At 36.5% G+C, this 60,948-nt stretch overlaps 5 protein-coding genes, 1 long non-coding RNA gene and 1 pseudogene across 17 annotated transcripts; 1 reads left to right on the top strand and 6 right to left on the bottom strand.

Moving 5' to 3' along the window:
• Positions 1–454: 454 nt before the first annotated feature.
• Positions 455–3,941, top strand: LOC148844430 (jasmonate-induced oxygenase 2-like). Its single transcript, XM_088957656.1, has 3 exons — positions 455–861; positions 989–1,319; positions 3,482–3,941. The coding sequence occupies exons 1-3, from the start codon at positions 587–589 to the stop codon at positions 3,743–3,745; spliced, it is 870 nt and encodes a 289-aa protein (XP_088813782.1). The 5' UTR covers positions 455–586; the 3' UTR covers positions 3,746–3,941.
• A 967-nt stretch (positions 3,942–4,908) lies between these two features.
• Positions 4,909–15,145, bottom strand: LOC148844428 (Nucleic acid-binding, OB-fold-like protein). Its single transcript, XM_088957655.1, has 3 exons — positions 13,861–15,145; positions 13,531–13,737; positions 4,909–5,353 (listed from the first exon to the last, which is right to left on the bottom strand). The coding sequence occupies exons 1-3, from the start codon at positions 14,377–14,379 to the stop codon at positions 5,210–5,212; spliced, it is 870 nt and encodes a 289-aa protein (XP_088813781.1). The 5' UTR covers positions 14,380–15,145; the 3' UTR covers positions 4,909–5,209.
• LOC148844429 (THO complex subunit 5B pseudogene) lies at positions 7,209–8,952 on the bottom strand (annotated as a pseudogene).
• Positions 15,146–16,364: 1,219 nt separating the features above from the next.
• On the bottom strand, positions 16,365–17,502 carry LOC148844427 (uncharacterized). Its single transcript, XM_088959941.1, has 2 exons — positions 17,097–17,502; positions 16,365–16,984 (listed from the first exon to the last, which is right to left on the bottom strand). Exons 1-2 carry the CDS (start codon positions 17,291–17,293, stop codon positions 16,531–16,533), a joined length of 651 nt encoding a protein of 216 aa, XP_088816067.1. The 5' UTR covers positions 17,294–17,502; the 3' UTR covers positions 16,365–16,530.
• Positions 17,503–20,634: 3,132 nt separating this feature from the next.
• On the bottom strand, positions 20,635–22,619 carry LOC148844426 (uncharacterized). Of its 2 annotated transcripts, XR_016103871.1 has the most exons (4): positions 22,378–22,516; positions 22,205–22,237; positions 21,713–21,799; positions 20,725–20,926 (listed from the first exon to the last, which is right to left on the bottom strand). It is a non-coding gene; the product is annotated as an uncharacterized LOC148844426 (long non-coding RNA). The 2 variants fall into 2 exon arrangements; XR_016103870.1 differs by lacking the exon at positions 21,713–21,799 and having other exon boundaries at positions 20,635–20,926; positions 22,378–22,619.
• A 2,157-nt stretch (positions 22,620–24,776) lies between these two features.
• LOC148844425 (uncharacterized) lies at positions 24,777–29,137 on the bottom strand. 3 transcript variants are annotated; one of them, XM_088956754.1, is made up of 4 exons: positions 28,998–29,137; positions 27,850–28,098; positions 25,901–27,620; positions 24,777–25,795 (listed from the first exon to the last, which is right to left on the bottom strand). In XM_088956754.1, exons 2-4 carry the CDS (start codon positions 27,853–27,855, stop codon positions 25,380–25,382), a joined length of 2,142 nt encoding a protein of 713 aa, XP_088812880.1. In that variant the 5' UTR covers positions 27,856–28,098; positions 28,998–29,137; the 3' UTR covers positions 24,777–25,379. The 3 variants fall into 3 exon arrangements, with proteins under 3 accessions (XP_088812880.1, XP_088812881.1, XP_088812882.1); XM_088956755.1 differs by lacking the exon at positions 28,998–29,137 and adding an exon at positions 28,371–28,503; XM_088956756.1 differs by lacking the exon at positions 28,998–29,137 and having other exon boundaries at positions 27,782–28,091.
• A 17,887-nt stretch (positions 29,138–47,024) lies between these two features.
• LOC148844424 (myb-like HTH transcriptional regulator family protein) lies at positions 47,025–60,117 on the bottom strand. Of its 9 annotated transcripts, XM_088957529.1 has the most exons (10): positions 59,751–59,975; positions 56,444–56,519; positions 55,971–56,020; positions 55,285–55,838; positions 52,382–52,601; positions 52,062–52,138; positions 51,931–51,970; positions 48,052–48,124; positions 47,896–47,965; positions 47,025–47,610 (listed from the first exon to the last, which is right to left on the bottom strand). In XM_088957529.1, exons 4-10 carry the CDS (start codon positions 55,825–55,827, stop codon positions 47,260–47,262), a joined length of 1,374 nt encoding a protein of 457 aa, XP_088813655.1. In that variant the 5' UTR covers positions 55,828–55,838; positions 55,971–56,020; positions 56,444–56,519; positions 59,751–59,975; the 3' UTR covers positions 47,025–47,259. The 9 variants fall into 9 exon arrangements, with proteins under 9 accessions (XP_088813655.1, XP_088813654.1, XP_088813656.1 ...); XM_088957528.1 differs by lacking the exon at positions 56,444–56,519 and having other exon boundaries at positions 59,751–60,117; XM_088957530.1 differs by lacking the exon at positions 56,444–56,519 and having other exon boundaries at positions 55,971–56,017; positions 59,751–60,067.
• Between the last annotated feature and the right edge of the window lie 831 nt (positions 60,118–60,948).

The following is a 60,948-nucleotide window of genomic DNA, read 5'->3' as shown; positions in this document are numbered from 1 at the left end:
GATATATTCTGTACATTGAGTCATTGACCATCCAACCAACAATTTAATCACACCCTCAAATCTGCAAATTAAAATAGTAATAAGAAAAGCAGAAAAGAAGGAAAAAAAAAAGCAGGCAATCGGCCGGCAAGAAAATAACAAATCAGTTCCAAATGTCTCAGAATCAGACGGACGGCAGACTCATCGTATCCGGCCGTTACATTTCTTTTATTTGATGCTCACGTACATCGCACATCGTGGTTGACTGTAGTGTGTGGATTGTGAACTGATGATGATGGAGGCATCACCACGTGGCTTTTGTTTTGTAAATATTGGAGTCCTCACTCCTCAGTCTTGAGTGGATTCTGACTCCCTCCTCTCGCATGTTCATCACGTGTTCCATCTCTTTTTTATCCGTTACATCCGGACCCGTCTGTTAGTGCTGCATGCCTATAAAGTTTAGAGCCAGAACACTCCGATACATAAAACCGGAAGAAGAACGAAAACCCACGTATGAAACGGTAAGCAAGGCTGAGTTGCCCCCCGTGGTGAACTTATCGGGCATAGAAGAAGGCGACGTGCAACAGTTGTCTGTGTTGTCTTGTGCATGCAGAGAATGGGGCGTGTTCAGGTGGTGAACCATGGCATCCCAAGCGAGCGACTCAAATCGGTGATGAGGGTTTCAAGAGGCTTCTTCGACCTGCCCATGGCGGAGAAGCTCAAGTACGCCAACAACCCTGTGACCTATGAAGGATATGGAAGCCGGCTGGGCGTGCAGAAGGGCATTCCCTTGGATTGGAACGACTACTACTTCCACCTCCTCCGCCCCATCTCCGCTACGAACGGCCAACAGAAGTGGCCTCGGCAGCCCACTGAATACAGGTTATTAGATACTGCATACTGATGATGGAGAGAGGGAGAGAGAGAGAGTTAATAATGTTTGTTTGTCTGTTGTAATTTTGGTCTCTCATTTTGATGTGGCCTCGGCATGAGGATGATGGAGCTGCAGGAGGGTGATCAGTGAGTACGGGGAGATGGTGATGGGGTTGTGCAAGAGGTTGTTGTCGATATTCTCACGCGACCTGAAGCTGGAAGAGGAAGGGAGTCTGTTGGAGAGACTGGGAGGAGAGAGTGGGTTGGAAGCGTCGTATCGAATGAACTACTATCCCAAGTGCCCACAACCGGAATTGGCACTGGGTCTGTCACCCCACACCGATCCCGGAGCCATGACAGTGTTGTTGCAGGATGTGTCGGGGTTGCAGGTGCAAAGGGATGGGCTGTGGTTCTTGGTTCCTCCCGTTGAAGGTGCGTTGGTGGTCATTCTCGGCGATCAACTCGAGGTGAGCGCGACTATCCAAATTACAAACTGTGTTTTGTGTTTTATTTCCCTATACCCTTTTATTTTAATTATTTCAACTTTCACCACTACCCCTATCCCAACACTGCCACACAGAATTAATTAATTAATGATAATATTGCATGCAACGCCAAAGCAAGACTGCTTCTGCATGCATGGCTATTGAATTCTTGAATGAGAGACTACTCGCATATGCATGACTGATCCCTTCTGGTATTTCTGATCAATATATATATATATATATATATATATATATATATAATTAAAATACAAAGAACGTTTAAAAAGACTAAGGGCTTGTTTGGCGCATTTTATCGCACGGTCTTTCGGCTGTGTCTTCCTCATGTTTTTTCGTATACATGTTTATCACTATTCAAGAGAGACAGATTGGATTGTTTTGTGCCCATTCAAGTGTTTGCAAACTCTATACTTATTTATAGAGAGTTAGACAATTGGGTGATACACTATCCATACTGTTCTTATTAGTTTTGCTCCAAATATGCCAATCCAATCTGAGCATATTTCAAATTGATTCAAAGAATGACAAGGGAATACATGTCTACTAGAAGCCCGTGGCTTGTTTTATCTTAGAAACCAATTCACAAGTTCCCTTTTGCATTATAGGCTCAGTTTGGATGGAGTACAAATACAAATATGTACAATACAAATACATACAAAATATAAAGTTTTACACTTTGTAATCCTTCAACTTGTAATTTTAAGGAGAACGACTAACTGTCACAACTCAACCCATTTCTCACCTTCAACTTGCAATTTTACAATTCAATACCCATTTCCTACCTTCAACTTGTTATTTTACAATACAATCATTAACAAGTTTTGTAGGGTTTTGTTCATCAAACTTGGTTTGTCACAGCATATATTGGTTTAATTTGCACCAAAACAATAAGTTCATTATTTTACAATACAATCATTAACAAGTTTTGTAGGGTTTTGTTCATCAGACTTGGTTTGTCACAGCATATATTGGTTTAATTTGCACCAAAACAATAAGTTCATTCCTCCCTTCTTATATTTACAACAAATTTGCATTTGTAAATATATATATATATATATATATCAACTATTTGCAATCCATACTGTCTACATGTCTCTCTTTATGTGACACATTAGTCTACGAATTCCATGCAACAGTAATTGTGTTAAAAGGCATGGCTGTATGAACTTACATGTCATGTGAATGAGTCAGGATCTGCTCTTCACAGAGTGCACCTCACACCAACTTCACAACACATTTCAGCTGAAACATCCTGAACATTTACCAAACTTGTGTGTTATTCATAGGAAGATGTTTTTAATACATGGTGGGATATGCTGTGAGGTCAGTGTGAGGTGTGTTCTGTGAGGAGCAAATCCTGATTCCATGTGGACCGTGGAGAGACACTGTTGACAGTTGACACTTGACACTGAAGTTTTCTAGCAATTTCTTGCATTTGCTAAAAAGGGAAGTGGCTTTTAGGAGTTCCTTAGACAATGTAAGAATATTTCATGAATGGAAAAGCATTATCCGGGAAACCTTTACAAATCTTGTATAGGTTTCCATGCATTTCCCTTCCTTTCCCTACTCTTTCCTTCAAACCAAACATAGCGTTAATGGACCAAATTAGATAACCAGGCCACCTGATCAAATGGGCAAATTCTATTTTGAATGATTAGTACTAGTTGGAATTGGGAACCCACCAATATAACATATGGGGTATAGGGCTGACGTAGAAAAGTTGATAAGAATGGTGCAACATGTGATTAAAGCTAAAGGGAAGACTAGAAACAGTGTACAGTGAAATGTTAGTAAAGAGCACAATAGCAGGATAAGATTTCATGCAACCAAAACCTAAATACAGCTTTACTTACCAAAAAAAAAAAAAACAAAACAAAAAACCCTAAACATAGTTTGGGATTAGAGCTGATTTGAGTCAAGGAAAAGCTAACTAGACGCATGATCCCACCTATTTCTCTCACGTGTAGGAATCCTATGACTAATTGAGATTGTCCATTAGATGGGCGGGACCCTGTAGATAGAAGTTGAGTCCTATATAGCATGCAATTCAGTACCCTATCATGTCTTTTCGGCATCATATATTTCCCCTAGAAAAAGTGAATTAAAATTTGTTATTGCGTGCGCAGATAGTTTCGAACGGGATCTACAACAGTGTGAATCACCGGACGACAGTGAACAGAGAGAAGGAGAGGATGTCAATGGTTGTGTTCGTTAACCCGTTGGCAGACAAGAAGATCGGACCCCTGGAAACGTTGGTGAAAAGGAGCTCCGGATTTCCCTTGTACCAGGAAATGTCCTTCAACGAATATCGCAAGTTCATCAGAACCCTGGGTATTCAAGAGAAGGCCATTCTGGCTTCCATAGTCAACGCCAATCCTCAAAATATTTAACTTGTATTTTAAAGGGTTAAATTGCTCCTACTCCATTACTTATTCTGTCTATCAAAATGAAGAAGAATTTCTATTGTGTGGGGCCTGTGGGCTTGTGGCAGTATGATTAATATAGACTTTGTTTTCTAGTCTTGGCAGCACACTAATAATGTCTGTAGAAAAAGCTTGGTTGACTATGAAATGAAGTTTGGGACTCTCTCTCTCTCTCTGTATCAAAAAGAAATTTTCAAATTTTCAGTATCTTTGTTTTCTCAAGTTTCAGGCAGAGTTAAAAATCCGAAAAAAAAACTTTACAAAGTTATATCATAAAATAATACTTCACTCCAAGTCCCCAAGTCCTTACAACCGGAACTGGCATTGACACCCAAAGTTCTAAATACCGATACACCCGATAGACCGGTAAGGGCGTATCGGGCAGTATTGCTACTGTTTTTTTATTTTTTTAACATTTTTTTTTCAAATCCAGTTCAGAGGGAGGGGTTTAAGGTTCCACCCCCTGAACCAGTCAAAACCAAGTAGACCCCCGATACGTAACGATTTTTTGAACCATGCCGCTAGGGATTGGCGTAGAACATATTATTCAAAAACAACTGCAAATCCAAGTAAACCAACCCTGAATGTACATCCAAATCCAAACATAATAAAAGAGAAGATAAATAGACCAATCCTAGTGAAAAGAACTGCAAAAGAAAGCCCATCACATGATAGCACTAGCACTTGTGTTTCTTTTCTTTAGATGTAGTCTTGTGGATCCTCTCTCTCTCTCTCTCTCTCTCTATGGTCATGGTCATGGTCAAATAACTAAATTCCACAAATTACATAACTTCAAGTTCAACAAGTTGAATGAATCATTCTTGCCATAGTCCACTGTGTCACGTCTACAGTGTTGCAAATTTGCAATCCGACAGTCCATGCATGCAACTATAGTTTACAGGGTTCACCCATTACACGAGGGGCCTACACTTTCAAGACTCAACAATGAGTACATATGTCTACATCGCAGAATTCATAGTCATCAGAATTGGTACATGGATCAACCTTGTAATTCTGTCATGGTCTTGGACTTTTGGGAGGTCCAGGCAAACACATCCTGGTACTTGAGCCCATATGGGTTTTAGTATAACAAATGACGTTGACACTAGATTACAAAAAGAACCCAAAAATAACGAAAGGAAGAAGATCTTAGATTGCCAAGCTGCATGGCTGTTTGAATGATTTCTGGGCAGCAGCAGATCAAACGTAAGAATGCCAACGAATAAAGATAATTAACACAGACGGAACCTCACCTCTCCAATCTCGTAAAAACTGTAATGGATTACTCATTTTCTTTTTTTTTTTTTCTCTTAAACAAAGTAGTGCAGAAAATAACCATCTGGCATCCCAAGTGGATGGTCTTTGCATCAATCTCATGAGCAAGTAAGACCACTCCATTGCATTCAAAGTAACAAGACATGCCCGGCTTAATCAGCTAATATTGGCATTTCTCAGAGATCCGCTCACCACCATACCTGCAGACGTCCGCATGGGATGTATCCCAATGGCAGCTACACAAGAATCATCAGTCTTGAGATGAGGTTGCACCAATTCCCATATCTTTTTCTTTTGAATCTACAGAGAAAAAATGAGAAACATGGACTGGTTAGTTGCTACTCGCTACCACCATTACCACCAACTATGATAATGAAGTGCTTGGTGAAATTTTCACTCGGATTATGGACACAAGCATCCTTCAGATTACCCACTGATGGACATGTATGACTTAACTACCCTTGTATCAAGCCCCGAAAATTTTTCCCATGCTGATGTTCAACCAAAATACGTCTGTCAGTGGAATTCTTGGAAGGACACTTGCGTCCTTGATTCAAAAGCAAAAATAAACTACGAGTGGTCACTCTCTAATATCACTGAGATCCATGTATGACCCCTATAATGAAATATTAAAATATACTCAAGTAAGTTTGTTTTGTTTTTTTCTTCCTACAGACAACAGAAACGATTGTATAGATTTAAAAATCACTAGATTAAGTACTGTCCAATACAAGTCTATCCTTGACAAAATCAAACGACGGTAGAAAGAACTTTAGAGATTCAACCCTAGCCTAGCTATTCCTACTCCGACCTTTCCCTTGTTACCCTTGCCTGCATCAGCCAAGACATCGAGTCCTAGGAATCCTTCCTGAATGAGAAATTCAGGTTGCATCCTAGTACATGGCACCTGTCTAAGGGCTTGTACATCTGAGGTACCTTATTTTCTGTTCTTCTGGCCATGGGCTTCAATGAATAAAAATATTTGATCAGAGCACACAATAAACATTGGAGTATCATCATCTTCTAAGCATTGTGCCAACTATATTGAGTTGGCTACGTGAATACTGTCTTGTCATTCCATTCTGTTTGGTGCCATATCAATTGTCAAATTATGAGCACTTAAAAATCATTTCTTACTACTTCAAGGCATGTCCTTTGAGTCTGGATCTGCTACCAACAAACATGCTTCCAATACACTTCAAACTTGACCTATATCCACACATCTCAAACATGTTTTGTACACATCAATGGGGTCATACTTCTGAGATGGAAATCCCATTTGAGATGTGTGGCCATAGATCAAGTTGTAAACGTGTTCGTTGGAAGCAGATCACTCTGCCCCCACACTTTAGCTCCTTCAACTTGTAACAGATCATTCTTCTTATAGGTGCTGTAGATGGTCTCACTGCACGTTAGTATACTCTCACATTTTGTTGGAGCTAGTCTTAGGTTTTTTCTAGTGATTTCATTTCTGACTTGTCCTTTCTAGTTTTTCCACTCATCCATCTCAACATTGGCATTTTTTCCACACAGATTTTGAACATGTTTACCAACTACCAATACTTTGTTCCATGCAATATTGCTAGCTGTACAACTGTTTGCATAGAATTTTTTTTTTAGCCTAAGTGGTATTTGCCTATCAGACAAGACTCCAGATGCACACTTCCATTTTGCACATCTTGTTCTGATTATATGCATGACATTCTCAATCTCTCCCTTGTTATGGATTACTAAACCAAGGTTACAGAGAGGTGACTGTTATGGGCCCGGGAATAGGATCTTGTCACGGGTCGGTCCACGGGGAAAAGCTCCTTTTTTCCCTTGTTCCTTCCTGCTCTTGATGAACCTATCTTGGCGCCCTAATGGTGATTTGTCCAAGAGATCACCAACTCTCCTTACTCTCTTCTTGACTGAATATTCGATATCTTTATTGAATAATATTAGCTCCTTAAATAGGAGATTACAAGAGGTAGAATCCTACTCTTAGGGAGACTCCTTGCTGAATAGGGAGACCTCCAACTCTATCTTGATAAGATAAGACTGATAAGATAAGATAAGTCTCTCTTAATCCTAATCTAATAAGATAAGATAAGTCTCTCTTAATCCTAATCTAATAAGATAAGATAATCTCTCTTAATCCTAATCTAATAAGATAAGATAATCTGATCTACTAACTTAATAAGATAAGAATAACAGGATAGTCTAATCTAATCTGCTGAATGGATAAGACTGTTGCTACCGAATTGGATAGGATGAAAACACCGGATCATTGCTGCTGCTGCTCCCAATACGCGTCCACATCATTACTCCCCTCTTGGACTACGAGCTTGTCCTCAAGCTCGAATTCAGGATATGTGGTGTGGAACTCTGCCAATGGGAGCCATGTGGCTTCGGCCGATGGTAAATTACACCATTCTACCAAGACTTCAACAGCCGCACCAACAAAGAGCTTAGCTGACTGATGGGGAAGCTCAGTACCAGTATCATCAGGAAACAAGTTGCATAAGATGTTGTTCTGAGGTCCTTCTTGAAAGCCATCAATTCCAACACATACAACATTCAACTTCAATAAGTATTCAAACCTCAAAGTAACCAATTTTGTAGGCTTGGGATTTGAAACCTCATCATCATGTATATGAAGGATGATTTTAAGAGGATGAGATCGATAGATTCTGAATTGGGCAAGGTTCTCTTTTCCAGTAACCTTCTTTGGCCGTTTTCTCCTTCCTTGGCCATCCTCTTCCTCATCAGGCGCACCATCCTCCAACTTATTCATTTCTGTATTTGTAGAAACACCATTGTCCTTAATTGCTTGCTGGTGGGCAAAGGCTTGAGTATCCTTCATGCTTCCTATAATTTCCAATTCAATACTCTCCCCAAATGCCTCCTTCGGAGCCAGCAATTGTGAGTAAATCACATAGAGTGGAGGTGGCAGTAATTCTGCTAAATTATGCTGCTTTAATTTCTTTGTATGCAAAACCCCCAGTTGGTGTTGGACAGGCAAGGATGCTTTCTTCAGAGATTTCAGGTGTGAAGGGAGGCTTGAAAAGAACTTCTTTCGGTTTGCAATGGTCTCCATAAGGCTTTTCTTGTGTTGCTCCAGTTTCTCATGAAGTTTGCAGAGTTCTTTTCACTGGAAAAGCTCAAAATTAAGCCGCTTTAGCATCAAGTCATGTGCACTGTCTTTTGATAGTACAGATCCTTTAATATCTTGAGGGGCTGAACTGAAAAACTCTTCCTCAGGCACAAGTTCAATATCCCGATACTTTGACTTGAAATCTTTGCACACCCTTATGGCTTTCACAAAATGAATTTTCTCATACATCAAATTGTGAAGCTGCGATGTAGTGAAATCTATTGGTGCCTTAGCACATTCTGTTTCTGCTTTAACACGATCCTCTTCTAGCAATATAGAACGATTTACCTTATCCCGGTCATTTGTCCGTTGATCCCGAAAAAACCGCTCGCAGTGATACAGCCAGCCTAAGGGGTCTCCGTTGCCGTTGTAAGATGGGAATTCCTGCCGGCTATACTTGGGAATAACTGCGGCAATCGGAGCAGCGATCTGCTGTTTGCTGGACGTCTCTGCCCAATCCGGTCGGCGACTGTTTGTGGTGGCGGTTCCCTCAGAACTTCTTTCTTTGTTGGAGAGGAATGCTTCCAGTAGGCATCGCAGCTCCCGAACATCATCCTTGACTTCACGAACCTCCATGCTGGTTTCTGCGAGCTTATGTTCAAGTTCGTGGACCCTGGAAGACAGCGGCTCCTGTTCCCCCATGACGGTAGGCTCTAATACCAGAATGTTATGGGCCTGGGAATAGGATCTCGTCACGGGTCGGTCCACGGGGAAAATCTCCTGTTTTCCCTTGTTCCTTCCTGCTCTTGATGAACCTATCTTGGTGCCCTAATGGTGATTTGTCCAAGAGATCACCAACTCTCCTTACTCTCTTCTTAACTGAATATTCGATATCTTTATTGAATAATATTAGCTCCTTAAATAGGAGATTACAAGAGGTAGAATCCTACTCTTAGGGAGACTCCTTGCTGAATAGGGAGACCTCCAACTCTATCTTGATAAGATAAGATAAGTCTCTCTTAATCCTAATCTAATAAGATAAGATAATCTGATTTACTAACTTAATAAGATAAGAATAACAAGATAGCCTAATCTAATCTGCTGAATGGATAAGACTGTTGCTGCCAAATTGGATAGGACGAAAACACCGGATCATTGCTGCTGCTGCTCCCAATACGCATCCACATCAGTGACATTTAATTGTCTCCCAGTCTCCAATCCTAAATTCTAAGTGTAACCTGATTTGCACTCCCATTATTATTAAATTTGGATCGCATATATTTTTGTTTTAGTCCTCATTTTAAAATCTCTTTTTCCAAGGTAACTGACCATAAGCCAGTTTTTTTCTTTTTTCATTTTCTGAAAAGAGGAAAGTATCATTTCATTAATTCAAAATAATAAAAACCTTTGTACAACTAGAAGTTGTACATCCGGGGAGTACAAATAGAATTGAACCACTATCCTATTTGAGTTTACAAAAAGGTTTTAGCCTAAAAAAGAGAACTAAGGTTTGATCTATCTACAGAGAGCTGGGCTGATGACCAGGGTAACAGCTTCCCCACTATTTTCTGCCACACCTCCTCCACTTGACAACCTTTGCTTTGGAATAGCCTTGAGTTTTTTTTTTTATAGGAAAGGGTAACTTTCATTGATGAATTTAAATAAAGATTACAAACGACACCACCCATAAGATGGGTGGAGAAACCCAAAATAAAATCCTTACAAACAAACCCAAAACAAAGCCTCCCTATTTACTCCTTGCTTAGCTAAAGCATCAGCCATTCCATTTGCTGACCTTCTTACCCACTTAAAATGCACCCCAAGCTCCCTTTCTAAGTTCATAATCTCTCTTAGAGGTTGTCTAAGATGCCACACTCCCAGGTTTCTAGATTGCATCCACCCTATTACCAGCTTGGAGTCTCCTCCCACTTCTAAGTGTTTTATTCCCCATTGTTTCGCCAATCTCAGGCCTTGGAGTAAAGCCAAGACTTCTGCCCTTAAGGAGTCTCCCACCCCAATCAGGCCTGAGTAAAGGGCCATATCTCTTCCTTCCTCATTTCTGATGACACCCCCAACTCCTAATGGGCCTAGATTACCTAAGGAGCTTCCATCAAAGTTGTTGCGCTTTCAACCAATGTATTATCTTGATGGTAATGCCCTCAACAAGTGTTTCCTTGGATTTTTCTTGCCCTTGGAAAATCCTATTGTTTCTCTCTTCCCAAATTGACCAAAGGACGGCTGCTTTTGGTATTCTTCACATTACCCTGCCCCTTTTCTTTGGTTGTTAGAAGAAGCTAGAAAATGATGATTCCACCTGCACCCAAAAAGAGGACCACTCCCACAAGTAAGAAGCAAAAGGACAAGAAATCAAAAGATGAGCCGTCATCTCACCATTTCTTAAGCAAAAGCAATAGACTTGTGGGGAAAGGCATCAATCTGGCCTTTTTCTTTTTTTTTTTTATGAATAATAGTAAATTTTATTAGTTCAAAAACTGATTTAGAGTTGTGAATTCATACATCCTAGGGAGAGGCACAAGCTGCAGCCCCTCCTTGAATCTTATAAGTAAAACTAGGAAAGAAAAATAGGAATCACAGCTGAGCCCAAAACAATTCTTCCCGATTTACCCCTTGCTTATCTAAAACATCGAACAAAATATTTGCTGATCTCCCCACCCACTATAAAGAGACCATCATATTCCTTGTCAACCAACTGAACTTCTTCATTTCATTCTTGTAGCGCCATATAGCATCTTCAGGATTTTTCCACCAGCCCACCACCACTTTGGTATCTCCTTCAATTACTAGATGTTGTACCCCCAGCTGGTTTGCAAGTCGCATCCCTTGTATAGCAGCTAATAGCTCTACCCGGATGGAGTCCCCAACTCCTAGGGGACCCGAGTAGAGCAACAAAATCTCTTCCTTCTCATTTCTCAAAACACCCCCCATTCCGGATAAGTCTGGATTGCTACTGCTGACCAGCTTCTCCAAAGGTCATTAAAGAAGAATTGATGAAAGATTTCCAAAGTTTTCAACCAAAGTATTGCCCTATGCAGCACATAGTCTTTCAATTCCTGACTGTTCCTTTCCTTTTCTTGAAAGATTCTAGCATTCCTTTCTTCCCAAAGAGTCCAAATCAAGGTAGCACGAGCACATCTCCACATAATTCTCCCTCTTTTTGTAGGCCAAGAGAAAGTAGAATGGTTAAAGATCATGTGAACTTCTGCTGGCATACTCCAACTACTCCCAAACAAATGAAAGTAGCCAAGCCCAAAGGTCTGCAGAAAAAGAACAAGATATTAGTATATGGTAACAATCCTGCCCGTGAGCTCTACAAAGGATACACCAATTGGGAGAAATACAGAGGAAGGGTCTTCTCTTTTGTAGGTTATCAAGTGTTTACCTTCCCATAGAATACTTCCCAACTAAATGCCATAATCTTTGGAGGAAGGGTCTTCAAGTCCATCTCTCAGCATTCTGCTCACCAATCTGGCCTTTTTCTTTGAAGTACATCCATAGTGTTGATCTTTTGGAAAGCCACTTCCCAACAAAAAGCCCTAACCTTCAGTGGAACAAGAGTACACCACACTTCTTTAGTAGGAAAAGAATAAGGCGCAACAGGATCCTGAATTAGGCCATTGAAAAAAGAGGATCAAGAGAATAACCCTGAGGAGGATTCTATCCAGATTCTGCTGTCTAAGCAAGAAGAATCTAGGAAAACTGAACTCAACGAAGTGAACAATTCATCTATGCAAGCCAATTCTGAATCCATTAACCCTCTTCTCAAACCCAAGTCCCATGTCCCCTCAGACACACGGAGTGACGAAATGGCTTTGAATTTATTTAGGGAAAGAGAATACATTACCAAGAACCTATCCTTTAGGGGGGGGGTGTTCCCAACCCAAAGATCCTCCCAAAACAGAATTTTGTTACCTTAGCACAAATCAAATCTGATGAAAGGCTGAAAGGGGCAAGACTCCAGCAATGGCTTTCCAAGGGGAGAAATGAGAAGCCCTAGGGCCGACACGATCATCCCATCCATTAGTTGCCATCTCGTGAATACTTTATACCACCAAGTGCCACAAACTGTCCTGCTCTAGGGGAAATCTCCACAACCATTTCCTAACAATGCTACATTTAATCTAATTTGAGGGTCTTGAGTTTCTTTCCTGCCATATCAACCAGAACACTGCTCTTGATTTTGCCATTAATCATTTTTAATTTCATCAAGTAATACTGTCATCAGCAAACAACAAGCACCACAGGACCTCTTGAATATGTTTAGTCAATTCATCCATGACTAGATACTAGTACAGAGTTACTATTTATAGAGGAAGAGATTGAAGTTGTAGGTCGTAGGAAGACTAGAAATGGTGAAGACATTGGTCCTAAAGCTGTGCAAGCTCCCCCGTCGAGGGAGCTGACCCTAAGTCTAATGAAATGCAGGATGTTGGTGGAGAGGGACAAAAATCTGCCATGAGGGTGGATGTGAATAATCCAGTGTCGGAAACACAGAGAAAGGAATTCCAGTAGCTACAGTAGCTACGGTAAAAGCAAAATCCAACAAAGACAACAAATAGTTGCCAAAGCCTACAGCCCCTTGAAAGCTCATGACAATGCTGCCTCCTTCCTCCCTTGTAACCTCTCCCACACCTGACCATCCACTTCCAGGGTTTACCTAAACAGCACCCATCAAACTTAAATTTTGGTTTGCCAGCCTTATGCGGGTACTAATTCATCTTCCTCTGTGGTTTTCTAAGTGGCACACTAGCAATAATGTTCCATCTCCTTAACATATCATCCATCTTCACATCCTGAAACCCCTCACATACCAGTACCCCTTGTGCAATTCTTATCTTGATCAAATCAATAAGAATTTCCACTTGTTCCTTAATTTCAAACACCTCTACATTTCTCCCCCCCCCCCCCCCCCCCATGCTCCACATTATTGCAGCACTTGTACCATGCTATAGAAGTTTCATTCTTCTGGCATGGCAGCCCGTGGTATCTTGTCATTACTGCAGTGATTGTGCACCACGCTCTGAGTTATTGTAAGTTTTTCAGATTATAATACTTACATTCTTCTTGGGCAGGTAATCTTGTTTTATCAATAACAAGAGAAAAACTTAGGATTGAGGTAGTGAGAAATGATCTGAGGGGCCATCGCTTAACAATTGAAAACAGAGCCGAATGGTAGTGCAGGATTTAGGAAGTCGAACCCATATGGTGGAGACAAGGCTTAATTGATTTGAGTAAGAGAAAATTCTTACTTTAAGAAAACTACTACCTGCAAATTGTCATTTCCTTATATAATCATATTGAGAGAAAGCAACGCAACCGTATTCATATGCCCCCTAATGAATTGACTTTAAAAATAAATAAATAAATAAATAAAGTATCTTGCCTGGTTAGGTGTCGCAGGAGCAAGTTGGGTTTCCTTATTCTCTTCAGAGCCAAACCATATTCTTTCACCAGGGACTGAAGCTTCAGGAGGTAAAAGAAGTTCAACATTCTCATGCGATGCATCAGAAGCAGCCAAAAGCATTCCACTCGATTTGACCCCACGCATGTTTCTAGGCTTCAGATTAGCAAGGACAACCACTTGTCTGCCCTACACGAATGATACGTTTGTGTACATAATCAAGTGAAGCATGAAGGCTGAACCTAACTTAATGTCATCGACACTCTACTCAGAGAGAGAGAGAGAGAGAGAGAGAGAGAGAGAGGGGAGAACCTGAAGGTCGTCGAGGGGGATGTACTTGACAAGGCCGCTGCATATCGTCCTGGGTTCGGGCTCACCGAGGTCGACCTCCTCAACATAGAGAGAATCCGCCTCAGGATGTCTCCAGGCTCTAAGGATGCGGCCCACCCTGAAGTCCAAAGCATCCACCGCATCCTTTAGTTGATCCGGTGACGGTGCGGCTGAGGGTGCCGGACGTTCCGCACCAGAATCGCCTTGCGGCTGCGGGGCGTCCAAGGCAGAGTCCGCAGATGGGACAGAGGAGGCAAGGGGAGCGTCCGAGGCCGAGCTGGTGTACGCAGCGGTAGTGGCTTTAACCGATGCCCGACGAAAGAACTGAGAAGGCGAAGGAGAAAAGGACGCCCTTATGGTTCTTTTGAGAAGCAAGGATCCAACCACTGCCCCATTACCATTTCCGTGCGAAGATGACAAGCTGGTGCGTGTAAAACGGAAGCACCAGGTTTTACACGAAAGCAGGAGAGCACCGCCTTTCAAAACTGCTGCTGCAGCCATCACCTTCCTACTTCCTATTCAGTATTCACTTCACTCCCCACCACCACCGCCGAGAGGTGAGACGTGAGGCGTCAGAGAAACGCAGGCCGAGGAGATATGGTCAGATGGATCATGGATGGATAGCAGGATAGGACATAGGGTAATGCTGAACCGGAGCCGAACAAAAATTATTGGAATACTCCGGCTTAATTAAGGTTGAACCGGATATTGTCCCAATCTGGACTTCTGGAGACGAACAAAAACTATTGGAATCATCAGCTACATGAAACATGAGCTCCCTCTGCTAGAGATGTCCTCAATGCCTCAATGGAGCAGAATTGACTAGACTCTATTGGCTGCGAATTACACCAAACCCTTTTTTAAGAATAGACCAAATATCCCAAAAACAAAAATCTCTGTCTACTCTCTCTGGGGGCTATGACTCGATCGACAAATTTTTGAAACTGATGTCATTCATTCACAGAACAGAAGCAAGCAATGACGCAGCAACAGTAGAGCTGCGTATATGAGTTGCTGATCCTGATCTTCTGAATGCTCCTCATCCCAGCCACTACAGCTTCACATGGAAGATCGAATAGAACACGAACTCGTAAACTTCATTTCCATGGCGGTTTCCAACTCATCAGAATCTTAAATATCGGTGCGGAATAAACAGTAAACATGGTGATGTCTCTTAACAGCATCAGCAGACAGCAATGCTTTCAAATAAGCTAATTTTGATGTGGAGGAGACAAAAGGTGTGGATTTCTCGGGATTTCCATTTCCAAAGAGCTTAAATGCAGATGGTGAGAAGTAATGTAAAACAGGAATCTGGCCGTCTGGGCCCAAAGCCTGGACGAAGCCCAAGTTAAGTGGATAACTGCTGAGTGTCAAGTCTTAAAAGGAAATTCCGTTACATGCTCAGCTCTGGTTGTTGTCTTGTCAAAGTTCCATTCTTGGTATGGAGTAATGGAGTATGGACCCCCAACCCACCAAATGATCATAACTAACAAGTAACAACCAATCAATTGGGGCGTGTGGAAATTGATGATCCCAAAATTTTATTAATATTTGGGTCCAGATGCTATTTCTTTCATACACTCTCATCATGGACCTAATTATGGTTGGGTCCAAATTCTTTCACCTCTCAGACTACTATTGTTGCTGGCAACGGTCGGTGAGTTTGAAATGTCTACAGTTCTGTACTTGCAAAGAATTTCTATTATTCAGCAAAAAATTTCACTCCTGGCAAAAGGTGGGTAACAGGGTTTGTGTGCTCACGTGGTGTCGTCCACTAACTAATGGGTCCTTCCCTTCTCCTTCCTTGAAAGAGCCCAAATGAACTACAGTAAAGAAGGGCGTTTAACGCGTTTTCTGATGATGATAATTTATTGCTCAAGTTTCCAGTTTCAATACCCAGATACAATCTCTGTACCTGAATCATGTAGCCCAATGTAGAGTCATATTTGCTATCAATGTCAATGAACTTAATATGAAAGAAAACAATTAGTGATTTCCCTGAAAAATATATGAATTGCATTCCTAATTTTCATGGAAACAAGCCTTCACAGTTGAGAAAATTAAAAAATTATGATGTCGTTGCATGAGACGGATGTGGAGAACAATCAACCTATGCTCAAAAATGACTCAAAAGGGAAATTAGAATTTAGAAGGAATGTATAAGTTCCAGCAGGAAATCATTTGTTTTCAGTCATCTTCATTTTACGAGCAACCAACCAGACGAGATTAAAAAGAAAAAGAAAATTTTGAACCGAGCGTCTGAGCGTGTACCGGAGAATCGAATCAGAACTCAGAACTGCACACCGAAGTGAAGTCAACGGTGACAGATTTTATAATTTAATTAGAAACGAAATTGTCTTTCCCCTCCCTTTTTTTCTTCGGTTTTTTTTTCTTTTTGATGAAAAATAAAGAAAAAAGAGTTGTACAGGTCTACAACAGGACGACGACGACAAGGACAATGAGAGAGAGAGAGTGAGAGAGAGAGAGAGAGAACAAAGCGACCATTTTCATATACAAGATACCTCCGAGCTAACTAAACAAATTCGTGTCTTTACTTTTGCCTTCACGGCGACTCCATGTCAGATTCCCGACCGATTTCACTTCATAATTCATATAATAATAACATAAAATTACATATCTATTTTCTTAATTTCAGCAGTGCACGTCGGCGAGAAGTTTGTAACGGCGGCAACCCAGTTTGGTTTTGGCCAGATTCCTCCAGCGATCCAAGGCCTTGTTCTTCTCCGAGCACCGAGCGGCAGCGACAGTACTATTCTTCTTCAGAGACGAGGGTTTCTCCTTCTCCTCCCTTTCCTTGTCTTTCTCTTTCTCTCTGGTGGTCTCCGTCGACGCCACGTGAAAACGCTTCTCACCGGAAGCCGCGAATCGGTCGTCTTGCCGGCAAATCCGCTTGTCGTCGTTGCGGGAAGGAGATGTTGGTGAAGGGTTGTTGTCTCTTTCGGGAAGAGATTGAGCGATCTCGAGCAGGAACTCAAACACCTTGCTCCTCCTCCGTTTACTCTCTTTCCTCTTCTCCTCTTCGTGGAGGCACCACTCGCAACTCCACTTTTCGGTGTCAATCTCCGGATACAACCTGCTACAGTACCTGGGGTTTGTTTGGGTTCCCCACAAAACGAGAAAGCCGTCAACAAACAGTTAGATGGAAAGATTTTTCAGAGGGAGATATAGGGAAAAAGAGAGAGGAGTAAGGTGTTTACGTGTGCTGAAGGCGAAACCCGCATTTCCTGCAAAGGACCAAGGCGTCTCTAAAGCCAACATCCCCACATAAGCTGCATATATCCTCGATTGCTTCTGCTTCTGCTTCTGCCTCTGCTACTGCTGCTACTGCCGCTCCTCCATTTGCAAGCTCTCGATCTTCTGCCTTTCTTTCTCTTTCTCCAACCATGTTAAACATGAAGAAGAAGAAGGAAGACAAAGAGAACAAAAGCAAAGACAAGCCAAGAAGGTCCCGATTTTCTTAGATTTTGCTTGCTTTTGAGTTTTGAGGACTCTCTCTCTCTCTCTCTCTCTGTAAACTTTATAACTAATAAATTAAAGAAAAAGAAGAAAGAGGGTACGGTTCCCAAAAGAGGAGACGAGGTTCTCTCTCTCTCCATTGGATTCGAATAGAAAAATAAAAAATCGCATCAAAATTCTACTCGTCAGATGTGGGTCCCTCACGAAATGGGATTTGCTTTGCTCCTCACCCGATTCCCCGACTTGGAAGTGCCAGGACCAGGAGTCAGAAATCGGTAGCCGGAGTGGCGAACAAAGCAAAAAGCCGGTTCAATTCAATGGGGTTCGGGAGCCGTTTACCGGTTGTTGCCGGTCTTTAGTCTTCAGTCTTCACCTCTATTGGTGAGTTTCGCGTCAATGGGTTCCCTGACGTGGCGTCTTCTTAAACAAGCAACTTGTCACTTCCTCAAGCAGTAATTGGGAAAAGCTCAAAAGCACCACGCAAATATCTCGCTCTCTACCTGTACCTGGGTCGTAAAAAAAGTTAAAAAGCCCATAAAAGTACTAAAAGAAGCCCATAATGTAATGGAGCTACAAATGATGTATGCACTTGGCCAAGCCTAGAAATGGAATAACAAGAAGTTTTGGAAATTCTGATGAACAATTGTGGAATTTCACAGAGGATCCCGATTGGGTTGGAGGGAGTTCACACCCATAACGTCTCCCACAATACATCCCCGTCGTGTATTGGGAACATCTTCCAATGATGATATCATCTGGAGATATTCACAATACAGGGCGGGGATGTGCTGTGGGGCGTAGATTTGAACTCGGTTGGAAGAGGGAGAGGTAACAGAATGACCATTGATCAATTATCGATCTCAGAGAAAGAGAGTTTGGTTGGTTGTTGTTCTGTATTGGATTAAGACAAGAAGTTGGGGCGTCGCATTCACGTGAAACCAGTGAAGAAACAAGGGAAAATATTTCCTCTCCCCCAATCCCATTCTCTAATCTCTTCCCTCTCTCGTCCTCCAGATCAACAAGCCGAGGTGGAAGAATTTGCATTGCAATATGAAAAGAGTGTAAATTCTAGTTAGCTTTGCTTTCAATTTTACTTCACCTAACCTGACAAGTGCACATAGAGATAGGATATTAGGGAGGGTTAGGCCTCTTCATGCGTCGGGTCAGGTTTTTACTCATCATTAATGGAAATACGCTAGGCCCGAGCCCAAGACCGGCCCGACCAACGGGCCTATAACTTGAGACCAAGCCTTGCCCTAATAAAAAGCCCGAAGCCCGAGCCCGTGCCCGAGTTCGAAGCCCGACCTAATAAAAAAAATTACAATTTCCCTATTCAAATTAGAATTAAAAATTCAGATGTTTTTTTTTTTCCTATTTAAATGAACAATGGGCCTACAAGATGGTTTTTTTCCCTTTTTTTTTACGTTTTAAAACATAGTTTTGCATTTTTAAATCAAAAAAATTATTCAAATGAACATAATCACATAACCCATTTTAAGTCTAATTTTAGGTCGGGCCGGGCTATTTTGATAAAACCCGAGCCCAGCTCAAATTTATTGTAGGCTGGGCTTTTTGACCCAATTTTAAGCCCGCGGGCCTATAAACATGTTCAAGCCCGTCCAAGGGCTGGGCCGGGCCAAGCTGGCCCATCAGGGCACCCAGCCCATGAACAGGTCTAGGGAGGGTCATTGAATTAGGGGTGTCAATTAACCAATTTTGGGTTAGATGATACAAGTAAAAATAAATTTAGACTGCCCAACAAGACATTGAATTAGACGAGTCCGGACACCATGATATCCACCTGACCCATCCATAATGGATTATATTGGGTTGGGTCAGATTGAAACAATTTTGACTATGATATGGAAAAGATATGATATCCAAAAAATAAATGACTAGTAAATTGGAATCATAAACTAGATAGCAAATAAGGTATTATTTATCAAAATTCATGAATGGATTTTAATTGATCAAAACTCTTTCTATATTATATCTTTCTTGCATCATAGATTTTCCCATTAGTAAGTGCCAATAGACCAAAGTTTAGATTAGAACCGGTACAATTGACAGCCCTGGATGAAATGTTCGAGTGAGCATTTTTTTGCTTGTTAATTGTTTATTGTTATGTTAGAAAAAAAAAAGACGAGATGAAAGCATGCATGAATCATGATGTGCGGTTTTATGTACTGTGGACGGTAGATCCATTATTTCATCTCCCTCTTGCCCCTGAAAGGCAATCTCCCTCTTTCCTTTTTACCTACTTTCTAATGACTATCAACCCTTTATTGTTGAAAATTTGAAATATCTGAAAATTTGATAGTACGAGTCGTACCGTAGATTGAATCCAGTCTGATGAGTTTTGACTCGTGGTGGGGCCATTTGATCAAAGATAGTCAAAGTCAACAGCCACGTGATTTTCAATTTATTGACCCGTTCAATAATCAATTCAATCCGGTTCTCTTTCTTTTTTCTTCAGTATGAAAAAAACAAAAAAGGGTAAAGAATGAAAGAAAACAGTACGAACATGCCTAATGCAAAATTTATGATTTTCACTTCAAAATTATAAATATTTAAAATGTCAAAAACTCCATTCTATATACATCAATGTTCGCCCATTTTCTAAATTGATACCCTCCCTAACTATACTTTGAGATATCAAATCAGCCCTCTAAAAGATTATCCCCACAATATCCCACAATACATCCTTATCCCGATGGTTCTCAATACACAATGGAGATGTGTTGTAGACAAGATTCAAAATATCGATACACCCATACACAATGGAGTGCTGTGGGTAAGATTCAAAATATCAATATACCCGATATACTAATAGGAGCATATCAGACAAATCGATACCCTTTTTATTTTATTTTCTTTTTTTTTTTTTAACCGGTTCAAAGAGACCAGTTTAAAACTCTTCCACCCCCTGAATCGGTCAGACTCCCATACACCCACTATAAGAGCATATTAGAAAAATCCAGAACAATACATATCAACTAATACAAGCCGATATATATCGATAGTTCGATACTTTGAACCTTGGCTGTGGGACGCTGTGAGAGGCAATCTTGTGGGGTGCTTAGTAATTTGGGCCTAAAAATTCTGACCCTGGGGCTGTACATCATTCTCTCAAGATCAAAAGCGACCAAATTTTTGGTCTCTAGTCGGTGGGGGATCAACGATCAACGACGGAATATGCTGTAGGGGTGAAGATGTGAATTCCTCCGAACAAAAAAAAAAAAAAAAATGAAGGCCACATTTGACATTTGGTTTGGTTAGTTCACAATTGTCATTCTCGAATTCCTTTCTTTTTATCAACCAAAGTAATATATCTTTTGCGCTGCAACAGGCTTCACATGTAAAATTCTATTATGAGATCCAGTTTTCGTATATAAAATTAAATTTCTCAATAGAACCAAACATAAAAATGATAACTACCAAATATCAATATTTTAAAAACCACCCCGGCCCACTGATACTTTCTGGTCTTCTTGACGCCACCGTTGCATCATAGACTCTTGAGACAACAGCCGTCTGATATTTTTCTCACTGCCACAATCAGTCACCTTACCTACAGTCAACAAAAAACCATGGAATGATGGAACAAGGACAAGATTCATTAAGATGATACTTCTGCAAGCCAACAGAAACCATTACGAGACTCCTTTACTACTAACAAGTAACAAGGAAAATCCCTGAGAAGCCTGGGGCAGAACCACATAAATGCATAAATAAATAAATGAAAATGAAGCCAGCATCTGCCTCTGAAATTTTAACTCGTAATGAACTGCTTTTCAACCAACTAGGAAAAATCCTTGCAAGGGCAATGTCGATAACTCAAATAACCACCACACGGACTCATTTTCCCCTCAAGACAAACCTCCAGAGACGTACTCATGTACCATCTACAACTTTACCAACAAAGGAAAAGTGGCATCCATTAAAGGTTTATCTCCAAAGTCCAAGCTACTAGAATGGTTCTTTAAAGTTTCACCATTTGAGAAAGCAGATCCAATTTGCCAGACAAGCCAAAACATCACAAACATGACATGTACCCCATATTCATACTTGAAACAGTCGAAATTTTTTTTAGTCACAACTGAAATCACCAGAGGCAGATAGGAAAGATTTCATTCTCCCAAATTTGAAGCGCAAAACTGACAGCATGCCCTTTAATGTAGCAATGCCCAAATTCCAGAACCTCATTTATATTACTAGCATTCTGAACTAGTCCTACAATTTGGCACCAAGCATACTGATAGCTTCGAGATTCTACATTACTTTTAACAGTTTCTACCATCTTATGTCAGTATATTTCTTTTCTAAAAGAGAACAGGAGTAATCTAGTGAGCTGTACCAAAAGATTATCTGTCCATATCCAATCCACCTCTCCAAGACTGGCGATAGTTGGGACTAATATTGAGTAATGGCACTATATGAGCCCCTACAATTCCCAAAAATATTGAAGAAATTTTCAGCACATATGTAAATAGTATGTATGTATGTAAATAGTAGATAGTAGGTAACTCAATACTACTATAGCTGCATTCGAAAATTTTCTACATGCTAAATAATCCCAAAATTCAATTTCAGAGGGAAAAAAAAAAAAAACTTTCACTGTATAAGGATTTCCACAAAATTCAAAAATGGAAGAACAAGATATGGTCTGCATCAGATTGATAGACTTAACAATTCTCATCTATAAAACTACAAGTTGATCATGGATAACCAAATGGTTTTAAGATTCCAAATATTTTTTTCTTCTTTTTCTTATAGAAAGAAAGACTATTGATTAAAAGTTCACAGTAAAAATAATCAAACATGAAAAAGAAAAATACATAATCCATACCTGTTCAAACCTCTTTTTTTTTCTTTGCTCTGCCTGCAACTCAAAATTTTCTATTAGTTCAGAACTTCAACAAGCAACATTTGAGACTTTTCTAAACATTCAAATTAAATAAAATGATAAATGAGAACTGAGTAGATAGAGTCACAGAAAAGACAGTAAGGTTTTGAAGAGACCTCTAATAGTTTCAGAAAGAAACAATGTAAAGGCAACCTTCTTCAGAGTTCCTTGGCATTTACACAAACAAATCATCAACTTTATGACACACACACACACAGAAATCTTTGCTGCAGGTAACATTGGTTATTGGTAGTGGCAAGGCTTGAATACCAATGAAGAGAGAAGACGGTTGTTTATTTTTAAGAGAAAAGGCGTTGTTGTGAATTACAATAGAAAATGCCATAAAAGAATAAGACTTAAAATTTTGCTTGAGGCATGGTTATTTTTTGAGCCATGGATTTGCCTAATTGTTTTACTCAAGTTCTCATTCTAAAAAGAATGAGGCCCAAAGCAAGAATTGTGTACGGATTATTTTTGGACATCTATGATGGATTGTCACTCACTATAGAATAATGATGATGATGATGATGATGATGACAATGACGATGATTTATAAAATGCAACATGCCATTCAAGTCATCAAGAAGCTTATACAACTTATCAACTTAATAACTTATTCGCTGAAGGACCAAGTAATAAGTTATTCAGTTCAGCCATTTCAGTTGTTATCAAATGGCCCATAGCCTAGACTAGAAAAGCAGCCCAACTTGAAATATCTTAAATAATAATAACATATAAAATTAATAAATAAAAGTAAACTAATTCTCTTTTAATTTAAATGAATCAATCGCCAATTAATATCTACTAATGAGCAGTAGGGGTGTACAATCAGTCGGTTCGTTTCAAATCGAGAACCTAACCGATTATTCAGTTTTACCATTTCCTCTAACCGAACTGAATTATATTTTAGAACCAAACGGACCCTAACTGAATTTGATTTGGGTTGGTTCAGTTTTCGATTCAGTTGGCCCCTGGTTCCATACAAATGATAAGCATTTAATAAGTGTTATTAATTAAAAGTTAAATGGCCCCAAAACCCAATGGTTTTAATTAATTAACTATTATTAATATTAATTAAAAGTTAGAATGACCTCGAAGCCCAATGTTTTAATTAATTAGCTATTCATTAATTAAAAGCTAGAATAGGCCCTGCCAATTGGGAATTGGCCAATTGGCCATTTTCAAAAATAATTAACGATTAATGAACAATTAATAACTAGTAAACAATAAATAATGAGTCTAGGTTTTAATTAACTATTATTAATTAAAAGTTAGAACGGGCTTAAAGCCCAATGGGGAATTGACAAATTGTTCATTGGGAAATATAATAATTAATTAGCGTAAAGTATTAAATAAAACATTAATATTTAATATACTTAACTAAGTAACAGCATTAATTCGGTTTTCAGTTAGCTTCGGATGAAAATTTCAGTCAAACCAAACCGGAACCAAAAACCAATTTTTTTATAAAATAAAAACCAAACCAAACCGAATTTGCTTATTCGGTTTGGTTCGGTTCAGTTTGCGGTTTATCAACCGAATTTGAACACCCCTAATGAGCAGCATGGCCTGTGAAGAATCTATTTTCTCTATAGGCCCAGCTCATTGTTCCTCTTACAGTCTTATTAAAACATTCTCATGATTCCATCCTAGATTTATTCTGATTTGGCCACATCGCATTAAAGGGACACAGCCCTGGTGAAAAGGCAAAGCAAACCCAGTTCTTTTTTAGCAATAGAAAAATCACCCAAGAGGGGCGTTTTTGTCATTTAATACATGCAATTTATGACTATTCCCCCTTATCAAAACCAAATAATTCCCCTTATATTTATAGACAAGAAAACAACATTCAATTAACATTCAAGAAGTCCATCAACTCTGTAGATGCCTCAATGAAAAAATGTTGATTTGACATTAATCAAAGCCCAAAAGTCAGAGTCTGTTATTTCCGGTTTATTTCCTACACAAGAGGAAATCTATGATGCCAGAAAGACATGGTACCGGAAGAGATTTGACCAATCAAAGCACCCCGTGAATTTTGATGAATACCACCTGATTGCTTAGCTTTTTTATGATACAAGTTGGTTGGCTGGTATCATGTATTTTCGGTAACATAGTTGAACCTAGTACATAAATATCTAGTTTATAATTTTTTGCTTGGCTGGGTACCATGCTATCCGGTCCAGTCTAGTCCACTCAGGTCCTATTTGGCAATACTAGGATTCCTCCAACAATGTGCTTGTTTAGCCTAAGATGGAAGGGATTGGGAGGGAAGATTTCTTGATAAAGAAATAAGGAGCTTATTTTGTGGGTTAGCCCATGTTAATGTTGCCATCCTGACTCTAAATTGGCATGGCTTCTCCCTCCCAAATGGTCCCCTGGGGTAGGATTTCTTCCCAATCTCCACCACCCACAAGTCTTAACTTCAAATTGAGAGTCGGGCAGATCAGGCTCTCAATGACAAGCAGCCCTGCAGGTTCCAACCAAATAAACTTATCTGGCATCAGTCCCAAAGTAGACAGATGAGAAACTAATGTCAATGCTCAGTAATAGCAGATTTACATGGAAATAACTCACATAACATCCCATTGAAGAATCAGGCCATTGGAAACATTAAAGTACAATTGAGGTGCCCACAATCATCAACTTGCCTTGAAAAGCACCCGTATCATGTCACCTGTACACATACCCTCACCATGGTCATCCAGTTGAAGCTCAAACACAATGAAGAAGTTATGCCACTTCCATCAGGTTGCATTGCCAAACATCTCACTAGGTCCACATCTTCTTTTGTCATGCTACAGATACACATGATGGCATTGGCAATAACAGTTCCAAACTCAGAACATGGTGGGTGAAGGAACATGGATTCAGTGCAGAATCATCATCATACTTTTGACACTAAACATGATCAAGCTCTTGGGAACGTCATATGGTGGATGACAAAAAACTTAAGATTCAATTTCCTTTTGAGGGTGACACATTTGAAGATCCCATGTCTTGTTCCTTAAATTGCCACCCACCTCACTCTTTTTTCCGAAAGTAAGCTGTCAATCCTTCCCACATCTCCAGTTACTACTATCACCGGCTTTTTCTTCAATCCAAAGTCAATACTGCCTTATCTTGGCTCTTTCTTGGGTTGCAAATCGGAAGGCCCTTCTTCACTAATCACCCTTTGGGCAATGCCCATACCACAATCCAAGTCCACCGCACATGAATCTTCACTTTGGGCCATTACATCTTGCACCTCATCTACAACCCAATCATTAATTGCATCAATCTCTTCTTGAACAATGTTACTACCATTTCCAATCATGTCCAATGAAAAATGTTGCAACCGGAGATTATAATGAACAAAAGTGAGGTCATTCAGTCGCTTGTGTTCTATACAATTTCTTCCATTTGCATGCAGCTGCTCTGATAAATTCCTCTGTAGTGCATATCGTGATGCACCACAACATGTCTGACTAAGAATCCGGATGGCAAATCGTTGCAAATCAGGGCAATGGCCCCCATAGGAGGCCCACCACTGAGCTGTAATTACAATTCAATAGAAAAACAAGTTAAATATTTGTCTTGTGGATGATATGTTATAATCAACATTTTGAGCTTTCAAAAAGAATCAGTGTTGAGGCTAACCTGGGGGCATCCTTGTTCTTTGATCAATAGCGCTCCCATGACCAAAAGATCCGTTGGCTGCTCGATACTCATCAAGCTGTAGAGATATTAAATCCTGAACCTGTCGATCCTTTACCATACGGACTATGCAACACAAAAGGCCACTGGCTACCTCTGCATCAGCTAAGAAATCACTCGAATAGAATAAACTTGGATTCAAGAAGTAACCTGCTGAATGGAGGGGGCTATGCAGAAAGTTGTCCCAAATATCATCAATAAGTCCCCAAAAAGCCAGGTATTTGGTTTTCTTGTCTTTAAACTCCGTTTTTATTGTCTCCTTCATCTGATCCATAGTTTCATATATGTAACCCATCTGAGGCCTATGATCTCTTCCATTAATCAGACAGAGTACTCGCACAAGAGGAATAGCTGCTTTCAGGACCATTTGGGCACCACTCCAAAATGAGGGCTCCCCTACCAAATCAGCCACGCACTTTCCTTCTGTACTTGAAGCCCAAACCGAGGTATTCCAAGCAGATGAGGCAAACATGTTCCTCAAGTTCTCCCTTTTAGATACAATATTTTCCAAAGTCAAAAATTGCATTGCAGACTTATACCTGGAGGGTTTAAGTAGGTCCTCCCCACTAGTATGTTTCTTCATAAGCTCAAAAACTGTTGAGTGGCCATAAATGAACTTTGTAATGGCCTTGGCTCTATCTAAAACTCTTTTGATAGAATCCATCATCCCAATCTTTTCTAACATGAGGTCTATGCAGTGAGATGCACAGACACTCCAAAATATTGTCCTGTGTTTTTCCATAAATTGTTTACCCAGAGTCTCCATACAACCTGATGTGGTATGTGCAATGACTTGAACCACATTTTCAGCTCCAACTTCCTCAATAATTTCGTCAAGCACTGACAGCAAGGCATCAGCATCATCAAAAGAACCCATAATTTTGACAGATCTTAGAAATATTGGGCCCTGTGGACAATCCACTATAAAATTAATCAGGTTCTGACCGTTCCCATCTGTCCATCCATCAAACAAGATGCTGCACCCTGTCATTCCCCAGGAATGTCTGACCTCCCTCACATACTGGTGTATTTCTTTCACTTCTTCCTCAAGGATCCACCCTTTAAGTTCCTGGCAACTGGGAATCTTATACTCCATTAGTCCACAGCCTATAATAGCATCTATCATTTTCCAGAAGCTAGGGGACTTGACAGCATTGAAATCAAGACCAGCATCATAGAAAAATCTTCCAATGCACCTTTGAGCATGCCTCAAAGAGTCCTCCTCCCCTTCATCGCTCTTAATGCCTGTGGATGAGTGGCAAATTTTGTTGGGAACTTTTCTTTCCACACACTCATCCAGTGCAGAGTTCAGTATCACACGCTTTCCCTTCCCCTTGGATCCAGGTTGACTATGATTTGGATTGGCAGAGTTGGAACACCAATTCCTCTTCAACGGAAGATCTGGGTGGTGAAGCTGCCCAACTTCCCTAGTCAGGACTCCTTTCTTTGTGTCAAGGAAACAGCTTCTCATCTGGACCTTCACATCTTCAGGAACTTGTTCACATGGTACTACATCCCCACGTACACCAGCTAAGTGTTGCTTAAGACGAGTGGAACCACTAACCACTTTTGCACAGTAGTTGCATCTGAATCTCTTCTTTTGTTCGTCCACGGGAGTCCCATGATCATGAACATTGCTAGATACTCCACTTGAATCCATTCTCTGAAAAAGTAGTCCAAGATAGGGTAGTGGTTATCTCAAAAGTTAGAATTTGACAGGGACTTAGATTACTTAAAGTCCAAAATCTGAGGATTTCTGCAATGGTGTACTATAATCCAAGACAATGAACAAGGTGAAAATAAAAGAAACGGTGAAGCGGCTACCACATCAACCAGAATAAATTATCGCGTCTAACATATCATATCAAGCTTCGCAAACCTAGACTCCATACCACCATATTCGGCTGCCCCCTCCAAGACGCAATCAAATGTTAGAATGCGGCAGAACGACTTTCCTGATCACAATAGACCCCCAGATCAAAATTTCCCCTTTTACAACACACTGATAGAGGTAATGATAGTTCAGAGTTCCAGACGACTCCTCTTGGGGTCTGTCAGATTCGATGGGGAAAAACACTACGAGTCAAACAATGGAGATGAAACAGAATTGATATCTTCCGATTGTTTTTCGGCAATTCATCCTGGAACCAATAAATCAAAGAATTAATCATGAGTCACAAAAACCATCCTGAACTATAAACGCGTCAATTCCAGTAATTTCAGTTCGCAAATACACGAAAATTTAGAAGGGGGAAAGAATAAAGAAAATCCCTGTAGTATAACTTTGACTAGTAACAAGAAATAATAAGCAAGTTCACCCAAATCACGGATTCTTCTCTCTGTGATACAGAAGACAAAACAAGACAAAAATAAAATAAAACACTTTTTTAGTAAAACCGTTATGCTTCAAAACCTTGAAATATATGGAACTCGTATTAGTTGAAGTGGGCATTAATCAAAATCTTGACAGATGTGAGAAATCAATTCCAACACATCAAAAGCTTACTTTTCCCCTCTTATTTTCAAAGAAAAATGAGAGAGAGAGAGAGAGAGAGAGAGAGATTTAATGGTTGAAGAATATTCTTTGAACTCTTTCCTGAACTGGAAAAAAACACATTGCAGTTAAATGGGCAACCATCAAAAACCTTTATCTAAACTAAGAAACCTATTGCAATGAAAAGGGTATTCGTCCAAACTCCAAGGTTTTGTTGGAGTAGACATATCAATATAAATACAGATAATAGTGGTAAAAAACAAACGAAGTCACGAATTACTTTAACCAAGTAGAGGTCTAATCTGATTTTTCATCACTTCATTTGTTTATTTATGTTATGGCTTGCCTGATGACCTAGGATTAAAACAAACTAAACGATGTAAACAAACTACATTTCCCATCGAAACGAAACAAAAAGAACAGAAAAGAAAAAGAAAATCTACAACAGTTAATATTCAAGGGTTGAGAGAGAGAGAGAGAGAGAGAGAGGCAGACAGAGAAATCCATTAAAAGGGCAGCCTGCGTACAAAAAGGTTGGATTCTTACCTTGACGGTGCAGTTGAAAACGAGGAAGAGGAAACCTCCCGTACCCCACTTACAGAGACTGATGAGAGAGAGAAAAGCAAGTCCCGAGGAGTCGAGGACCTTACCCAAAAAATAAATAAATAAATGCAGGAGAGAATGAGATAGCAATGGGCAATGGCATACTCAGATGAGAACGCTCCCACCGTTGAAAAATACGGAAACCCTCTTTGTTTTCTAGATTGACGAAGTGAGAGCAATAAATCGTATAGCTCACGTCCAATGTTCTCTTATAAATAGAGGGCGCCCCTAGTTATTATCTTAGTAATATAGGTGAGCGACCATCCTCATCCGGTAGAAGCAATCTATATAATATTATCGTGCTTTTATTATTTATTATCTAAAAGATAAGGATGGAAAACTCACCTGCCGAATGCCGTAGATTGTATTTAGGGTAAATTTCTGTAATTACTTTATCGTTTAGTAATTCATTAAGTGTATCCTTACTATTTAAAAATTGAATAATATTATCTTATATTTTAATAATTATCTAACTCTACCTTTATTATGAATATTCGTTATTATTTCGTTAAAATTCACGTACACATAATAATACAATGTAATGTTTAAATTTATTTTAAGACCCGATATTACTCCTCTCCCTCGGATCGGCAACCCTTACTCCTCAACGCTCTCTTCTCTCTTACCTCTACGACTGCAATTGTTGCGGGGGAAGCGGCTCAGCTCCGCAAGTTCTACAGGAGGAGCGTCTGTGGCTCCGTTAACTACAAGTGCTCATTCGAAGCCTAAGTTGTGTCTAGATGACGATGAGGGAAAGATGGAGAAATTTTTCTAAATTTTTGCAACGTTTGTGATCAATTGAGAGAGAAAAAAGAGCAGGCTAAATTTTTCGGCTTCGATGATTCAATTCCTCTTCTTCAACGCTTCTAGGGCCTTCTTCCAAGCACCATGAATAGGCTAAATAATCGAAAGACATTGGAAGCTAAGCTGTCTTTGGTCTAGTTTTCGTAGGAGATTCTGAAATACTATAAATCAAACGGCGGGAGTCATTAGCGGCTTCCCACCTGTTTTGCTAATTTTTATTAATTATTAATAATTAATAATTATATAGGAATGACAATGGGGTGGGTTTAGGGTAGGGCACCTCATCCCTGTCTCTACCCCATAATCAAGACATTCTACCCCATCCCTGCCCCATCTCTAGTGTTAGGCAAGTTCAGGGACAAGGCACCCCACTCCTCATAAGGATGGAGAATCCTCAAATTTCCCTACCCTGTCCCTAGTACCGAGCAAGTTCAAGTAGAGGTGTAAATTGGGTCATGTTGGACTGGCACGACACGATCTACACCGTCGTACAAGCCCACGAGGTGTCCTGGGTCGTGCCTCCCTCCCCTAGGATAACTTGGGGGTCAGTTCGGCACGGCCCACGGCCCGAGCCTGCACGGGCTTATGCTGTGCCATGGGTCGGGCTAGTCCATGGGCCAAGTCTTGGGCCAGGCCATGAGAGGTTCATTTAAAAAATGACAAAGATGTTTAAATTTTTATTTCATATGATTTTTTATGTATACAATTGTTTATATATACAATTAGACCTATTCATGGGTTGGGTAGCCTGTCGGCCTGACTCGTTATTTTTTAGGCTTGGACAAAATTTCAGGCCCATGGGCTCAAGCTTGGGCTTTCTCAAATAAGCCTGGCCTGATACTATTACATATATAAAAAAGTACTTATGTTATATATAATAAATATAATATATATATATATGTATATGCTTCTTAAATTATTAATAAATATCAATTTACTATTATGAAATATAAATTAGTTTATTAATTTATTAAATTATTACTAAATTAATATAATATCATTTATAAAAGTATATTGGAAATAAGACATTTTGTGTACAGCTCGGGCTCGGGCTCGGGCTCGGGTTTAAACTTCGAGCTTTATATAGGGCTAGGCTCGGGCTCAAGATCTAGGCTTGATGGTCGACTCAGGCTCGGGCTTGCACATTTTCTATTGATAAAGGGACTCATGTTAATTATAAAACTATGATTTTTTACAATTTAAAATTTTTATTTAATTCTAGTATAGTATAAAAATATATATTAATATAAAATTTGTTATTTAAATATTATATAATAATATTTACCATATATGCATATAACTTCCAAGTTGAGCTTATTAGGTGTTGTTTAACTTGGGCCCTATCCGCTAAAACCATCATTAGACTCCAAAAGTTTGATACCCAATTAGACTTCAGATATGATTATCCCTGATAATATGTATGGGCATGGTGCATATCTCGACCTAACTCAAAAGAAAATAGGTGTTTGAGCTAAGTTATAAACGATTTGTTACTTTTTATTATTAATTATTAAAATATTAATAACTATTAAAATATTGTAATTATTAAATTACTATGTTTATTTAAAATACAGTAATTTATGGACATTATCATATTTTCATAAATATTGCTAATTTCTTGGCTAAAACTAATCAAATGTAATTTTCTGGTAATTAAATATAACTTTTTGGTAATTGAATGTAATTTTCTACTATTTATAGCTTCAATTATAATTACTATTAATTATAGTTTAAAAATAATTATTTTTAATTATATTACTATTAATAATTAAAATACATTATTTTTTTCATTATTAATCAGTAATTTTTGCAATAAAATACAATTAATTTAATTTTTTTAATTATTTTTAGAATTTTAATTAAGCTTTAGGTTTTTCAGAATTTTTGGATTTTTAATTAATTTTCGGTTTTTTTCACTATTATACGATAATTTTTGCATATGAGTATTTTTCAATAATTTTTAGTATTTTCAGCATTTATTTTTTACATATCAGTTGCTACAAAATTAATTTGCATTTGCTTTCAGTAAAAATAAATTAAATTACTAAATAAATACCATAGTTAATAAAAATAGACCTAATTTTCAATATTTTCAATAATTTGTGTCTTGGGTATTTTTTTTAATATTTTTTTGTATTTTTTAATAATAAAATACTATTAATTTGTCAATATTTTTAATTATAATATTTTTAAGTTGTTTTTAGTATTTTAATTATGTTTAGGTTTTTTATAATTTTTTGGATTTTTAATTAATTGTTAGTATTTTTTTCATTATTATTCGGTAATTTTTGCATTTGAGTACTTTTTGCAATAAAATATTGTTAATAAAATAGCTTCTGCATTTTAAATTTTCATTATTTTTTATCATTTTGATGAGTTCATTATGCACAATAAAGGTCTTAACTCATAATGTATCTAATAATATTATTAAAACTATCAATTAATATTTTATATTTAAATTTCTTATTTTTATTAGTGTTTATTAAGTTTGATTTTTAAGTGGAATTGAAACACATTTTTAATATTTACTAAGTTTTTTTAATATTTATTTTTAGTGAAAGTTTATTAGATTTTTAAAGTAATATTTTTTTTATTGTTTAACCTTAACCTATTTATATTAATTGATTTATATTATTACTACTCCCTCTCTCTCTCTCTCTCTCTCTCTCTCTCGTAAATGTAATAATAACATGCATTAAAATAAGAGGCCTTAGAAAACTCAAAGTTCCATCTCTCTCTCTTAAATGTCTTTTTAAATATAATAATAACATGCATTAAAATAAGAGGCCCTAGAAAATCCAAAAAGCTCTCTTTAATAGCGTGCAACATTATTAATCTAATAAAGATAAGCAATGGTTATTATTTTATATTTTTAAAACAAAAGAAAATAAGAAAAAATGTAAAAAATGGAGAAAATAGAAAAATGACTTCTCTCAAAAGAAAGACATGCATATATATGTATGTATGTATGTAGATAGATAGATGGTTGTAGATTATATATACTTTGTGGCTGACATGGGGTGTTATTATTGGTTACACAACCTCCAAAAAAATGGCTATAGTAGTTCAATTTCTAAAGAGGTATGATTTGAAATCCATCCTTTATGCTAATGATGTAGTTGTTATTTTGACCACCCCACAGTCATGTGATTCCGTACAAATGAAAGGAAGGTAAATATGTCTTCCCTTCCTTACCTTACCCTTAATTGTATTTGTGACAAGATTGTATTGATTTATTTGATCCCATTAGTAAATATGCAAATGTGTTGCATGTGGCAATTTCAAATGATATTAATAACTTCAATATTCTTATTACAAATATTTAAGAAAGATAAATAGTGAAAGCATAATGTGCTAGTATATTTAGATTTTATATTTCATTTTCATTATTAGTAAAAATATTTGTTATTTATCATATTTATTTTTGTTTAATATGATAAATATATAATATTAGAGATGTGTACAAATTTTATAGGCAATTTTTTGTGTTTTCTATATTTTTATTTCTATTTATTTTTTGAAGTTTTATTATATAATTATGACATCATGTTTTGGCCTCTTTGACTTGAAAAAAAAAAAGCAATCTCATTTTGGGGCAACTTTAAATTTTTTATTCTATTTACCATATTTATCAAGGCAACTCCTACGCGACAAGGCGCCCTTGGAGGCTTGCCTCGCTCAATTGCCTAGCAGTTTTGTATATTGTCTAATAAAATACTTTTTTATTGTTACTTTTTTGAGATTATAATTATAAAATAGACATTATTAAACAAAAATATTCATTTTTTTGTATTTATAAACTAATTTCTTTTTATTATTTTCTTATTTGTTAGGCTTTAATCAATACAAGCATTGTTAACTATTGTATTGAAGCCTCAAAGACTTCAGAATTTGAACCAATAAATAAGGGAAAAACTTAAAGTTTTGTCTAATCAACACATTTCTTCCTCCACATCTTCTTCTTCTTCTTCTTCTTCTTCCACCTTTTCTTTTCTTCTTTTCCTATAACAAAATTAAGGATTCAGTCCCCATATTTTTTTAATTTTCTTTTCTTTCTTCTTTTTCTTATCATAAATATGTTGATTTTCTAGATATAAAATGAAGTTTATAATTTTCTTATGAAAATTATGGATAGTTATTAAGGAAGGTTATGGAACCTAGGGAACTACCTAGGATATGTATTTTTCACTTCAAAAAATCCATCGCATAGGTGACAAGGCACCCCCTATCGCCTAGCCTCGCCTAGGAGCCTTGAAAACTATGCTATTTACATAATTTATTATAAAAATAATTTATCAAACTTATTTTTGTTTGATATGATAAGTTTATAATATCTAATATGTGTTAGAATTTTCTATAATTTTTATGTATTTTTTAATTTTTATGGTTTTATTTATTTTTTAAACTTTTATTATTTAATTATGACAATATTTATTAACCCATTTACTCAAAAGATTGGACCATTATGGTGTAAGCCATGTAGGTTGGGTTGAATTTAATCTTAACTAAGACCCAACCCTATGCATTAGACATAAGGCTTTAAATCAAAGTCAAGCCTGATTTTGTGCAACTTGGACCTAACTTGCATTAAAATTTGATGCACTTGGGATATTCTTGGACTTGGTTTTGTCAATTAGCCCTATGATAAAATTTGACATAAAATGTGTGTATAATTGCATGTACATGCATATATGCAAATATGTGCTATATGTATATATGATTGTATGTAAAGGCTAGGCTTGGGCCAAACCTCAAAAATAAAAATGTCCAAACTTTTGAGCCTAGGCCTAGGCCCAAGTCGAGGATCAAAAATGGAAGCTAGCTTGTTTAAGATTATGAGTTGGGTCAATTGAGCTTGAGTTAAGCCCACCTAATTTGCCTCCCTATTGACCATTGACCATCAATTAGATGCAAAACTAGTTTTTTTTTTTTTATGTTAGTTTACATTTTTGCTTTGATTTCTATAATTAATAAAAATAATTCCCATTTATCACATTTATTTTAGTTTAATATGATGAACATATAATATTAGAGATGCACCCAAATGTATTCTTTTTACAAAGTTACTATGTTTTTAATATTTTTATGTCTCTATCTTTTTTAAAATTTTTATTATTTATTTATTATATCATGGGTTGATCCATTTAACCTAAAAGGTTGAACCATTGACCTACAACTTGAATAGGAAAATGGTTTTGTTTTTGGGTCAATTTAAAATCTTGCATTTCATTTTCATCGAATAAAAAATACTTTTTTTTAATATGCTTTGTTGTTTGATATGATAAATGGATAATATTAGAGATGTGCCTAATTTTTTTTTGCAAATTTTATATAATTTTTGTAATATTTACATTTATTTTTATTTTCAAATTTTTATTATTTAACTATGAGAAAGATGGCTGAACTATTTTTTACAAATCCTTAACCCATTTGACAAAGATGGCTGAACTGTTTGCTTGAAACTCAAACAAAAGGGTGACTTGTTTAATTATTTTCCGTGTTGGTATTAAACATAGGTTTTTACATTATTAAAAATATTGGATATAGATGTAATTTGTATAATCCAATAGTGAGAAACAAAAAAAAAAAAACTTAGAATAAAGTATCTAATTAAGGGGAGAGAATGAGAGTTAATGCCTAAATGAGAGGGAATTTAATGAATTGGAAATCAATAGTATTTTAATTTACATTTTTTACCCGAATAATTAAAGAGGGACTAAATTCATAAATATGGGTGTTTTAGTGAAGAAAGCTCATCTATTTAATGTGTCTTAAATATAAGATTTAATGAAAGGAAATTGGAGTTAATACCTTAAATATAGGACTTAATGATGAAGAATATAATGAATTTAATAAAAGTAGCAACTCAAATTATGTTTTTTGCCCTCATAATAAAGGGATACCAAGTTTAAATGATAAGGGTATTTTAGTAAAAAAATCCAGAATCTAGACCTTGTTCACACTTTTAATAGTAATAAATGTCTCAATTTTGGATTGACCCATAACTCAAATATAACCTATTTATGGCCCCCAAATTTTAAGTATTAGCTCATGGATATATATTTTTAATTTTAATTTAGAGATTTTGATTTAAACTATATTTAGATGAAATACTATAATGGTAGGTAAGATAACATTAAATAGTTTTTATAAATTTGTTTAAGTGATGGATTATTTAATGTTTATTTTACTATTTAAGTATGTTTATTGTTTAATTTAAAAGGATTAATCAAATTGTTTTCGTAGTTAATTCAAGTTACATTAAAATTTGACCCGATTAATTAATTGCATCATATTTATATGTTGACCCATGCATTCAAATACCCTTACCTTCATACAACACAAACAAACATGACACCATAACACAAATTGCCACTCCTACTTCTGTGCCAACCATCAAAATTTTGAGCCAAAATGGATGATAATTATGGATCTTTTGATAACAACTAAAGTAATGAAAACTGAATGGCTTTTTCATTTTGTCTTTTTCAAATACCCATACCTCAATACAAAACAAATATGACATGGGAACATGAATTGCCACACCTATTTCTGTGTCGATGGTCAAAATTTTGAACCATTGAATGGTGAATATGGACCTTTTGATAATGGCTGAAGTAGTGAGAACTGAATGGATTTTTCATTTTGTCTTTTAGTGAATAAGTCATAAGTATGAGCTCCTTAATGGTAATTAACTATATAGCATGCTGGGTTGATTAATACACCTTTAAATATTTTATTCTATGTGACTGTTTTATCCATTCTAAGACAATAAGTTATTTAGTTTAGCCACTTCAACATTATAAATGGCCCCTCAAGTAAAAAGTTGCGATCTCCTAAAAGCAAAAACTATGAGAGAAAGAATTCAATCGTCCAATGGGAACATCTTCTACATATGTATGTTAAATTTATGGGGAGATGTTCCCAATATGTAGTTGGATGCCCATGCTCTCAAAATATTTGCATGGTTTTTCTTTCAAGAAATCCTATCTCCTTCAAGTAAGGATAATCATGAGCTAAGCTTAAAAGACTGTAACAACATTTTAGGCCATTTTGAGCATGATAATATTGTCCAAACTTCTCCATATAAATTAAGAAAATTATATTTAAATTTACAAGAGTATATAATTTATTATACATATTTCAATATATCATTATATACATATATTACTATATGTGAATATTATTTCTATAATACATGTATATAAAATATTATATATAATATTTTTGATAGAAAAGATATTCCATAGGAAACAAAGAAGATTATATATAATATTTATACTATTTATATTAATTTTTTAGGCCATGCAAAGCTAGGCTATGCAAGTCTTGGAAAAAATGATCAACCTTACCCTCAAGTATTATATTGGATTAATGCCTAAACTATGTTAGAATGAGTGGTGCTTGTAAGTATTAATCTTATATGACATGATGCTAATAAAATACTATAACTTAACTTTTATGGCCTATATGGAAATCAAGACAAAAATCAACATTATGTGGTAATATTGGTTTTTAAGTTCTATTGGAGTGAGGGCACGTGCCATGTGTGTACAAGATAAAATGATAAAAGCTAAAAAGATTAATGATATTTAAATTTTGAATTTTATTACTATATTATATGTTATAATTCATTAATTAGATTTAAAGATTAAAATATTAAAACAATTGGCATTTATAAGCATTAGCCTTATATGATATAATGCTAGTAAAATAATATAATATAACTTTTATGACTCACAGAAAGCAAGTCAAGTACCAACATTATATATTATAGAATTGATGTAAATGCTAACATTTAGATGGTGTTTGGTTCCACTAGTGTTTATCTACAAACATAGGTATGTTTCCACCAATGCATAAGAGTTTTTTCACAATTTAGCTTATGTAGCACCTAATGGTGTCTAATTGTGATTAATTGCCAAAAACCATAAAAAAATGTTTTTTCAACAACTTTTCTCGCTTTTCAAGGGATATGTTGTACAAAACTTCTATTAAATCAATGACAATAATAGAACTAAACAACCCCTTAGTAATCATTGAAAATGTTATCACTCAACAACAAATGAATTGTATACTCTTTTGTTGTTTTGCTCAATAAAAGCACTTGATGAAAGAAGTAAAGGTTCCCATGTCCCAACTATGTGAGTTCTTGGTTTTGATGAGGTGGTACGTTTTATCAAAACAGTGGTATCAGTGGACGATGATCATGGAAGGTTTAGGGCTAGAACAATTGAAGTTGCATGTCACTCCAACAGGTTTTTTTTTTTTTGGAAAGGCCCTAATCAATATTTCATGGCTTGACTTTTCATGTCTTTTTCAATGGTTGCAAGAGTCAAGCACAATTATGAAATTTTTAGCATAGTAACAACCATTTAGGAACTTTTGGCAGATTATCCCAACTATATTGGATTGGCTACACAAACTTTTGGAAGACTAGTAAGTGTGGGTAATTCTCGATGATGATAATGATAGTAATAGTGTATCCAAAATTTTCTATAAACTGTATGTATTTTTTACTTTTTATTTTTATAATTAATTGGATGTAGATTGCAAATCCAAATCTGATTACATAAACACCTCATCCCAAATGTGATAATTAGATCGAGTTGTGAAGCTTCAAGTATCAATGATAGGCCTACTTACTTGGATAAATTTTTCTTTTTGTAATATTTAGTCTTTTTAGTGTATCTTTTTTTTTGTTCATTTATAAAAAAAAAATGTAAGATTTAAATAGAGGGAATTGAATGGGATGAAAAATAGTAGTTCAATTTACAAATTAAATGTCATAACTAAATAAGGATTAAATTCAAAAATGAGTATTTTAGTCAAAAGAAAGTTCCACAATCTTTATATATATATATATATATATATATAGTATGGTAATTCAAAGGAGCTACACAAGATGGGGGGTAGTTCTTCCCCACAAATCAACTAGACAAATGAGAACAAAACCACTAGAAATGCAATTAGACAAGACACTTTACTTTGAGAGAGCATGACACACTAACCAGTCTGTAGCTTGATTTGCTTCTCGTTAAACACGCCTGAACATTGGTCTAAGGTTGAACATGGACAATAGATTTTGGCATTCCCTGATGATATTTTATATTCTCCATGGGGGCTTAACTGAACCTTTAAGGCATTCATTAACTAACTTTTAATCTCCCTCAATGATGATCCGCTTATCCCTGTAGTTGCACGCAATGTTGATGGCCTCCCAAGCCGTCCATGCTTCAACTTGATTTATTGCAGCATACCCAGTCTCAGACACCTTTGTTTCAAGAACATTTCTTGGTAATCCCTAGAAATACAACCGAAAGCACATCTACCAGCACTTCTATGAGAGGCATCAAAATTAATCTTAATATCATTATGACTTGGATTGGAGAGTAATAGTTTTATCATTAAAGCACTTTTCATTCCTATTTTTCCAGATGAACCAAAGCAGGCAAGCAATCTTCTCTTTGTCCTCACTATTAAAATTAGAGTGGTTCACATTGTCCAAGCTTGCCCACCAATGGTTGAAAGACGAACCATTATCCGACGGACTTGGAAGCCACTCATTCACAATCCTCCACACCTATTCCGTGAAAACACACTTGGAAAAAGGGTGGTCTACATTTTCATCTTCTCCACAAAAACTACAAAGAGGGTTGATATTTAAACCCCTAGCAATTAACTTATTTTTTGTGGGGAGTTTATCACTGGGGAGGAGGAAATGAAACACCTTGATTTTTGGCGTTAAATTTAGTTTTCAAAAATTCTTTGGGTATTCATTTAACATACATTCTCCTCTATTGAATCTGCATTCTTTCTTATAAGCAATTTTAACCAAAAAGCTCCAAATCCAAGGAAGGAATCATAATCACTTTATGTGATGCCACACATGGGGAGTGGTTAAGGATTTAATGAGATGTTCGTTCCACACCTTTCTTTCTTGAACAATAACATTGCAAACCTTCATATCTAGGTCTACAATAGAATCCAGATTAATATCATTTATAATTGGACTAGATCCCACCCATTGACCAACCTCCCATTACCAATTGTCCAAGAAATAGAACTTTTGATAAGATTCCTAGAACACAAAACACCTTTCCACACCTAGGAAATACCCTACCTTGGCTTGGACTCTAAATCCAACCCAATTTAGCTTAAAGAGCTCTATTAAACCATTTATGGTTTCTCACACCTAACCCCCCTCCTTCTTTGAGGTACAAACTCTTTTTCCAATTTACGAGGTGGATGGGGTTATGTGTTCTAGAGTTAGACCACATGAAGTTCCTTTGAGTTTTTTTTTTTCCATCTCACTAATGGCATTGTTTGGAATCTTGAAAATTTGCATGACTAACTGGGGGACCATAGAAGCCGCTGAATTGATGAGAGTAATTTTTCCAATTAGTGAAAAAAGTATTCTTTTTCCACCTAGCAAGCTTCCTTTTCAGCTTCTCATTGAGATTAATGAAAACCTCCTTTGACACTCTCCCATCAATGATGGGGGCACCAAGATATGTTTTATTTTTACACCCTATGGGGATCTTTAGGATTTTGGCCATAACTTTTTGATGTTTATTTGGAATAGTTTTAGAGAATGTTATGGCCGATTTGTTGTAATTGGGCAGCTGTCCCGAAGCCTTGGCAAAATTTTCCAATATATCTTTTATCCTAAGGCATGCATTAATTGATGATTTAGCATAAACTACACAATCATCCGTAAACTACAGGGTGGGAATTGTAGGACCACCCTCAGAAACACTGCATCCAATTAATTTTTCTCCACTAATTGCTTCCAAACAGAAGTTTCTAGTCAAGGCCTTAGCACAAAGCACAAAAATATACAGAGACAGGGGGTCTCCCTATCTAATGCCTTTGGTGGGCCTTATTGAGCTAATACGGGATCCATTGATGAAAATTTGGAAAGAATCTGTCTTAATGCATTCCATAACCCAATGGATTCATTTGTCATGAAAACCAAATTTCTTGAGGACTTTCCAAATGAAGTCCCACTCTAATCTATCATAGGCTTTTTCCATATTGATTTTACAAGCAATAATTCCTATTTTACCCCTATTTCTTCTCATGAAATGCATCATTTCATGCACAATTAGAATATTGTCTATGATTTATCTATTTGGCATGAAGGCACTTTGGAACGGAGAAATGATCTCATCCGAGAAAGGTTTAATGCGATTAATCAGAATCTTAGAAATCATCTTATAAATTACATTACATAAACTAATGGGTCTATAGTTGTTTTCCACCTCTAGATTACCACATTTGGGAATGAGGGTAATAAAAGTTCTATTCAAGTTATGATTCATTTTCCTCGAATGAAAAAAAAAAATTTCTTTAATGGTATTACACACTAAATCACCAACGATGCTCTGAATTTTTTTAAAGAACAAGACATTAAGACCATCAGGTCTTGGGGATTTCCAATCATTCATTAAAATGAGAGTTTTGTAAATTTCTTCATCAGTAACTCTTTTGCACAGATTATTATTTAATTCTTCTGTGGCATAGTTGGGAATGCACGAAATGAAATTTTCAACATCAACAGTATTTTCAGATTGAAACCTTTCTTCGAATTTGGCATAGAACAACTTATTAATATCTTCTCTCTCTTGAAGCCAAACTCCATTATCATCTTATATTCTTTTTATTGTGTTCTTGTTTCTACAGATTTATTCTATATTTTTAATAGTAGTGTAAATATAGAATTATAAATGTGTTCACCTTTTTTTATATATTTTTTATTTTTGTGTGTATAAATAATTCTAATATATCACACTTACATTTTGTTTAATATTATAAATATATGATATTATACATGTGCCTAACTTTTTTTTGCAAAATTTATGTATTTTTTTCATTTTTGTACTTTTATATTTTATTAACTTTTATTATTTATTTATGGCATTAAAGGTTAACATATATGATATTATACATGTGCCTAACTTTTATTATTTATTATGACATTAAAGGTTAACATGTTTGACCCAAAAGTTGAACAATTAATCTTTGCTAAATGGTAAAATAATTTTATTTTTTGTCAGATCTAAATTATGTATTTCATTTTCATTACCAATAAAAATAATTCTTGTTTATTACACTTATTTTTTAATTTGATTAATAAAAATATCATAAATGTTTTTAATTTTTCCAAAATTTTTGTAAGTTTCTATATTTATTTATATGTTAAAAATTTTATTACCTAACTATGATTTTGTAGGTTGATCAATTTGATTTGGATGGTTGAATTGGTTAGCCACCACTTAGATTAAAAATTGTTTTGTTTTTTAGTCTGTTTTAAAATATTTGGGTTTATATTGTTAAAAAATATTGACACAGATTTACTTTAAAAAGAGAAAATGGGAGTTAATAATTTATGTATAAGACTTAATGAGAGGGGATTAAATGAAGTGAGAAATAATAATTGAATTTACATTTTCAAACTTACCATTAGAGATGAACTAAATACACAATTATGGGCATTTTAGTAGCCGTTACAACTAGCATTAAAATTGTAACAAAATGACTTTTATACCTTTTGTCAAACAAAGAAGTAGAGACTAATTTTAGTCCAAAAAAAGTTTTACATTGCATTCACACTTTTATATATAGTATAGATTATCTCAACTTCTTCTAACTAGCACAATCGGTGGTCTTCTATGCACATGCCCATGCCATCTTAGCTTATTTCTCATTTTATCACCTATTGGAGTTATTCCTAGCTACGTTCCTACTTATTATGATATTATCACCTATTTTAAAGGAGGATTTTATTGGCAAGGCATTTTTAATTGTTTGGAGGCTATTTTGTCTCGTTTTGGAGTTGTTTGGTATACTCTTCCCTCCCTCCCCGGCTATATTTGAGGATTTATATTTTGGTTACCATGGGATGGGGTTGACCTTGGCAATCTTCTTGCTCTTTAACCCCATGGTGGATTTGGTGGTTGGGACGATGCTTTGTTTTGAGAGCCTCTTGTTGAGTTTGTCTTTGTTGGAGGCTTGATCTTTCCTTTTGGCATTTCATAGATTTTTACCATTTATTTGCAGATGCCTCTCACTCACATTCTCTCTCCCAGTGCTTAAGGATAGTGGTCTTTTTGGTTGATGGATTTATTTCTCCAGTTTCACTTTCACCTGTTTTTTGGACTGTTATTGTTGATAGTAATGTCTTGTGATGCATTCTAAGCACTTATTAATGTAATTTGCCCTTTGGACCTAACCTTTGCCATTTTTTCACATGAAGTGTGAAGTGTCCGCTTTTGGATTCAGACCCACATTCTTACGCTTATTAATTCAAGATTTTACCATTACACCAAGCAATGCCCCTTTTGATGAAAAATATCTTTTTAAAATAACAAGGTACAAGCAAAGGTTGCAACAAAGGGGAGAGTTCTACAAAATGATAATCAAAATCCATTCTTATAAGGTATTCTTTTACATATATTTACTTCATTTATTCTCAATTGCATGCGAATTAGGAAACTTTTGGAAGACTGATTCGATGATATAAAAACTATTTACTTGACACAACTGTATACAATTGATTGAGATTAGCACAAAATGCTATTAAATCTTGTGTATTTGTGTGCGTTGGAAAGGACTTCGGATCTCCTGCCCATAAGAATTCTGCCCACGTCTATCCACAACACACTACCCCTGTGAATTGGGAACATCTCCCCTTGCATAATATTATGTAGGAAAATGAAATATTCTCCATGTGTGGCTGAGATGTTATGTGGGTAGATGTGGGCAGGAGATCCGGACTTGTTGGAAAGCAATCTTGTGTTTTATTCTCAAATTGTGCTCTTTTCTTTTGTTCACAGTTGGCTCCTTGCCTTGCTGAATAGATCAATTATTGCAAAATCGTTGTGTCCAAGACCTTTCATGAAACCTGGACTAGTAGTTGGAGTGCTTATATATTGATAGGTTTAAACTAGCAAGAGTCTCAAATAATTTAAACTCTTATTATTATTTGTACAAGTCATCTATTATGTAGGTTTTGGCATCAGTGTTAGGAACATCGCACCGTTTTTTGAGAAAAACGGTGCTGGGCATGTGGAGTTTTAAGCATCGCTTTTGGAACCAGTGCTGCCACATAGGCGGTTTTTGAGAAAACATCATTGGTTTTGTTTGGTATTAGTGCTGACAGCAACATTTTCAACATTGATCTTATTATCCAATGTCCAAGATGATGCCATGTCATTGTATCATTGGTAGCAGCGCACCATTTTCCCAGAAAACATCAAATTTGGTGTTACACCAGACCACACTTTCCTGATTTCTAAGGCGTGGTATGGTGCAATGTTTTTTCTGAGGAAACAGTACCAAACAAGAAGGCGTTGCTTCCAACACTGTTTTCTAGCGTGGTGCCTACATGGCACCATTTTCTCAAAAAATGGCACCCATGCGAAACACCACCTGTAGCTATATCCATATATTCAAATGTACAACAAGCAATAAAGGGAAAAAATACAAAGATAACATGTTAAATCATATTAAACACAATCAATATATCTACAGATATCAAAAAAACTTAATGTTTAGTTTCAGGGATAGAAGGGTTGAGTTGAGGTGGGCTTAGATAGATTGATTTGGGCATGGTTCAAATTTGGGTCAAGGTCATGAGTCATGGGTTTTAGATCATGAATATGGATCATGAGTTCTAGGTAATGGGTCATGGGTCAAAGTCATGGACCGGGTCAGGGAAATGGACTAGGTCAGGTTGGCCTGGGATGCCTGGGAGATGGCCTAGGCGGCTTGGGCTGGCTGGGCTGTGGCATCTGCTTCAGTCTGGGGAGGGCCATTTACATTCATATCTACAATTAAACCAGCAAGAGTCTCAGTTTTAACTTTTATAATTACGAAAAGAATCATTGAAATAAATAAACATAAAATTGAGGGAAAAAAGATGCCCTTCACTAAAAAGAACTAAATAATTGAAATGAAAGCATAAAGTTCAATTCACTTAAAATCTTGTCATTTAGAACAATAGATCAAATGACTCCACTCGTAGATGGAGGAAAACTCAGATCATTATTTCTATTTCTATATCAATATTTTTTCCTCTACCCACAAGACACTACAGTCGCACATCGAATGGATCCAAGATGTTGATCTAGACCCTTCATTGTACTTGGAGATCTGTTCTATCATACGCCCGAAGCAATCATAGTCCATTGCCCTTGACAATATCTAATTAAGCTGTGTTTGTTTGTGGTGTAAATACAAATTGATGTAAAATTATACTGTCGGTTCATATTTATTTTCAGTGTAAATACGAACCGATGTAAAATTCTAATCCTGATGTGTATTTTCATGCATTTGGTTGGAGTGTAAGTTTCTCATGTATGGTTGAGTTTTACATCAATTTTATCGATGCACTTTTACATCAATTATTACACTTTTAAAAAGTTCTAATGGTTCACTGATTTTAAACTCATCGTTATTGAACTCCACCAATGTAAAGACAATGTATACCGAAAACAAACGCAGCCTTAATATTTTTTCTTGCAGACATATATGGTGGAAGATGTTGGAAATTAGTTTCTGAATGTAGTTTTAGTATTACACAATACACATTACAGGGGAGAGAGCCTGCGGATGCTCAAGTTTGATCCCACAGCTCTATATTTGGATAAGGGTGCAGCTCAGGTTGGTCATGTTGACATTTTACATTGCTTCAAGTTCAGGTTTTTGGGGCAGATCCATTCAAAATTTGACAAAAAGCTTAATCTGAGCTGCCTAAACTGCACCCCTATATAATTTATCTACAATGCAAAAGTACGTTGCAGTTCAATGCAGAATTCTGAATTCCACTGCAGATCTATAAGAATTCAAAATGTCAAATATCTCCACCCTATACATCAATGCCACTCATGAATTGGCATCAATTCCAAGCTGACACCTACCCCAATTGTATATTGGGCTTAAGAATTCTGACGCTAGGCTAAACCTTAAACCACAATGGTTTGCTAGGACACTCACACTAGCATATCTCTGTGTTGAACCAACAAAATCAAAGCCTTTGATTCATTGATGTGTCTCCACCTTGAATTAGGTGAAACGACATCTTGATGGGGCCACAGAAATTAATTAATAAATTAATTATAATTGTTAATTATATTAATATGAAATTTTAATTTTGAATTTGAATGAATTATTAATTAATTTCATTTTTAGTTTAGAATTCGAATGAATTTCATTTTTTTAATTTAATTCATTTTTATTGAATTTGAATGATAAGATATTTCATTTTCGAAATTAAAATTTTTGTTTTTTTAATTTTCTATTATTATTTATATTTATTCAATTTTAAAAATTCACTTCATTCACAAATTATTCCGATGAATCTAGCTATATAGATAATAGATAGATATCTATTGATGTTGATATCGGTTGACACGAGTATATAAGTCATGTTATACTGTTGAATAACAAGTCTTATTTGTATTTATACTCTTTCCAAACTGACCTCGAGTGACAATTTTAATTACTAATGAACCATTAGCAAGTAACGCATCAAATTGGACTTCGAAAACAAGGTTCAAAATATTCATACGCTGATAGGGGTGTATCGGGCATTTTGATACTTGTTTTTTTACCTTTTTTATTATTTTTTTCAAAACTGGTTCAGGGGAGCCAGTCTAGGACCCCTCCATCCCCTGAACCGGTCAGACCCCCGATACATCCATTGTAGGGGCATACGTATCAGCTAATACGTAACGATACTTTGAACCTTATTTGAAAGTAACATTAAGATCTAAATTTGATTTTATTCATGAGATATTGAATTGTATACAGCTAAAAACACAACATTCAAACCAACGATACTCATAGATTGAATCAGATTGAATCAATCCGATATATAATCAGATTGAATCAATCCGATATATAATGATCCATATTTGATAATCGAATTCGGATTACCAGGATTGAATTTGATCTTGAATTCAAACAATCTGATACCGCTCGCAGCCCCAAGTAAAATCATTCTCCAATCTCCGCGTCCTTCAATGGCCACTCGAAAACATTTCACTTTTTTTGGGACCGCAGCTGGTAGGTAGTGACTAATGACCATAATGAAACTTGAAGCACATCTAACCTCTACTGTAAATAAGCACCAAGCATCCTTCTCATCAGGAAGACATGATATGGTCAAATTTCAAAACGATTCCCAAAATTAATCATCTTCAAAACACTAGGAAAACCAGTCAGTCAGACTACAACTACCCAGTTGGTCTGGGTAAACCCATTTCCAGTTTTACGATTTCTGATTTACATGGGATGTACAAAGGTACTGAGCAATTTTCTGCGAGAATGAAACGGACGGAAACTGGAAATGAGACAGTTTCACAATTGTGATCTCTTGACTGGGGCAATGGATGAGTCATGGGACCGGATTTTCAACCACATGTTCATCAGATGTTACTTCTGGTTTGGCTTCTGCAATTTCTGGACTAGTTTCACGGCAAAGCCGCTTCTGACATGCTAACTGCTCATGTTCAGCACAGTCGGTAGCTTTATGCTTTGCTGGAAGGGATGGGGACTCAGTTTTAGATTCAGCTTGTTGGGATAAGGCACAGGCAGATGGAGGCACGGGCTGCCCTTCTGGATCTTTGCTCAATGACGGCAGTTCACAAGCAGGGATTAGGGTGCTGCCAACCTTCTGCTGCTCTTCCAATATTTTTTGCAGGTATCTGGCATGTTCCTCTATACGTAACTGAAGGTCTCTTTGTACCTTACGTACAAGGAAAGAAAAGAACAGTTAAGACAGTGAAAATCATTGCAACATTGTAAGACGACAGCTGGAATCTCACTAGGTTTATAGAATTTTCTTTCTTCAATCATGAACCAAATCAACGAAAATAAATACAATGAAAGATGACCAGAGAAGGTACTGCTGAACGAGTTAGAGCAGCTTTTCAGGTGCATGTTATTAACCCAGAAAGAAAACTAGAAGTTCCATGAATTAAAATGCTTAATGTTCAAATGTGAACATGCCATGCATAGTAAGAATACACACCTCAAGCTGTTCATGGAGCTGTTTCTGTACTTCCATTTGCAGTCTAAGAGCCTCTGTGATGTGAATGCCCCTGTAACAATAGTGAAAAGTATTACATGAGCAACTAATAGTTCCTCTGTAACTTGGTCAATCAGGAAAAAAAAGGATGGCATGGACCTTCTCAACCGTGCATCACTTTCTTTGCTGGTTGAAGCCACCTTCTTATCTTCAGAGCTTGAAGCCTTCTTGTCTTCACAAGAAGAAGAGTAAAACCATTTCAAAAATTGATTCCTATTTTAGGATCACGAAAGAACATTGTTGCTGGAATATAATTCAAAATGTTTTGAATGTTCTTGCTTAATGCGGCCACTGGCCAGACATGGTGCCAAAGGTTAGGAACATATGCAGTCTACCCCTCCCAAGATCCCAGATAGCTGGGACCAATGTTTTAAAACGTGGAGGCGTGACACAAGGTATTCCACTACCTAGAGGTGTGAGGCGTAGTTCAGAACGCAAGAGGCGTATGCCTCCCGAACACAAGGAGGCATAAGCCTCCTTAAGAGGAGGGGGGTAAGGAGGAGGATGAAGAGGAAGGGGGGGATCTCATTTTTTCTTTATTTTTAATAAAAATATTTTATATTAAGAAGAACAAAAATGCATAACATTAATTCAAGGGGAGGGGATCTCATTTTTTCTTTATTTTTAATAAAAATAATTTATATTAAGAAGAATAAAAATGCATAACATTAATTCAGGGGGGGGGTCTTGTCGAAGCGGAGGCGAGCGAGTGAAGTGAGGGGGGTCTAGGGGGCGAAGCCCCCTAGCCGAAGGGGCAAGGGCAAAACTACTTTCTTTCCCCTTATCTTTTCTTCCCTTCCCTTTCTTTTCCTTTCCTTTTTTTTTCTGTCTTTTTATATCAGATGTGCATGAGGCACATGAGGCATACGCCTCTAGCACGCCTCATGAAAAAAGCGCAAGAGGCATACACCTCTTGCACCTAAGGCGTACGCCTCAGAGGTGTCAGCACCTTTGGCATACGCCTCAGGGCGTTTTGGGAGCGCCTCCAGGCATACGCCTCCTACGCCTTTTAAAACACTGGCTGGGACCAACATTGGGGGATGTCCTTTTTAATGCAGCCAAATATGGGCTCAAAAACATAACTCCAGAGCCATCCATGGAAGCAACCAACCTCTAAATGAGTTACATTTTAGGTTGGTCTCACTTTTTGAGTTTCATGTATTTGACTATTTGTTAATTTTCTTACTTCCTTGATCAAATAAAGATTGGACTATTAGAAAGAGATTTAAGCAATAAAATAATCTCTATTTTGAGTGCATATTAAATAAAGTGATGAAATATAAAGGAATTTTTCAAATAGTGGGTTTAACTGACTGACAAGTTCAATTCAACAGGCTAAAGGATAGTCCCAATGTAAGATGAAAGAAACAGTTGAAAAGCTCAGAGTTCCTCTTGAATGCAGGAAGGTGACTAAACTGAATCTAACCAACCACATCTACCATCCACTCTCCATGTATAACATGACACACTCGTTAATCCAGACAGCATACACTGAGCAAACTGTGCATATTATACAACCAAAAGAAAGACCAGTCGAAAAATATAACCTCTCAATTTATGGCCATCCTCATCCATTTTCATGATCATGGGCAGTATTTGGAGGCAAAGTGATACCAATCTGTTTGATAAATATTATTTCATGTACCTTAGGCTTCATTTGGGAAGAGTGCAAATACAAATATGTTCAGTGCAAAACCTTATATACAGTATTTCTAAACCTTGTATTTGCACTGTACATTTTTGTATTTGCGCTCTTCCCAAACTGAGCCTCATTTGTAGATCAATTTTTTCAATAATTATTCAATTGGCTGGTGTATGGAACTGAAAACAAAACATGAGGTTGTTTTACTTATTACCATTCAAGTATCACTTTAAAAAAAGAGATACCACGCTCCGGTCTTTGATAACTTTATATTTAGGCTATGCCATATCCAAGAATTGACCCATTTAGCAAACATTCCAAACAGATGAAGCATCATAGGTATGATATGGACAGTAAAGTGCATCAACATCTTATGATTTACAATTCTAATTGTGAATCCCGAAGGTTTCAATTCACAACTTATGACTAAATTTCTTTCTCTGCAAAAAAAAAAAAAAAAGAAAAGAAAAGAAATCTTATGGTTACTGCTTGAATCCTATGATTCTATTTGTGAATCTTACAATGTATATAATTCATTCATTCAAAATCAATTCAATTGAGACCGAAAGTCTCTACTTTGTCATTCCTTTTTGTTCTTTTAATTTTTTCAAGGGGCCTTTGTTTTAAAATTCTGACTGAAATATGATTATTTATGTTATCTAAAACCTATTTAGAGTTTATTTGAATAGCTAGTGGTACAATTTGGGTTGGGCCAACTCAACCTGATAAAAAAGGTTGGGTAATGATTGGGTTAGGGTTATAGTTGAAAAATGCCAACCTGATATATAAGTCAGGTCAGGTTAGGGTTGATACACACCCAACCCAGATCCAATGTGTTACACTTCCAACACAAATCCAATCCAACTCAACCTGATAAAAAAGGGTTGGGTTAATGATTCGGTTAGGGTTATGGTTGAAAATACCAACCTGATATAGAAGTTAGGTCAGGTTAGGGTTGATACACACCCAACCCAGATCCAATGTGTTACACTTGTAATATGTTCTTGTATACATGTATTGATATATGTATATAAGCATGTTTATGTGAGTGGGAGAAGAAAATGGTGATGAAGGTAGTTTGTTGAAAATATTACTATAATTGGACGCAAGGTTCAAAATATCGATACGCCCGATATGCCAGTAGGGGCGTATTGGGCGTTTCGATACTCGTTTTTTTACCTTTTTTTTTATTTTTTTTTTCAAAACTGGTTCAGGGGAGCCGGTCTAGGACCCCTCCATCCCCTGAACCATTCAGATCCCCGATACACCCACTGTAGGGACGTATCAGAAGGGTCCCGGAACGATACGTATCGGCCGATACGGGCCGATACGTAACGATACTTTGAACCTTTATTGGATGTCTATGTAACATTTTTATTTTTTGAGAAAAAGCTAAGGTACAATGTCTGCTTGCATGAATATGATAGTGCACATTAGTGCATATATTTGTAAATTTGGTTGGTAAAAGTTTTAACTGGAACCCAACATGGTCAGGGCTGAGAACCTCAACTTGAAGATCAGATTGGGTTAGGGTTAGAGTTGAGGTTATAACACATGGATTGTGTTAGGTTTTTTTTTTTTTATCAGTGGATTTTGTTAGGGTTGACGACAACCTGAGCCAACTAGGTCTATTTGCACCCCACCTCAACTTGAAGATCTGATTGGGTTAGGGTTAGGGTTGAGGTTTTAACACATGGTTTTTTTTTTTCTTTTATCAGTGGATTGTGTTAGGTTTTTTTTTTTTTTTTTTTTTTTTTTTATCAGTGGATTTTGTTAGGGTTGACGGCAACCTGAGCCAACTAGGTCTATTTGCACCCCACCTCAACTTGAAGATCTGATTGGGTTAGGGTTAGGGTTGAGGTTTTAACACATGGTTTTTTTTTTTCTTTTATCAGTGGATTGTGTTTGGGTTGATGGAAACTAGAGCCAAGTAGGCCTATTCCCCCCCCCCCCCCCCATTATAAGTGTATTGATTGGCTTATGCATTTAGTGTACAAGCAGTAAGCACTACTGTATTAAGTGCATATATGGTAGATATGGATTAACAGGATATATTACTTTTCTATATAGATTTTAAGTTTTTATCATGTAAACATTTTTAATTTGGTAAATTTATAGAAGCAGATATTGTATAAAATTATCTTGTGATTTATGATAGGAATCATGATTCGGTTTAGTTGAATATTCTTTAATATTACAATCTTAACATGTTAATGCTCTTTTGTTTTTTTCAATCGCAAGTAGCTAATGACTTCTGATTTATAATTAAGAATGTAAAACACCACTTTACCAAGTTTATCATATAAAAAACTTCCTTCCAGTCAAGTCGTTTTTACCTTCCTTTGTCTCTGGCATATACTTTGCAAGTCGGTATTTCTGCAAATTATACGTATATAAAATATCAGCTTGTGCAAAATAGAAAAACTAGAAACTAATTCAAAGATCTAAATGACAAAATGAACATTACCTGTAGGTGGCTTTTAACATGGTAGATGGTTAAACTCTCAACATTCATAAGCTTCAAGATGCCCTTTGGAGTTGCCTCTACACTCCATTGTGAAAATATGTTAACTATGTATTAATTTTCAAATGATAGCATCTCAAGAATTTTGTTCAAATATTTTAAATTTTTAAGACCACTTTTGACCATATCTGTTTCAAAATCTCGGTATCATAAAAAATGTTTGTTTAACATTTTAAGCAGATTTAGTAAAGAACTGACAATGAAGGTTAAATCATGCAAAATGGAGAAAATCTAGTTTTCTAGTTCAAAGTTAAATTGCTTACTCTCAGCCCCATCAAGCTTGTTCACAGCTTCTACAAAACGCTCATGAAGCTCCGGTGTCCACCTCATCCTTGGCTTGTGAGCAGCTGCAGCCCCAGGAGTGGAGGGGCTTGAATGAATTTGACCATCAACAGGTGGGACCACAGGCTGGATGGGATGGATTGGCTGATGGAATGGCTTGCATTTCAACCTACTGTCAGGAGTGATTGCCTCATATATTTCCTTCATAAAAAAAAATCAATTTTCAAAGCAAGATGCTGTCACTAAATTGAAATTTATCTACCCCACAGTTATTCTTTTAAGAACTGATTTGAGGTGCTAAGCAGTGTTTTGGACCTAAGTGCACGGCGAGGTGGCAAAGTGCATTTCAAGACAAGTGCCTTGCTTCAATCCAGGTGTGTGCCTTGTGCACCTCAGGCCTCAGCCTAGGCAATCCTTCTATAAATTTTTTTGAATGGCTGAAGCCCTAGTTGTTGTAGATAGAACCTCATATGGAAAAATTTCCACAAAGGAACAACAACAATGTAACTAATCTTTGATCCCTAAACCAAAAACAAAGTAACTTGCGACCAAAATCATAAACCTAAACCCCTTATATATGGGCCAAAAATTTGGGTCAGTTGCACCGTCTCCAACCCCCCCCCCCCTGGCTTGTTTTGACTTGCTTCAAGGGGCCTTGAAAAGATAAAAGATTTCAATGTAAAGACCCCAACCTCCTAGGATTAAGAATGCAAGACTTCTGACATCATATTAAAGCATTGTAGTATGATCCATATTAATTTATTTTCACCTTCACTTATATTTATGTATTTTGATTTGAGCTAATAAGATATCTAAAATGTTTAATTTCTTTTAAAATTCAGGTTTGGGAAAATGTGGCTCTTTTGAAGGACAAAAGTTTATTTGTCTTGTTCCATAATAACCAATAAAAACTCTAGTCCAGCTTGCCTGTTAGACTACGACTCTATTAAAGCTAAACCAATATCTTTTTTCTTATGGTAGCTTGTACATTAATGTTTTTGTAGTCCCTGACTCATTGTTTAATTTTCTTCTAACAAAAACAAAATCAATATGGCAGAAGAAGATAATTTTCCTATTTACCATTACTTGTTAATGAAATTTAGCCAGCCGGGACGACCAATGGTGGTGGAAGTGGAGTACAGATGGTTTGTTTCAGTTAAGTCTTTTTCCCTCAAGTTATGTGAAAGTAGCTTTGGGCTGCCCCCGGCAAAATGAATCTGGAATCCTTACTCCCCATCAGCATCAATGCTTTGGTTTGGGCTACAGTGTTGAACAGATGTCTGACCAAGGATAACTTGGTTAGAAGAGGGTTGCAACTTCCTGACTTGAACTGTAATTTTTGTGGACAGGTGGTGGAGCATGTTGACCACCTTTTCATTCACTGTCTAGTTGTCTATCAGATGTGGCAGCACTACTTTAAAGCTGTGGGAGTGGGTTGGGCCATGCCTAGGTTGGTCAAGGAACTTTTGTGGTGCTAGAGACTCCTGGGTTTGAGCAAAAGAGGGAAGTGTGTTTGGCTCTCCATTCTGACGGCTGTGATTGGGGTAGTGTGGACGGAAAAAAATAAAAGACAGTTTAGAGGTTCAAAAAAGGAAGTGGATGAGCTTATTTCTATTTCAGTTCGTAAACTTGTCTCTTGGATTTCAGTTGTAAAGGAGCTCTAGCATCAAAATCTGACTGCTCTGCTGAACTCTGGGAGTCTGTGGGATTTATAGCTGGTTTGCTGTTGCGGGGGTGGGCCCCTTTTGGGGGATTGACCTGCTTTCTCATGCGCTCTGTTGTACTATGTTCCCATGTTTGATTAAATATAGTTTTCACCTTACCTTCTTCAAAAAAGAATTTAGCCAATATATACATTTGGACAGGATAAATAGGTGTAATCATGACTATCAAGAATTTCAAATTATAAAATACCTCTATATAGAAACTACTCAATTTAGAAAAACATATTTGATGAACTTCAGTTGTTATACATTCTAGTTCAAATGACGTGGTTTTAAACCATCCTGTTAAAAAATTACACCAACATCAGTTGTTATTCAGAATTTCAACTAATAAAAAGTACCTCTATAAAGAACTTATCAATTTGGGAAAACATATTTGATGAACTTCAGTTTTGTACATTCTAGTTTAAATGACATGGATTTAAACCATCCTGTTAAAAAATGACATCATCTTGGCATCACCAGATTCACCACAAGTAACTTCTATGAGAATCTGGTTACATCAACAAATTCTAGAAAACTCTATTAAGTATCATTTTTTAATCAGTAAACTAATGTTAAGCATCAAAATGAAACTTTATGTTGTATCACATAACACAGTCTACCAATGGCTTAGCAATACAATAAAGAATGCATAACAATGAAGAAATTACAACTTGATGTGTTCCTCAATATATTCTATCCCAAAATTGACACAATTGGATCCTATCCATCCAGTCAATACAATGCTTAGGACAACCCAAAAAGCATGTTGAAGAATAGGAAACCAGTTTGTATATTGAATGATCAAGTCAATTTTTGGCTTAGGAAATTCTCTTTACGATAGCAATAGCCACTATTTCATTAGTGGACACCTTTGCATGATCTGGAAGTGCCTATATTTCCCCATTATGATATAAAGAAAACTTAGAAGTTAATGCTAGCCACATGTAGGTAAAGTATCCAATGATGTCTACTAGAAACCTGATTCAGCTTCACCTTCTAAGCTCTAACTATTGACCTCTTTCCCTAAAAAATAAAAATAAAAAAGGTCTTATAGAAATTAAAGAAAGCTATAAAGATTAAAACAAAGAGCAATGATCATTGCAGCATCAGATTCCACAATCTATTTCTTTTCAATATTTCCACATAATATGAGTGTATAGGAAAAATGTACTTACATCAAGCCTGGGATTTTCGGAGTTGTCAGTCATAGCTATATCAAGCTCTTCAGACAAAATCTGTAGATCCAGCTGCTCTGTAAATGTTAAACTGTCGCTTGCAAAATTTGCACCATGAAAGCTACCATCTGAAGCATCTCCCGGAAAATTAAGGAAGTCTTTCATCAAATCCTCCGAGCGTTTCTCCTCAGTTTGATTGCTTGAATCCCCAATCAGAAGCAATGGAGGTTTAGATGACTGAACAGTTGCAATTGGCTGGTCAAATGTTTGGGGTTGTGGGAGAAAGGGTAAATTGCCAAGATGACGATGGGTTTCAGAGCTTGTTGAAGATGAAATATATAAATCAGTACAGAAAGTAGATGACCTAGAAAACACACTTGTGGGATATTGGGGATAAGATTCGTAAGAAACAGGACTACTTGGTTCTGGGTCTGCACATATCTTCTGGATTTGGAACATTGGTGCTGGTGGTCGACTTGGGGAATTGAGGGATTCTGATCGAATAAACAGTGGTGGGCATGCAGATGCACAGTTAGCATCCATTAAATCTTGGCCTGTTGATTTTGATTCAGTACTGAATATATTATGAACTGGGGAATAGGTGTGAGTCCCTTCTCTAGAAGACTCACTCTGTTTTACAGTAATAATACGGGTTCATGGTATTTAGATGAGAGGCTAATAGTTACCTTCTCCATCAAATTTGAAAAATGAAATCTGTGAATTCTTTAGGTGACTTCTGCAATAGATATTTTCTAAATCAGAAAAGGTATGGATGCATAAAAAATAACTACATAATAATGCCAGAATTTTAGTTCTTTTATCGTACAATTCACAGGAATTCAGATTTCAATAACAAAGATAATTTTACTTCTTTCTACAAAGACGAACACTCTGGTGAACAATAACATTCATCCATTTTTTAAATCTGGATCTTCTCAAGAAGGATTCCTACTGAATTTAATATCAGAGAATAACTAAACTGAAAATCAACTTAATAAACTAAGAGATGCATCAATTAAACTGACATTTGTTTATGTTACTATGTTCTCTCAAAACTCTTCTTTCTTGTATTTTTTTTTTCTTTTTGCTTTCAGCAATAACATTTTACTATTTACAATAAAAATGAAAAAGAAAAAAAAAAAGGAAATGAAGGCTTCACATTGAAACCAATCCTTCATATCCATCATTTCATGGCAACAAGAAGGATGGACAGCAAGTCCTTTCAGGTACAGGACCTGTAAAAGAGAACCCCAATCAAGTGGTAAGTTATGTTATATCCACTAGAGCCTACAAAGCAGACAAACAATGCATAAGACAGATTCAGTTTGCTAGCTTACAGAAATATTTACTTTTCCTTGTCATTTAATGATAAGAAAAACTACTGTATCAGAGTTCAACCATGACCTCATTCCTCCTGTTCAGGAAGACCAAAGACCAGTGACTAAGCATGCTATGCCAAGCATGTAAGCATTTTCCTGAGCCTTGGAACTGTAGTATGTAATATGCATAGCCTTTACATTGGAATGTAGAGTGATGAAAAATGGCAACCATTTGCTACCATTCACTCTGGTCTCTAGCTTCCAAGGTCAATAATTTTCTCTTCATTTTCCAATTTATTTTACTTGTACAAAAAAGGGAACAGAAAGAAAAGAGACATAAGAGAAAATGGAGCAATCCAACCATTTGGTTTGTTGAATAATTGACCAGAAAATTGGATTCCATTAATTGATGGGCAATAATGGGTAAAATGCAACCAATTTATGCATTCTATAAGGTCATGACTTAAGGAGGAGCCCAGCTAATCCTCCATATGGTTTCTTGGAAATAAAATGCAAGAAGTACGGTAGGGAAATAAGTTCACAAGAAGAAACAGTTGCCAGCCAACTTGTTACTTATGCACAGGTTTGCAATACCATTAGCATGGTAGATGAATACAGAAGAAACCTTAATCTCCCTATAGGATCACTTCACCAAGGTCAGGTTCATTTTAGATCCATCTAAATGTTTTGTTTTCTATGACTAGACCATGTTTCTTCTAAGTGAAAACCCAGAGGAAAATAATACTAGTGTTTTAAAAAGCTGATAGGGCATTTGCCTTGAGGTTCACCTTGAAGCAAGGCCGAAGAAAAACACCTCAAATGTTACACTTTGAGGTCCATGTATGAAATTATGAGGCACATCCTTTACATTGTGAGATGCTTTGTGTGTGCATGCACGCCAATTTCTACGCTTCCAGGGGAAAAATAATACTAGTGTTTAAAAACCTGATGGGGCGCTACCCTTGAGGCTCAACTTGGAGCAAGGCTGAATAAAAACACCTAAAATGTTACACTTTGAGGTTCACATGTGAAAATAGAAAGCACATCCTTTACACCATGAGATGCTTTGTGTGTACATGCATGCTAATGTCTACATTTCAACATATTTTAAACCTTTTGAAGAATTATTTTACATTAAAGACATTTGTAGTTTTTTAAAAGGGTTTTTAAGAATGAGATGACTTCCAATAAAGCTTCTGATATTCTTATAATCCTTGTTCAAGTAATAATTTTTTCAGTTATACTCTTTTTGTTTTTCTCCTCTTAAGAAAAATAAAAATTAAATAAGAGAAATCCATGAGGCTTGTGTCTCATGCATCTAAAGGTCCTAGCATCTAACCTCACGTTTCCATATTTTTAAGCAGTTAAAAATACAAGCTTGAATATGTGACAGGAAATGTATCCATAATCATGCCTTAATCCCTTCATCCTAGTTGGACTTATCAAAAGCGAGCAATGCAAGGACCTCTGTAACATTAGTGATTCCCCACAACCATATATACCCAGCACTACAACTGCTTGTCACCATCACTATCTTGTAGGGCTGATGAAGGTTACAGGGAGAGGAAGAAAAGGTACGGGCAAAAAAACAGAAAACAGTTCTTCTTCCTATACAAGAATACAGAAGAAGCAGTGAAGAAGAGGGCCAAAATTTAAAAATCCACCATGTCCTATTGACTTCAGATTCAGCCTCAGACCCATAACTGATTCACTTTTTTCTTGAAGCCAACAAGGCAAAATTCATTCATTAATCTTGGTAAGACAATCATTTTGAATAGTTGGTATCAAGAAAGAAGGAACAGAAGACCATGTAGCAATATGGTTACAATTAACAGCATGTTTTGCCACTGCACAGGCAGCAACAAATTTTTTCATCTTGGCGCATGATTGACCAAGAGAGATCGGAAGCGACAGAGAAGCGTCCTGCAGTCAGCCATGGTGTTTATAATACACCAAGGTGGACCCATGGAACCCACCAGGAAGTTGATTATATTAGACGCATCACCTTCTATCAAAATTCTAGACAGTCCCACCCCCAAGCCAAACTTATTAATTCCTTCAAACATTTCATTGTCACAACTCATTCACTAAACTCGTATCAATATTCAATAAACACAAAACTCATTGCATATAAACACGTGTACCAAAGACCAAAATGTATGTCTATCCAGAATACAAGCTGTAAAACTGCTTCCGGCAACAGAAAACAGAAAACCTATCAAGTAGAACTCAGAATGCTCCTTTGATAAAAAGGAAACATATATATGTAAAATATGAGGCTACATTTCCAGGAATAGTTGAAAGGTGCGTTAGAATTGTTACGGTAATTTTATGGTCATATTTATTTTTATTAAAAAGAAAAAGTTAGTTGTGTTTCACATCCCAAATCCCGCCCAACCAAGACCAATATGTTTCACCGCAATTTGGAAAATGAAATCACGAAAATGAGACCAGAGATACAAAAACAATAACAATACAGCAAGGTGCCGAATTACTCAACTAAGTAAATGACAAAAGCAAGAAAATCAATAGTTAAGCATTCAGAAGAAGAAAACAAAATCATCAAATTACCATCTGCGTGCCAAATAAGTAAAACATAAAAACTAAACGAATAGAACAAATCAAAATAAAATGCGGATAACTTGATACACCTTCAAGTAGCAGCCTTTCAGAGTTCTGAAAACACTTAATTGTTGAAAAAGACAGAATAAATTGAAAAATACTCGTAAATTCCAGTTTAAGCATGATTGCATGGGAAATAACGGTAATAAATTGAAGAAAAGTAACGCCCAAAAAGAGAAGTTGTCAAAATGAAAAGTAGGACGAGCCAAGCAGCATAAAAACAAATAGTAAGCGCAGTCTTTTTAAAAAGAGACAAAAAAAAAACGGAGAGGATAACATCAGAAAGCAGGTTCAGAAGCACAACAAGAAACAGAATGAAGAACCCTAGCAATCATTTTTAAGAAAAGGGACTTGGTAGAAGAACGACGGCGAAAGAAGAAGAATATTCCCTCGTAGCTCGGAATCAATAGCAGGGAAAGAGACAAGTTCAAAAAAAAATTATAAGAAACCACGATTTGCGAGAAGCCTAAGCTTAGATCAGAAGAAGAACAAAGAAAATAAACAAAAGATCTGAATTTTTCTCACCTTAAACACAGGGATAAAGAGAGTGGGAGAAGGAGAGGAAGAAACAGTGGACCAGAATTCGCCGCCTCTGGTAAAAAGGATTAAGAGAATTTTTTCTCTTTCTGAGATTGTATTTAATGCCTAATCCAGGTAATCCTCTCTCTTACTCTCTCTCTCCCCCTCTGTCTGCGTTAGCGTTTAATTGCTGCACTCAACCTCTCCAAAGTCTAAACTCTAAAAACAAAACTAGTTGAGGAGAAAATGCAGAAATAAAATATGTGAGTAAAGAAAGGATAAAAGGAACCAACGTGACACTGGACTCTCCTTCTCTGAAGTTAATAATTGGGCTCCCAGCAGGAAGATAAAGATTTACTATTGATGTCTACCCAAATAAAAAAAAAAAAATTACTATTGTTGTCAATTATTCAATTTTCCGTTTCTTTCAAAAACGGTTGAAATTCCGAAATTGACCCTGTCTCTCCCGCCTGGCCGCCTCGTAGTCGTGGTCGAAGGGAGCATCTCCTCACTATAACCAAAAAACTGATAAAAAGAAACGTTAGAGCCTTAGAGGAGTCAGCGGTAAGGCTGTGGGGACAGAGAAGGGTGCACGTGAGGCCCACTGCTTATATTAATAGCATTAGCGGGAACCCGTGCGGTACACAGGTTTTGTTAATAAAAGAAAGACGTATAAACAAATTGAAAGAATCAAAAGGATGATCTAATTACTTTGTTAAAAACTAAAATTAACTATAATAAGAATGGCCAAGTCAATTTGTTATTTAAAATAAATTATTATTATTATTACTTAAATTAATATTTTTATTAATTAATATTAATTGAATAATTACTATTGTTTATCAGTATTTATTATTATTATTAATTTAATAATTATTGTTATCATTATTTATTATTATTACTCTTATTATTATTATTTTAATAATTTAAAATTTTATATTTAAAATATATTATTATTATTATCCTTATATTATTACTTAAATTAATTTTTATTACTGATATATTTATAATTATAATAATTTATTAGTATTATTATATTTAAATAATTAGTATTATTTCAATAATTTATTATTATCCGTAATAACCATGTAGCATACAGGTCTTAATGGACCCACTTTAAATAGTTATATGTGAACCCATTTATTGGAAATGGGTCTCATTGAAAACGGGCCTTAATATTTTAAGTGGAAATGGACCCGTTTTA

Source organism: Nelumbo lutea, chromosome 8, assembly GCF_056320005.1.
Source record: "Nelumbo lutea isolate HS-2025 chromosome 8, American lotus-T2T, whole genome shotgun sequence".
In the NCBI taxonomy this organism is placed as follows: domain Eukaryota; kingdom Viridiplantae; phylum Streptophyta; class Magnoliopsida; order Proteales; family Nelumbonaceae; genus Nelumbo; species Nelumbo lutea.
This window is presented reverse-complemented; position numbering and strand designations above follow the sequence as displayed.

Excerpts from the sequence above, each read along its gene's own strand:
- LOC148844430 (XM_088957656.1), top strand. The coding sequence starts at position 587 with ATGCAGAGAATGGGGCGTGTTCAGGTGGTGAACCATGGCATCCCAAGC. Across the intron at positions 862-988 it reads CGGCAGCCCACTGAATACAG|GAGGGTGATCAGTGAGTACG; the intron begins GTTATTAGATAC and ends ATGGAGCTGCAG. Across the intron at positions 1,320-3,481 it reads TTCTCGGCGATCAACTCGAG|ATAGTTTCGAACGGGATCTA; the intron begins GTGAGCGCGACT and ends TTGCGTGCGCAG.
- LOC148844428 (XM_088957655.1), bottom strand. The coding sequence starts at position 14,379 with ATGGCTGCAGCAGCAGTTTTGAAAGGCGGTGCTCTCCTGCTTTCGTGT. Across the intron at positions 13,738-13,860 it reads TCCCCCTCGACGACCTTCAG|GGCAGACAAGTGGTTGTCCT; the intron begins GTTCTCCCCTCT and ends TCATTCGTGTAG. Across the intron at positions 5,354-13,530 it reads CTCCTGCGACACCTAACCAG|ATTCAAAAGAAAAAGATATG; the intron begins GCAAGATACTTT and ends TTTTCTCTGTAG.
- LOC148844424 (XM_088957528.1), bottom strand. The coding sequence starts at position 55,827 with ATGGATGCTAACTGTGCATCTGCATGCCCACCACTGTTTATTCGATCA. Across the intron at positions 52,139-52,381 it reads CAAGCTTGATGGGGCTGAGA|AGGCAACTCCAAAGGGCATC; the intron begins GTAAGCAATTTA and ends AATGGAGTGTAG. Across the intron at positions 48,125-51,930 it reads TATGCCAGAGACAAAGGAAG|ACAAGAAGGCTTCAAGCTCT; the intron begins GTAAAAACGACT and ends CTTCTTGTGAAG.
- LOC148844425 (XM_088956754.1), bottom strand. Across the intron at positions 25,796-25,900 it reads AAGAACAAGGATGCCCCCAG|CTCAGTGGTGGGCCTCCTAT; the intron begins GTTAGCCTCAAC and ends TTGTAATTACAG.
- LOC148844427 (XM_088959941.1), bottom strand. The coding sequence starts at position 17,293 with ATGTTTAACATGGTTGGAGAAAGAGAAAGAAAGGCAGAAGATCGAGAG. Across the intron at positions 16,985-17,096 it reads GGGTTTCGCCTTCAGCACAC|GTACTGTAGCAGGTTGTATC; the intron begins GTAAACACCTTA and ends AACAAACCCCAG.